Source organism: Lepisma saccharinum, chromosome 26 (genome assembly GCF_977018435.1).
Source record: "Lepisma saccharinum chromosome 26, izLepSacc3.1, whole genome shotgun sequence".
Taxonomy (NCBI): Eukaryota; Metazoa; Arthropoda; class Insecta; order Zygentoma; family Lepismatidae; genus Lepisma; species Lepisma saccharinum.
This window is the reverse complement of record NC_139254.1, coordinates 6,002,466-6,074,554: the sequence shown is the minus strand read 5'-3', so window position 1 is coordinate 6,074,554 and position 72,089 is coordinate 6,002,466. Positions and strand designations below refer to the sequence as shown.

The window sequence follows — 72,089 nt, the reverse complement described above, 5'->3', positions numbered from 1 at the left end:
TACGTAGACAATCTAAACTACATTTTCAAGAGTTTCATGAAAGGAAAGTAACATTTTCAACTACATTGGTTCCTAATGAACTTAAAAGAATCAAATTTACAACAAAATTTCTCTTCTCTTCTATCACCTATGGAAGAAGGTAAATAGTATGCAAAAAAAACCAACAGATGGCAGTCGTGAGGCAACATTAGTCTTTTTCCCATAAAATATTAGAATATTTCCTACGTTAGGTTCTTTTCCTAGGTCAGAAATTGTTCGAATTTGGAAGGGAGCGTATGAAATGTTCTCTTCACACATCAGCAACTGATACGCAGTATAATTTTGTTTTGTTTCTACAGAGCCCTTTGCTAAGTTATCACCTTTCGCCATGTTGTTTACATAGATTACGCCATCTACGTGTATAAAATAATGTACGTGTAGAATGTAGACTTTTACGCGTAAACGCACATCACTGGCTAGGACGCAGAGGTCCCGGGTTCGAATCCTGGCCTGGGAGTGGGTGTTCTTTGTGAGTGTTAATTTCATCTTATCCCCACTCATCCTTATCTTCGCGATTAGCCAAAGTGACAGAAAAGCGAAGTAAAATAAACCAAATCGATCAAACAATCAATTGGCGACTGTCGTAAGCACCATCTGCTGCTTTGTGTGGAATTTCTTTCCTCTATACTGGACTTTCAGGGACCCAAACAAGTAACCACTAGGAGCTAAGTACGGACTCTAAGGGACGTGCGGCGAAACCTCCCAGGACATGTCAGTAAGAGGGGTTAGTGTCCAAATGACCAAGTGCGGCCGATCATTGTCATGCAGATGAATGACCAGGGTTGTTAAAGGTCCAGGAAATTTAAATAAATTCAATTCCGGTCCAGGATAGAAAAGCATCAAGCGTAAATGGATTCTGGACCGTAAAGAACATTTTTATCTGTTCAGTATTTCAATTCGGTCCAGGAACCTTTTTTCCCGATCAATTTGAATACGGTCCAGAAACACTTTTTCTGAATGATTTTAAATACGGTCCAGGAACCTTTTTTCCGGATGAATTTATATACGGTCCGGGAACCCTTTTTCCGAACCAATGTAAATTCGGTCCGGAAACCTTTATTCCAGGTTAAATTTCAATACGGTCCAGGAACCTTTATTTCCGAATCAGTTTAAATAGGGTCCAAGTTCCGTATTGATATGAAACGATACGCAACTTGGATCGAATACGGACCTGACGATAAACAATTATCCACTTGTGAGCATGAAAGACTAATCCAGGTGCTGGCTTCCTCGAGAATCTGAAGTACGTACAAGGTAGAACAAGGTAGAAATGGGCGAAACGCAAACGCTACAGTCACGTTACAACTCTCCATGTAGCCCCATTCTCTCACACGCGTTCCTTCACTTGGTAGTAGCAACACTACCCGTCCCCGTTGTGATATCTGCTGGGAACACAGCAGCCTCACGTTACCTCATCAACGGCTCCTATTGGCTGCGGTTCCTGGAGCGGATGCCGGAGCAACACGTGACGGGTTTGTTTGAACTCCATGTGACGCCACACTAATATAGATTGATTGATTGATTGATTGATTGATTTAGTTTATTTTACTTCGCGTTTTTACCCTCTTGGCTAATTTGCGAAGATGGGGATGAGTGATGAAATGATGAAATTGATGAATGGACATTCACAAACAACCAAGCCCGACCGGGATTCGAACCCGGGACCCTTGGCGTCGCAGCGCGATGTGCTAACCACTCGGCCACAGGGTCGGGCCCTAATATAGTCCATTGCGTTATGTACAGTAACTCTTTGATAATGGAGACATTACATTCCTTGAGAGTGGTATTTCAGACGGTACCCTTGAACAATGTGGAATAATACTGGATATTAATCGTGGTCCCATTCTCCAAAACATCCAGATGGATGACACCTTGCATGCACCAGTCTGACGAAACTGTCCATGCGGTTCAATTGACACTAACTCTCGTACTTCACCATTCGTACGCTCTTGCCCATGACAATGTTTCTTCCCCATGCTATGCTTGTAATCTTCTCAAAATTTCATCTGGCTTCAAGTTCTCCTTCACAAGGAATTTGATCATACACCGCTGCTCATAGGCACCGACTCCATGGGGCTTGGGGGGGGAGCTCGAGCCCCCCCCCCCCAATGTTAATGATGTGCGGGCAGAGTCCCACAAATAATTTTGCTTAAGAGGATCTAATGTATTATTTTGCTTTTCTTGTAAAGTTTACTCTGAATTGTGCAACATGAACTTAACTTTAGATACACATTTGAAATGTTCTAGACCATCAACTTTGGGGGGGGGGGGGCTCTGATCGGAGACAGCAAAACACATGACTTATTACTATATACTAAGTATGTAACTATGAGTATTGTTAACATTTTTACTAAAAAGAGTTTCTAAATAACGAGGTGATGTGACAATTATACCTGTATGTTGTTTAGTGAATTCTGAACAATTTGAAGTTGTAAACACGACTTTCGGGCAATATTGATATGTACGATATTTAGTTATTCTCGATATCTCTTCCTCTAGTCCAAAGGATAACGGGAAAATAATTCTAAAGTCTTTGAGTTTATAACACTGGCTTGCAGTAAAGTACGCAAGGAAAGCTTATGAAAAGTCTGTATTGCGAAAGCGGGAACGGCTATGATCAAAGGCATTATTGCTAAAGCACGGCGTGCTATGTGTTTATTTATTATTGCAAAATTAAATTTAAAAAGTAAAATATTGTAACAAGAACAAAAAAATAAAACTAATTTTACTGCGATTTGTGTTAGCATTTATGTAAATAATTAAATAAAACTGTTAAATATTGTAAATATTAGTTACTTTTATGGGTACGTCAACACTAAGGTTATTTGCACCAGTCACATGTCCTTTCTTTACAAGTCTGTTGCGGACATTAAAACACACCCATGCTCTCGCCGGGACTCGAACCCGAGACCTCCGGATCAAAGCGAGTTGAGTCGACCACCCAAGACGCTCGGCTACCGAGGCCGGCATAAAACTGTTATGTTGGCCTCTTAATGTAAATACATAGCCTACTTTTAAATAAAAAAATTAATTATTATCAAAAAAACAAATGAGCAGACACAAAAGACATAAGGAGACTTTGAAACATTTTTCATGTTACATTTCATTTGCATGAGGAATATAATATAATAGCTGCTTAAAAACTGCTATACGAAGACGTAATTTTTATTATTAAAAAAGGGAGGGAGTGAGTCATTCATTCATTTATTTCAGTGATCAGAGTCCCCCCCAATAATTTTGACAAGTCGGCGCCCCTGCCGCTGCTCCACAGCTACAGACACGCAACTTGCCGCCATTGTTGCTGACACTACTGCGCATGCGCCAACTATATCGGTGCAAACTCGCAATATTCACGAAGGGTCACGGTACATCCTTGCAGTTTTATTGTTCTCCAGCTACTTACCATGTTTCTACACAAATGTCTTGTTCAACGTTGAACAACCCTTGCATCTTCTCATTACAAATTATATCTCTTCCCAATTTTTTTTTTAAATGATGTAAATTTAACAATAATATATTTAAATCAATGTATCTACGTAACGAACAACTCTGATTCATATTTTTTTCAGAAAAAAAGGGGAAAATGAAACGTTTAAAAGAATTTTGAATGTAGGTCTAAACCTCCTTCAATCTGAGAATCGATTTCCTGTAAAATACGTAAATTTATTCCTGTATCCTTGAATGAACATTAAAGGATAGATTTTGTAGGTCGAAGTCAAACGTAACTAGAAAAAAAGTCTTAAGATTTCATCGAAAGCAGTATTACCAGTGGATGAAAAAAATGAAAAGCTTCATCGTCTCTGTGAATCAAATATTCCTTGGTTCCTAATGGACACTCATAAAATTTTCAGCAGAATTCAAGATTACCGAAACTCGCTTCTCTTTTCTTACTCTGCTTTATCTGCGACGTCCTAACTAAATCCTTCCGGAGTTTTAGAATGCATTTGAAAGGCACGCGAGAAGAAATATCAGAAATGTGAACCTTTTTTCCTTATATGCCTTGCTAATGGCCTTCTGCGAAGACGAGGAAAACATCGTCAAGGATCTGTCGCAGATGATGGCGAAGTACCGCCAACGACTTAGAAATAGTCCCTTTTCGCCGCGGATGGAAACACTGCCGCGTTTTATGTTTCGGGATTGAATATCCGACTGTAAATTGGCCCATTGGATTTCAATTTGGGCTCATGTTCCGCTCCTTTTTATGCGTATGTCCGACTTCTCTTCTCTGGAAAAACGTTTCTTGGTCGTCTGATCGTTTGACGTCATCACTGGGACTGTGAGGCTGGCAATGTGATTGTATATAAATCAGATTTCTTGTGAGCACGTATCAAAAATCTCGTAAAATCTTCCTACGTTCGTAAGGCCCATACTGGGAATATGGGCAGTGTTTCCATGTTGAATGTTTTTGACACAACAGTTGTATCATCATGAATGTATGGAAAATCGCATTCTGTAAATGCCACTAAATAATGGAATTCCCTTCCAACCTCTCTAACGTCCATTCAAAGCTATAAGCTATTTGAAAAGAAACTTAAACATTACCTACTGGCAAGGCAGCGAAACACTTTAATCACAAACGACTTTTTAATTCATAAATATATCCAATGTAATACCTAACAACTGTGTGCATTATTCAATTAATATTCAAAGTCTAAACTTCATTCTTTTATTTCACTTTATTATTATTATTATTCATTGTTGCAGCAGGCTCTAATTCATAAGTAAAGGTAAAGTTGCCCACAGATTCCCGATATAGGCCATTTTGGAGGTGATATGATCAGCACCACGCTCCGTCCGCCTTTAACCCCCCCCCCCCCAGTTACTCGCAGGTACCCATTGATTTGAGGCTGGGTGAGCCCCAGCCCAGAGCAGCTTTATGCGGGGTCGGGAATCGAACCCGGGTCTCTCGCGACCGACTAGACCACAGCGGCTCATTTAGTACATATTATTTGACTGCAAGTCATAAATGTACTAAAGATGAAAACTACGAACATTAGATATCAATGCCTATTAGTTTACATGTAAACCTTATTTCATTCTTTCTTTGATTCAACATATTTTATATTCAATTCATATTCATTAACCTTACGTAATAACCTTTTTTCATATTATTCAATGTATTTTCTTATATTCCATCTTTGCATTATAATAACCCCCAGAAGAAGAAACAGTGAATTTCAAATAAATACTATTTTAATATTGTTAATATTAATTGAAATTATGATATGTTATGAATTGAAGAAATTTGGCGTGCTGGTCCATTTATGTGCTCAGCATTATTTACTTAAGATCTTGTCGAAAACAGTTACTTAAGAATTGCTGTTATTATATCATTTATCTCGCATACTTTCTTTATTCCTGTAATTTTGAAGTTTGTTACTTGCCTTGATGCTGTGTTAGGTTGTATTCTGTGCTCAACGGTTAAATAAACTATTATTATTATTGTTATTATTATTATATCACTATGCTGCATGCAAGGCCCCGTATAGAATTATCTCCAGAGATGGCAGCACAAGACATCAATTTTAATAATGTACATATTCTTCCATTACTGGAAACTATGATTACTTTAGGGCTTTGACTTAGCCCAATGTATTGGTTGATCCAATATCTATAATAATCGATGTCATGTAATTACAAGAATAACAATAAACTAATCAAAGTATGGATCAAAATATGTTATTGATATTCTTCTTGCTAAGTAATAATTTACTCTTAATGACTGACTTTAATTAGTTCCTTAATACCAAAGGTTTATACTATTTTCTTTAATTAAGTCTTGCATTTCTCGTATTTGGTTCCTCTTGTAAGTGGGCAAAATATTCATCCATGAATGAGAATGAATTATTTCACAGTTTGTTTTCTTTCATTATGAAAGAACAGGGTATGACCGGTTGATGAAGTACTCTGGATTTCGGATAAAATGCGTATTTCAGAGGAATCCGGATTTATCTGCTCTAAGCAGCCTGAATGAAGGAGCGAATCCAGTCAGAAGCTTCACAAGTAATGTGTTCACTTACTGTTTTTAAAGATGGAAATTTCTTATTTTGAAAACAACTTATAAGATAAAATACATGCCTAACTTTCTGCTTTGGTTGCGCTCAACCTATGAATACCTGCGGCACAAGTAGTTCACACTTCTGCTGTAGATGTCTCTGCTTCCTGATAACACGTAGCGTCATCTCATGACAACTGTCGGAACTACTTCCAGGTTTAGCTGAGAGGATACGTTTTCTTTCACTAATTGATAATACTGTATTAAGGATTTGAAGCTGTGCTCAGGGTTGCAAAACTAAACTAATAACAATAATGGTATTTAGAATAAATGTTCACAGTGTTACTATATTCATTTTATTGTAATTAACTTCATTCAAGATATTGGGTGAAAACTAGTATAAAGCAAAGAGACAATGCGCGAGGAATGGTTGGGAACCGGTTTCTTCGTCTAACTGCAGCCTAATCTAATAATTTGGCATGACTGTATTGCTCGTTCTGTTAGAAAAGAAATATGTTTTTACAGAACGTGGATCTATCTGTGATTTTTTACCATCTTGCTTTATCGTTTCTAGATTGTCATTGTCCTCGAATCTGATTAATTTGGGTTCGTTGTCCCTACGGGAACTCTTGTAATTTGACCCGTGAGAATTCTCCATTCTGAGGAACATCCCGAAGTGAGAGTTCCGCAACCGATGCGCGTTGATGTCGACAACCGGTATCTGCGGACTCGGACGAAACGGTTCCGTCTCATCTTCATAATCTTCGGACGGAAAGAAGGCCGTTAAAGATGACCCAGAAGATGCGGTGTCGTATTTCGGCCGGTAGGGGCGCCTCTTCTTGATTTTCCTCTTCTTGTGAGGTCTCTGGTAGAAGTGAGGTTGTTGCTGGTGGCCGTAGTGACTCTGGGAGAAGCAGCCGACCAAAGTGTCCTTCCCGCCGACCAGGAACTCGTCGTGGCTGGAGAAGATGTTGTGGTAGTCGTGGGCCCACGCCTCGCACCTGTACAGCCCGCCACTGTCCGGGTCGAGAGGCTGCTTCACGGTCAGGGTTGACTTGAACTTCCCACTTGCTCCGACGATGTCCACTGAGTAAAGATTGGTGTCGAATGACGTGGAGCCTTCAGCGATTGGGTCGCCGTTGCCGAACTGGCCTGGACACGGTAGACGCAGCCACTGGATATGCTGGAAATATTGCAAATTAAGGTAAATGTCTGTTATATCGGAGACACATTTCTTCATTTTTACAGAAGAAACTACTTACGGAAATAGGTTTCTGTAGCATTTTGAAATTCGTGGAGGTATTTTCTCACCATAGAATGCTGCACAACAAGAAATAAGCACTTTTGATATAATAAACTTGCATTTTGTGCAAAGCGACAACATTATGCCGTTGTTTCCATTATGTACCTGCAGATGGCGCGAGCGTCGAAAGTCATACGGTCTCGCCAGTGTTTCCAAACGTGCCTTTTTTTACCAGAATTTTTTTTTACTATGCTTACCTAACCTAACCTAACCTTACCGGAAATGGTCCGTGGGGCTATCGTGAATGTTTTTTGGGGATATCCGTCAATGCATTGTGATGATATTATGAACACGAAATTAGGTATTTTCCGGTTAAGAAGGAAGAAACACTGCATACCCACTTCAAATCGACAAAAAACAAGCACGACGCGCGATGATCCACAGCTGTGCGCGCCATATTGTATGTTCCGCAACGCAAGAAAGGAGCCAAAAGAATTACTCGTAATGTGAAAAATCGAAGTTATTTTCGTGTAAAAAGCAAAATGGCACCTTCAACTATGTTCCGCAATACACAATTGGTAAGTACGAACCATTTGAAACTGAAAATATCCAATAGAAATGTGTCTCCGATATAAAAGACATTTACCCAAAGTAAACCTCCTCCGTAGTCGAGCGGGTTAAGGCGTTCACTCGTCTTGAGATCGTTCGATGCGGGACGGCGTAGGTTCGAATCCGGCTCTGGTCGGAATTTATTCGGCCTACGTATAGGGCCGGTGGCAACCCACCATCGTGAGGAAATTGGGAAGCTCCGAGTGAGTGAGCGTAACCCGGTCGAGAAGACCTACAACAACGGCTGGGGGTTCGTCGGGCTGATCACCCGTCACCCCAATACTGGTCTAAGACCTCCACGCTATAACAGGTGACGGAGGAACAGTGTGGGAGGGAGACCAGCAGTCGGTAGGTAAGCCAAGGCCCGCCAAGGTGCTGTAGAGCTGTGGGGTTATGTTAAATAGTGATAGAAAAGTATCAAGTAAAGAGAGGAAACTCAGCCATTCGCCCTAGGCATCTCTCCTCATGGTCCCCATACCACCAAATAAATATACAGGGTGTCCAAGTTAAAAGTAGCCCGGCTCAAAGACATTTGTCTATGAAACAAGTGACGGCTATATTGCACCAGTAAAATGGAATAGTCCATTGTAACGAGAACCGTGGTAGGTACTCAAGGTCGTCAGTACACACACACTTCATTTCTTTTCATGATCCATGGTATATAACTGTTGATCGGAGATGAGCTACTTTTAACTGGGACACCCTGTAGTTGTGAACGGTTTATTACCAGTTTATAGGTCTCTGGTGCTCCAATTAAGTAACAAATCTGATTTTTCTTGTTTCGTGGATTGTTTTGACACAAAGAGTATCAAAAATTACTGAAATCATATTTTAAACGAAGTAATCCCGACGTAAAAATCGTGCTCCAACATTTCATTCAATTATAACGCCATTAAGCCTTGTTTCTATGATATGAAAAACTCAACATGCTGACCAAGGCAGAAATTTATTTTATTATAAAACATAAACTAAACGTAACGTTTCAACCTTCTAGCAAGGTCTTCTTCAGACTCTGCACCAAGTACAAATGTAATAAGGTACAAAACAGGACGATATATATACACAAACATTACTCCCCTCCAGACTATTAGAAAGTAGTTCTGTAGTTCTGGAACATTCTAGCAGGTGGCTTTCCCTTGTCAACTGTACTTTCACCTGAAAGGCTAAATATTTTCTTCCATGTGTGAGAATGTTATTGGATATTGTTAGAAATTGTCAATTTGATATATAAAATAATGGTTTTATATTGAGCACGTTCAGTTTTGTAATTAAATGTAATAAGGATGATTAAGGTTTCACCATCGACACATCGGAAATGAAAGGAAACAATAATTCAGAAACTTCCATTAGCCTCCCTGTATTCTTGGTTAAAAACTTTCAAGATGTTCTGTTGAATATGTTTTGGAAAGGCCGAGAATTAATGTGTACACCTAATAGATGCGATACTACACTCAGAAAACTAAATGCATCATATCGATTGATGCACTAAACTGTGTTTTATGGCTTCTTCAAAGAATCAGATTCACATTTGATGCATTTGGGTGTATTTTTGTATGTCGTGAAAGAAACACCAAAGTGCATCATTCGATTCAAGTGAGGATTTATTTCAGTCGATATGCACTTCAATTCATCAGTTGATGTTCCTTGCATCTTTTTGGATGATGCACTTAAACGTTTGGTCTGAGCTACAGAGTTTATGTAGTTCAGACGAAACGTTTAATTGCGTCATCAGAAAAGATGCATTCTTGTGCATGAAAACGCATCAAGGTTTATCAAAACGCATCAACTGATGCATTGAAATGCATCTCGACTGAAAGAAATCCTCTATTGAATCAAATTATGCACTTTGGTGTTTCTTTCACGACATAACAAAAATGCACCAAAATGCATCAAATGTGAATCTGATACCGTGAAGAAGCTACAAAACACACTTTAGTGCATCTATCGATGCATTCTGGTGCATCAATCGATATGATGCATTTAGTTCTATCTGTGTACAGTGCGATTCTTTTGGCTCTGGGCCGAGATAGCGCGTGACATGGTGCAGATGCCGACATTTTCGTCTCGTAACATCTCGCTTATTTACGCACACATCTTTAGCATGTAGACAGTTATACTTATACAGGGTGGCATTTTAATGGCGCCCACGGACCACAGATTCGTATAGAGGATATCAAAACAAACAACTTTTCTCCGTAACATTTTTTTCGTTGGTGTGTTGATTCGACGCTACAGCCGTTCAAAAAAGACCTGGATGCTGGCAAGCCAACACAACATTTGATCGTATCTGTGACGTCATTTCCTGCGGCGAAACAGCGCACGGAAGAGTTGCAAGGAACACACACATTTTGTGAAAATTGACAAACTACCAACCACATGATTAGGCGTAAAACGAATCGAGAAACGCGTCCAGTAGACCTAACATCATAGCCTACCAGCCAGAAGATCAGCAGTCATCTCAGGGGAAGGGGGAAGTGAACCAACGATATAAGAATTGTAAAAACGTGTTCAAAATGAAGTGTCAATATCGAATTTTGTCTCAGCCTACATGTCAAATATCAACAACAATACATTTTATTGGACTTACAGCTTACATGTGGCTGTTTAAGCCCAGCTACATGTCCAATATTTGCAAATCTCGTTGCAAGGTTGATATCTACAGGTTTGTGTCCAGATGCCTTGTGGTACTTTTGTGCTTATAATGGAAGTATTGGAGGTTCACGTTGTTACATTACGGCTGAAACACGTGCAACCACATTAACAATCTAATTATGAATCAGTAGCGAATATACTGCCCTGTTCACAGTTGCAAACTATTGCATGTGTATCCAGTGCATAGATAAACACAGTCGTCGGGGAGCTTGTATTACTACTATTTACATTCGTGTATTTTCAACCATTTTTGTCACTTGCCTCATAGTGCCCTGAATATACTAATTATGTGTTGCTTACCTTTGGAATTTTGAGTTCTTTCATTTCTATTTTGTCATCTCTTCAGTGTGTCACAGACAACTAGTATCAGAAGGACGAAGTGGATAGACTAAATTGTAGATGCCAACTTGGTAACTAGATTTGCAAATATTTGACATGCAAGCTGATACAAAATTCGATACGACCACTTCCACTTGAATTCTATTTTCTTTCTACCATTTTTCGTATCGTTTGTTTACTTCCTATTAAGTTAAAGAACGTGTTTTCTCGTTTTGTTTTACGGTACATAATGTGGCTGATTGTAGCTATGTCGTTTTTCACAGAATATGCGTGTTCCTGGCAACCCTGGAACGCATCGCTTCACGACGGGATATGACGTCACACATGCAATCAAATGTTGTGTGTGGTTGCCAGCATTCAGGCGGCAAAACGTACTTTTTGAACGACTGTAGCGCCGAAATGACGCACCAACGAGAAAAATGTTACTGAGAAATGTTGTTTGTTTTGATGTCCTCTATACGTTTGCGTGATCCGTGGGCGCCATTAAAGTGACACCTTGTATATTGCATAATGAGTACTAATCTGTGTTATAAGAGTTGTTCACGCGCTATCTCGGTGGAGACAAAAGAAACGTACTGTATAATTTTTATGGCATGGATTTTTTAATATATAATATTAATGAAGACAGTATTAAAGAGAGTTTATTTTGTAAATTACCAGTGCTTAGATTATTCATTAGTTTTCATTGAATGTTTAAGATGATTATCACATAATAATAATTCAATTTAAAAGTCTTAATAAATGTTAGTATATATTTCCAGGTAATCTCAATAATTATTTCTTGTTATTCAGGCTACAGTGCTCACCTCTAGCGGCTCTTCCACCGTACACAGGAGATGCAGAGTAGCTGGTTGCACGATGATGGAATCCGATAGATCCTCTTCTGCCATGTCTGGGTAGTGAGGGAGATGCATGTGCTGCTGCCCCGGATGATAAGACCCGAACTGCTGGCCGTTAGATGGCGGAGGGAAATAGCCGTTCTGTGGAGGCCCGTAGACTTGTTGAGGGAATGGGCGCTGATTCGGGAAGTATGAATAAGCTGCAGGCCTTTGGCCTTTGTTAACTTTCGTCGATTGTGCCAAGTCCTCTTTCTTCGCTTCCTCAGAAGAGGCAGTGGTGTTCGGCTCTCTTGGGTGATCTTTTAATCTGAAAGAATATTAATATTGAGAACATCAGTTGGAATTGAATACAATTCTAGTTCAAGATGTTTGAAGAGAGCTTATTTCACCATTATTTTGCAGTTTTTTTCAAATCTCCATGCGCCGAGTGGTTAGCACATCGCGCTGCGACGCCAAGGGTCCCGGGTTCGAATCCCGGTCGGGCTTGGTTGTTTGTGAATGTCCGTTCATCAATTTCATCATTTCATCACTCATCCCCATCTTCGCAAATTAGCCAAGAGGCACAAAACGCGAAGTAAAATAAACTAAATCAATCAATCAATCAATCAATCAAATCTCCATGCAGAGAAAAAGGATTTCCAAACCATCTCTGCATACAGTGTGTGCCGTATGTGTTAAGTTCCAGAACTGGCGTTATGAAAAGCATTTGCCGGAAAGAAATTAAACTTTTATTATTTAGCCTTCGACGTACAGTGCGATCCATGAGTATTACCGTGCAAATTGTCCATGACTATTTTCATTAATTTTTATCTTACATCCAATGTGTTTTTAGGTGATGGAATTTTATGTATGCTGGTGCAGAAGTTGTCAACAGCTTGTTTTGAGTTTACTTTTAGTTCTTGAAGCTCTTATTGGGTCAAATAAAGTGCACGAACATAATAATGGACAATTTGCATGGTAATACTCATGGATCCCACTGTACATCCCTTCTAACTGCACACACTAATTTGCACAGTCATTCAACTTCTTGGTTCCTCTGTAGATGTCGTCCTTTGACATGGTGATTACTATAATCGCCAGGGCTTTCTGGATGTCTAAAATTGAGTCGAAGAAACGCATAATCAAGTGGGACTTCACTGTGGGAAACAAAAGGATGCACATCGAAACTGAAAGGAAAAATGACTTAGAAACATTTATTAGTCTCCCATAATTCTTCTTTTTAACATTCAACGTGTTTTGCTTATTGACTTGATCTTTGAAATAATGTTTGTTTTGTGATTACTAGGGCTAGGACTTTTATGACGTGGAAATCACCAAAATAAGTAAAATAAAATATGCTCTTATGATCTAAAATTTTACAAAGTATGCACTATAATTTGAAAAATATGTCCTTATAACTAGACTGTTTTAAACATCAATATGTAACTTATGCTGAAATACATTCATATACATACTATTTTTAGTTCACTTTATGGGCCCTGATGACTTGAAATGCACAATGAATACTTTCTGTAAATTTTCAATTGAAAATGAAAAAGATTTTGCTGCAGTCCAAAAAAAAAAAACCTCGATTGAACATGGGAATAAAAACGAATCCTCTTGGAAAAATGACTGTATATTTCTTGAAAAAGCGAAAATATGCTGAATATGACCGAAAATCCATCAAAATATGCTTTATCACGTAGAAATAGCCAAATATGCTAAAATATGCTCTTAAAAAGCACCTTAATTCAATTAATTTCTTCACAATATGAATTTCTATATATTTAGGGAACACATCAATCACCCTTACCAAAAAAAATATGTTAAGTCATAAAAATCCTAGCCCAGGTGATTATATAGGTAGGGCTCCTGTACTTATGACTGAGAAACAAAAATCTGATTTTTGCAGACGTCTGAAAAACATTGGTTACAGGACCCGCATAAATTGTATGCCCAAGCACAGGCCTAACTTGGTGGGGCTAAGAGGGGCACTTGTCTCCCTAAAATTTTCAGATTTATTACAATTTACAAGGGAACTTCTGTTAACCACCTGGGATCTGAGGAACAAAGTAATGAGAATTTTTTTGAAATTTTGCAAATGTTACAGCATTCAGAAAAATTGTTCTGGACCCTATTTTTTAGTGACAGAAAATTTTTATTTTGTCCCCTCCCTTTAGAGGTGAGTCCTAAGCATGGATGTATCCAGAATTTTCCATCTGGTGGGTGAGAGTGTAAATTTAGAGCCAAAAACCCCATAAATTCGGCCTCTGCTAAAGTTTCAGGAAATTTTGGGGTTGTTAGTGGGTGTTGGGTGTGTGTGTGTGTACTTCTGAAAGATGGCTTTCGCATATTTTGCAATATTCTATTCTCTGTAGCAATGTTCAGTGGAAGAGCTTGTATTGTTCAAACAATAAAAGAGCAGCTTGAATTGACGCTTTCCGAAGCAAAACAGTGCCGCAGGCCCTCGGATCTACCTAGGGCCGGCCCTGTACTTACCCCTCATCTGTGACGTCAGTGGTGTTAGTCCTCTTGACCGCGCCTTTACTCCACGGATTGGTCAGGATCTTTGGCGGCCATGATTTCGTCACCGTCTGCTTTCCGCTCACAGCCCCATAGAAGAATGTCGAGCAACAGACAAGAACAGACAAGGTTATAATGCTGATTAATGAAACCATTGTTCGACTCAAGCGGTCCCGACCGTTCTCGGCATCAACCACAGCTCATCAGTGTTGACGCTGTTGCCGACTGACCATGAACTTGTTTCTCTCGTATTCGTGAAAGGAGACCTGGATTTCTTACCGGAAATGGTGTCATTCGATGCTCACCGTTATACCAGCAGCTGATGCATGTACATGCTTCTCCCCACTGATAAGCGTCCCGCATCACAGAGTGCAATGCACTTTCTACCAGCTTGGTTCGTGTGCGGGGTCTTTACTAGTCCCCTAAGAATTATGCTGTGTAAAGAGGCGGGGTGTCTACAATACATTCAGGCCACTGCAATTGGGATGATTTCTATTCAATTGCCTTTATATTTCACTCCACTTCAACCATAGGCGTGCGCAGACCCTCTGATTAAGTGGGCCAAAACACTTAATGAAAGTTCAGTCGGAGAAAGAAAAACCACACTCCATCTATTTTATTGTGTTGATGGGTACTAAACAGGGGCGTATATAGTGTGGGTTCCGAGGAACTTGCGCCAGTGTAACTTCCGCCGAAGACGCACTGTTGCCAACCTGAAATCAAATACACCAAATCGTCGAAGATAATAAATAAACATAATACCAATGCGGAATCATACTTGTTGCTTATATTTCCAAGTTACATACATTAGAAATCATAACTGTTAACATTATTTCGTTACATAACATTGATCATTCTACAATTACAGAAAGTACATTATGAAACACATGACAAACATTATCCAAGTCTTTGAACATACTCCAAGCTTCCAAGACATCTCCTCAAGTCCCCTGATTTTTCATAATCCTGTAGAATGTTCCTTAACCTTTGATCCAAACTGACGGCACACTTTCGTCGCTTTCCACGAACTCCTCCTTACTCAACGCCCTTCAGTACAGTCGTCTGACGGCATGCATCTTCTTTCAACTTACCGAGGAAAAGAAAGAATGAGCAGTGGCTTCCCATTGGTAGTTTCCTTTACTTCGAACTCCATTTCTCACACGATACAAGTATTGAAGTACTTACAAGTCTGGTCTTTATATATATCGTCCTGTTCGTATTTCTATTCGTAGGAAAAGAGAAAGGTGTATTTCTATTCGTATGGAAAGTGAAAGATGTAGTTCTATTGGTTTACCCTATTCTATTCGTAGAAAAAAATGAGTAGAACAGGTAAAGGAGTGTAAGTGGGGTTGGCAACACTTAACGCAAAATCCCCGCACCCATAGTGTGTGTGTCCGGACGCACCGAAAATCACTCTCTTACAAGAATTTCAGCTTCCGTGGCACAAAAGTTCTCTGTTCCTCTCTCCCTCTTTAATTTTACTTCTTTGTGGTTCACTAATTTACATTAGGGATGGCCAAACGGATCCGGATCCGAAAAAAATGGATCCGGATCCGGATCCGAAAATTGCGGATCCGAATCCGATAGTTTCGTATCTCAATCCCATTAAAATAATATCACACCTTAAAAGGTATTATGATCTTCGATTACAAAGAAATGTTTCATTTGTTAGTCCTTCAAGATTTTTTTTCAAGTGTTGTTCCTAAAATACTTTGCTACGCATCGGCTAACAAACTCGCGCACAAACATAATCTTACTTGTTTAACATAAAATGTCAGAGATGATTTTGTAAATTCCATTGAAACGAATATGTATTCATTCGAATGTATTGGAAATGGAAGCACACATAAATGTGAGACATTCCATTGCAGCATGAAACCTTTAACACATTTAACAAGATAGAAATGTTATACAAAAATTATACAATTGTTCTACAGTTACAGTTTTAAAAATTAAAATAAAATATTATAATATATGCAGTGTTATATAATTACAAAGTGGGGGTGTAAGGGGTGACCTTCCACGTAGGCGCCCAAAAGTCAACCTCACTTCCACGTAGTGCACCCTGGACTAAAGACTAACGAGGCTCTGGCGACTGGCACTATGGCCAGTATAATTTTGTGTGTGTTGTCCTGTTTGTTGTCCTTGTGTGTGCTGAGTGCCCGTTTACGGCCTCAGCTTTTAACAGAAGTCAGAACATTTTAACATTTTTAGTTATGCAACGCTAGAGTTGTTCTTTGTAATGATAAGGGGCTGGCCCCCGTATAATGTGACGGGAGCAAAATAGCCTAAGTGCTGACGCTCCCAAAATTTTAAATTCAAAATCAAAATCAAATAATTACAAAGTGTAAGACTAACAAGGGAGGTTATCTAAGTGTTCCCCTCCGATTTCCATGAAACTTGGCAGGTGTATAGAGGGGCCCAAAGGAAGAAATACGTGTTTCTTTGTTTCAGCTAAAATACTGCTTTAGGGGGCAAAACCCCCCTCAATGTCAAGATTAGGACAAATCGAATTGAGGATCTGACCCCTGTGTCCCCCTCCGATTTCCATGAAACTTGGCAGGTGTATAGAGGGGCCCAAAGGAAGAAATACGTGTTTTTTTTGTTTCAGCTAAACAACTGTTTTAGGGGGCAAACCCCCCTCAAATGTCAAAATGAGGACAATTTGAAGTGGGCATTTGACCTCTGTGTCTCCCTCCGATTTTCATGAAACTTGACAGGTGTATAGAGGGGCCCAAAGGAAGACATACGTGCTTTTTGCTTCGGCTAAAAAAACTGTTTTAGGGGGTAAAACCCGCATCAAATATCAAGATGAGGACAAATTGACGTGGGGATCTGACCCCCGTATCCCCCTCCGATTTCCATGAAATTTGGCATGTGTATAGAGGGACCCTATGCCCCCTGTTTCTTCGTATGCCATGTTTACGTGGTTTCGGGGTCAGATCCCCACTTCAGTTTCACCTCATCTTGACATTTGAGCGGTGAGGTGGGGGGTTGCCCCCTAAAACCGTTTTTTAGCTGAAACACAAAAACATGTACTTCTTCCTTTGGGCCTCTCTATACACCTGCCATGGAAATCGGAGGGGGACACTTAGATAACCTCTCTTATAAGTGTATTAATTACAAATCGCGCACGCGCACTATGTATGTATATTAGCAGGTAACAATATGTTATAAACACATTCTTACTTTCCAAAGAAGCGCTCATGTGGGATGGCCAAACGGATCCGAAATATTTTTGGATCCGGATCCTAAGGATCCCGAACCAACCCGACCCGGATTTCGGATCCGCTAGGATCCGGATCTGGCCATCCCTAATTTACATATAAGCATGTTTTCGTAAAACTGATTCAAAACAACTATACATACTTTATTCATTTCCAATGTGTGACAAATTTATTCTGCGACCACAGGTGTAACACAAATAGGCTAACGAATAAAAATGTGTGTGTCTTAGTAACAAGTAATTTGCTGGAGAACGAAGCGAGATAGTACAAAAATTCCTACATAGGAAACAAACCCGTCGTAATTGCTTGGAACTTTCGTCGTCTTGAAAATAATTTATTTTTTAAATTGTTTAATAACGGTAATAAGATATCTCTACACTAGATATCTCTATGTTAGATATTAACTGTCCTAAATAAGAAAAATAATAGCCTCATAGTTAAATTAAGTACCACTGTTAAAGAATTCGTTCAATGTAGGTATGCATTTATTTAATACCTACATAATGTTATCAAGAAAGCACTAATCTCTCAGCTTAACTTGCTACATGATTTTGCAATATACTTATGTTATGCCGTAAGTAAACTCAAGAATTTCTTTCTCGGAGGAAAATCATAATTGACATCGACTAAGGACATATTGAACAATGCTTCTGGAGTCCGTGAATTTTTACTTGCAAGTCTATCAATTGACTAAACGCCTTAACTTGTTGAATGATGATAAACACTTTTAATTTCCTTTCCATTTATAAGATATTTTTCACGCATCGTCTTCGTTTTTTACATCTTTTTGCCATATCTCTACTTTCAAAAAATCCATATGTATCCACCAGCAATTCATTTATATTCATATATATTGTGCTGACATCTATTATGCTTTTCCGAAACTCTTGGTTTGTAAGGACTGTTTTTGAAACAAATAGGGTAAATGTCTGTTATATCGGAAACACTTTTCTTCAAATTTACAGGAAAAACTACTTACGGAAATGAGTTTCTGTTGCATTTAACAAACTTCGTGGAGGTATTTTGTCACTATGGAATGCTGCACAACAAAAAAATAAGCACTTTTGATGTAATTAAGTAGCCTTTTTGTGCGAAGCGACAACATTATGCCGTTGTTTCCATTATGAACCTGCAGATGGCGCGAGTGTCGAAAGTCACGCGGTCTCGCGAGAGGAAGAAGTGTTTCCAAACGCGCCTTTTTTTACGGGAAGAAAGGGTTTTAAAACGCGCCTTTTTTAACGACAGAATGGGATGTCCTGGATGTGACGTTAAATTGTTATCGGTTGTAGAAGATCCCTTGGATTTTCCAATCCAACACGGCGTAGTGAAAGAAGAAGTAGATTGTGCAAAATGTGGTAGTCCATGTAAGCTGCATGTTGGACGCGATATATGCGACGGATGTTGCGCGACGACATTCCAATACACTCCCAAAACATCGAAAGAGCATGGCGTAATGTACGTTATTCTATACCACATTTTGGACGGAGGAAGTATCACTTCTCAGGCTACCTAGCAGAGCACCTATTTAAAATAAATTTCCCAAAGAAGAGAAGAATGCACGAATTTTTCAAACAAGCCGGTACCATTAGATACATTTAAATTCAAAAAATGTAAAGATGTGTCACGTAATAAAGATCCGGAAGAAGCTATAATGGTAAGTTAATATCATAATTTTTACTAATGTAACCTAATCTAACTAACCTAACCTAACGTTGCATGTTTTGTGACATTATAGCATAATCAGAAAAACCAAATAATTCGTCGATGGGAATTTTTTTGCATCATGGATTTGGAAACACTGAAATTCGAAAACAAAAGACGTGATGTCATCGGCAAAGCAAGCCATATCGCACTGTTGCGTGCGTTTGTTAGCAGCTACGAAATGGCAATATTTTCGTGAAAATAGTGTGTGTTTTCAAGTAAAAAGGATAATGCAACCTTGAAATAGGTTCCGCAATACACAATTGGTAAGTACGAACCATTTGAAACTGAAAATATGCATTAGAAAAGTGTCTCCGATATAACAGACAATACAATCAAAATTAATGTTTTTCTTTACTCAAGGAAAACATCCCGGTTTGGTGCCCCCAAACGCCTCGGTTTTGGTCGCCCGGCCCTTAATATAGAAACGTAAGAAAGAACATAAAAGGGAAAAAGGGAGATGAGGGCATAGGAACGTAACAGACCAAAACAACATAGACAGAGAGGAGAAAGAAAGAGAAAACAGATGAAAGAAATGGTAAGATAGATAAAGTAAGAAGGATGAGGAGAAGAGGAGAAGAATAATAGGGGAAGGATCCCTAGCCCCGGACGGCACTCAGCCGCGGACACCACATATTTCTACCTATTCGCGACAGTTGGCAGAAGCTGTCTGTTATCGGCAGTAGCGACTAACAGCGTACACGCCATAGTAAGAAGCATGTGGCTTTCACTCCGAGTGGAGCGTTGCAATAAGTAGGAGTGTGCTTTTTTGCCGAAAGTGGAAAATTTGTTGTGGCGGGAAACGAATTGTCATTGTTCGTAGTGAACTTACTGGTAAGTAATTTACGTTATCATTATGGTAAATAGTAAGGTAGGGATGTGTTGTGTGTTGATGTATGCTGCAAAGGTGAAATTTATTCCTATGGAAACAGTTAGTAGCATTGTTTGTGGGTACATACGTCGCCCCTAGCCCCGGACACACGTTTGGCACCTAGCCCCGGACAGCACTGAATGTTCTTAGAATGGCATTATAGTGTCCTATGTAGGCCTAATTGTTATTGTTTATATAAAACCAAATGAGCATACGAACAAATCGTAAAATAGTTTTAAATTATTTGCTGGTACGATGTCACGAACTACAAACAGAGGTGCCTTGGGCGAGAAGGCTATGAAGAAAGCGCTAACCCCAAAGCTTCCACCTCTCGTGGTCAGACTACCTCCCAAGCTTCCACCTCTGGTGTTCAGCCTGCAGCAGGACGGGATGTGAGGCAAGGCGAATCAACTAAGAATGTTTCGTCTATTCTTCAGAAACTTTCACCACTTCCAGATGCATCGATGCGAAGACTTGTTTCGAGAAAACGTAAATCCCAGAGAAGTGAAGTACTTACTTCCACTCCATATAAAAATCAACTTTTGGACAAACAAAACACGCGCAGGAATTTAGGAAACAAAATACTGCGCTAAATTATAAGGGACGACGTTTAGATTACGAGGAGAGCACAAGTATGGAACAGGCAACTTCAGGCTGTAGGACAACGTGTTTAATCTGTGGAGAGGAATTCGAAGAAGATTGGATTCAGTGTGCCACCTGCAAGGGCTGGGCTCATGAGGCATGTGTAGAATTTCATCCCAGCAACCCCTACTACTATTTTGACGTATGTATTCAGACATGAGGATAGCAACAAACAAACAAATAAATTGTCCGGGGCTACCTCCCTAGTTTCGTATTCGAGACATTACCGAACATCCAATTTCATGTGTGCTGTACCTCTCTGTTCATAGTTTCTGGGTGCACAAGGTAGTATAACTGTGTGGTATACTATTGTCCTTCACTATGTTGTTTATCATCTATTAAAATGTAATGGTTTTCCAGACCAGCTGTTTTTTTCATTAGTGTCCGGGGCTTGGGACCCTTCCCCTACATAAAGGAAAACAAAACAGAAAATGATAGAGAGAAATGAATTAGATAGTTAGATATTCACTGCCCTAAATAAGAAAAATAATAGCCTTATTTTTAAATTAAGTACAACTGTTAAAGAATACGTTCAATGTAGATATGCATTTATTTAATACCTACATAATGTTATCAAAATAACACTAATCTTTCAGCATAATTTGCTACATGATTTTGCAATATATTTATGTTAGGCAGTAAGTAAACTCAAGAATCTCTTTCTCTGAGGGAAAGCGTTAACGTTGACGGACAGACATATTGAATACTTCTGGAGTACGTATGAATTTGTACTTGCAAGTCTATCAATTGACTAAAGGCTTTAACATGTTAAATGATGATAAATACTTTTAATTTTCTTTCTATTTATTATCTATTTTTTACACATTATCTTTATCTTCTTTAAATCTTTCTATTATATTTCTACTTCCAATAAATTCATATTTATCCTCCAGCAATTAAATTATATCTATATATTTTGTGCTGCCATCTATCATGCTTTCTTGAAACTTGTAACGACTGTTTTCGAAACAAACGCCTTGGCTTTGGCCGTCCGGCCCTTGAGTGTTTCCTGCACAATAACTAGGGAACAATCCAAGGACGTTTCGAACGGTTGTCTCAAGTTCGAGTATAATGAAAGAAAAGGGAAAAAAGAATGAGGTAGGATACAGAAAGAAGAGGGAGTATAAAGAAAGAAATGGGAAAGAGAGAGGAGAATGTAGGGAAAAAGAAAGGAAAAGAGAGAAAACAGAAGATGAATATAACAAAGAATGAACATAAAATGGAAAAAGAGATATGAGGATATAAGAACATAATAGACCAAAACAACATAGACAGAGAAGTGAAAGAAGGAGAAATCAGATTAAAGAAATGGTAAGATAGAAAAAGTAAGAAGGAAGAGGAGCAGAGGAGGAGAAAAATACATAGAAGAGAAAGAAAACTCTAAATAAAATGATAGATAGAAATGAAGTTACAGGACAAAGAAAGAGCATGAAGATAAAAATGGGATAAAAAAGAAAGGGACGAATATGTAGGAAAGAAACAGAAAGCAGAAATGTAGGGGATAGCCTGGGGGAATCACCCCCGGAAATTAAAAAGCCCTCGAAAATTTCAGAAACATGACATAGTAGAACTTGCTTTTTCTGTTGTTTTTTCCTGCAATAATAAGCACTGATTCAGTCCTCTTCATAATTAAAAGTCACAATAATGATCGAATATAAATTATCTTCCGTTTTGATGGCTGTTTAATTAAGAAATAGGATGGATCAGGATACGCTTCAAGCGTGTGTGAAGGTATCAACTCAAGCGGACGTGGAACACACAGAAACCTTCATTGATGACGTTATCCACAGATATGTTGTAGAAAGCCTGGACGCCTTACATTAGTGCATACTACCTAGGTTTAATATTATTTTAATGATTATCATAATATCATGCTTAAACTTATAGTTAAATATATCTAATTACATTTATTTGAATTAGATATCAGAAGTAAGCTGCAATTTTAGAATATTAGTTGGCCTCCCCGATGGCGCAGTGGTAGCGTCGTCACCTTGTAATTAAGGAGTCCCGGTGGAGGCACAAGTGCTTCGGATCCCACTTTAAACTGTAGGTCCAGTCCCGATTAGCCATACTGTGCATAAAGTGGACTTAAAACAACAAATCAATCAATCAATTAGAATATTAGTATTGTAAGTTGATACTATGATTCCCCCCCGGGACAGGCCCGTGTCCAGGGAAGCGGCCATGGGGGCCATGTCCCCCTCGAACTATGAAATATTTAAATGTGAGCCTATAAAAAGCTATGAAAATAACATCGAAAATTTATCAAATTTGCAAAAATTTCGATTTTGTCCTTGCATAAATGAATGGGTTAGTTGTGGAGAGAGAGGCAGAATCCAAAAGTCTGCAATATTGGGTAGTGTTAGTTTTATAACCACTGATACGAGGCTACCTGACTTCCCGATTTTGTCCTGTTCCCACCTCGTTGGAGGCAGTCGTGATGCGAAAATGTCTCGCTATTTCGGTGAGTTCACATTTAGACATGTTCTTTATTATGATCATATACGTATCATTTGTATATTAGTTTCTAAACATAGAATTATCATGGCTGTTCAATGGGGCCGGTGTAAGAAAATTAAAGGAAATTTGAAAGCATGGTTCATTTGCGGAACACAGCATTATTCGAATACTTCTGAGAATTGAATGTAAACAATAAGCATTACGCTGTGCGCCGTGTGACAGCATTTGTCTGTAAGCGACTATGATCAGAAATATTGTTGGGTCGATGGAGGTGTATCGGTGAGTTGAATTATTTCCGTTAAAAAAAAACATAATATTAAAACTATACCATTGCACGTTAAGCTCTATCTGTAATATTACTTTTACTGCAGGTCACATCCAATACCTCAACAGCATTTCGCCGGCCACCGTGGCAGAGTGGTTAGCGCAGCGCGGTACAGCGTCAGTGGTCACAGGTTCGAATCCCGGAATGGACATAGGTGTTCTTTGTGAGTGTGTTCCTTGATATCATCACCAGAGCTATTAATTTTAGGTGCAAAAATTTGCCAATAAAGGTGCAAAAAAGGTGCCAATTTTTGTACAAAAAAGGTGCTAAAATAGGTGCTAATTTTCAGATGTAAGATTTATTGTGAGCAGTGCATACATATATGATTCAACTTGTCTGGATAAACACATAGAGTATTCTCTGGTTTTAAATCGTTTAATATAACTAAGCAAAGAAAATTCTCTGATACATTAGAAAGCGACATGAAGGAAAACATGCTTCTTCTTACTTGCTTAGAATTAGTCATCTAGAAAATTGTTAAAATAGATTACTTTCAAAATTTCGATGTTCTTCTGAGTGAAGCTACATCTGCGGTCACTAAGCAGATTCTTGTAAGTTGAAAAAGAACGTCAACAGACACAAGTGGTTCATATTTTGTTTTCAACTGGTAATCCACATCCTTGTTGGTTGCGACTTCTTGAACATCAGGGTTTTTGGCTAAACTTTGTTCTAACTTCCTTTCCCGACCCCTTGCAGCTCTCGTTGCACATCCATCAAAACAGCCCACTGTGCTTCCTTTTCAGGACACTGCTCCTCCAGTTTTGTGATTGCAGTAGTAAGGAAAGAGAAGCCATGTACAATATAGAGATCATCTTGCAATTCCTGTTTAAGTGCAAGTTTTTTGGCTTCTTCTACAGCTGAGGAATCACTAGGCAAAGCATCTAAAAATCTCGATATTGTAAGGAAATGATTGCAAATAAACACTGCAGCTTTTAACCATGTACCCCATCTAGTGAGGATGGGAGAGGGTGGTAGTGGAAGTTTCAAAATTTCTACGTACTTCTGTATTCTAGAAGGAGCGTTTTTCAGTATTTTCTTAATGCTAGACACAAATTCGTTCACATATGTATATTCATCTTTAAGAGCTTCACAAACTCTATGCAAAGCATGAACAATGCAGGTCACATGTTTTAAGTAAGGATACATATTCTTCAGATTAGAAAATGCAGCTAACATGTAAGATGCTTGGTCTGTAAGAACTAACCACACTCTATCATATTTTACGCCCTCCGGCCACAATACAAAACATGCATCATTGAAACTTTGCATTACACTAGCATTATCTGTTTTGCCGAGAAAATAAGTTTTTAAAAGCATGGGTTTTACTTGATGCCCATTGAGAGGTGCTACTAAAATGTTCAAAACGTACCTGTTTTGCCTATCTGTGGTTTCATCTAGTATGAAATAGACTGGATGGTCAGCTACTATTTGCCTGATCTGCGAGATTTTAGCTTCATAAAGAGGTTGAAGGTAAGATTTCCTTAAGGTGCTCTCATCTGGAACTGACTTCCCAGTATAATTTTGCAAATATGATTTCATGACAGGATTGTTAAGTTTCGAAAGAGGTATTCAACACGCTATAAATGTCCTTGCAGTCTCACTGAAAAATTCATTTGTATTTCTGGAACTCGAAGATGCAAACGCCTCACCAATGAATTGCTGTCGCTTCCCACCTTTACCATCTCGTAGTTCTTTATTCCTGACGTGCTTCCCACTTTGTAGATGCTGCACAACCCGAGTGCATTGGTGTTTGTCATCAACAGCAATAGAAATATCACACACATCACACCTCAGAACAGATCCATCACTCTGAATGCCGTCACCGCTAAACTGTTTAACAATGTCCTGCAGTTTCCCAACATTTACTTTATGTTTTGGCATGGTGAACAAGCAAATCCGATGCATCGATCAGTCGATCACAGACTGCAGTTACCTTGTTAGCTGAGACGGGAGAAGGAAACAAAAACAAAACAGCAAAAAGAGCACAACTTCTAGCAATTGTAACGCGTCATTGTTGGCAATGTTTAAAGTCCGCGCGTTTACTACATTAACGTCCAAGAACTGAAGAAAGCTGATTCATTGTTGTGTGGTAAACAAGAATCGCGTGCCAAGAAGCTGTGCATCGAATGTGGGTGAGGTTAAACAGCATGCAAGTTGTATTAAAAAAAATGATAAAGATGGAAAAAGGGCGAAAAGGTGCAAAAGGTTCTGAGATTGTGAAAAAGGTGCAAAACGGTGCAACCGAAACACCATGAGTAGAGTTCAATACATGCTTATTTTGGGGATGAGTCACTTTTTTACCCATTTTCACACAAAAAAATTTAAGGTGCAGCACCTAAAATTCCTAGCTCTGATCATCACTAATCCACATCGTCGCGGTTAGATAATTTAGACAGAAAAGCGACGTAAAATAACGTGATTCAATCAACCCCACAGCATTTCTGATCTCCTCTTTGTTCCTCATTTACGGATCTGCCCCAACTCCCTCTCCCCAACAAATACTGGGTTTTTCCTGAAAACTTTTAGTGTCAATACAAGGATATCAAACGGAAGGGCGCCATTAAGAAAAGTTACTAGCTTCAATGGCCTTCCTCTATAGGTGTGTTTCACCTACGTCACAAACTGTTGCATTGTGGGATCGGGCTGCCATGATGGAGGCCAGTTCTTGTAAACATACGGAATTCAAGTGGCTTAGCGGGAGATTTAAACCTTGTTTAAGATGGTACATTGTGCAGTATTTGATTGTTCAAACAGAAGGTATGTAGGCCTTCACGATGATTTAGTGGTAGCGTCGTCGCCTTGAAATCAAGGGGTCCAGGATTCGATATCCGGTGGAGGCACATGGTGGTTCGGACTGTAGGTCCAGTCCAGTCCCGATTAGCCTTTCTGTGCATAAAGTAACCTTAAAACAAAAACTCAACTCAACTCAAGAAGTTCATGTTATTTCACGATATTTCCTTGCACACAAGAAACAAAATAGGCTGCGAACATGGCGGCGATGCGAATCGTGACGTCACATGAAACCCACCTATTGTGGACGTTTGTGCAACGACACGATATATATATTGTTTATAATATATATTCCGATACTCTTCACTATACAACCCTTGTACCAGAAGCAGAAAAAGTAAAGTGCATAAAAAAAATTAAGTTCGTAAAATTTCTAGTGTGTGTATCCTACTTATAGACCCATATTTAATTAATTTCATTATTTATACTAGTGTTGGGTTCATTCAAATTCAATAATGCAAATCATAATTACTCGTGTGTGATTGGTTTGAAAAAAAAATAATTGTAAAATTGCTGGTAAAGTAATTGTGGGGACAATTTTCTTTTAAAGTAACATGAAATGTTATTTACTTGCTCTTTCAAGCGAAAGACTTTAACAAAGTTACTTTTAAAGAATAATTCCTTAATCTTTCTAAAACAATGCCATCTTTTGCCCTTCTTGTAATCATAACTTGGAGGAAATTATGTGTTTGCTGTAGTTCGTAGTGATTGCGTAGTGGTAAGTCCAGTACCGTTTAGTCTATCTGTGCATAAAGTGAACTAAAATCTAGGGCTGAACCGATACTCTCGCCGATAATAATTATAAGTTGCTCAAAATATTGATTAAAATTAGTGTTTAAGTATTAAGGGGCATTGCCCTCCTGAAAAAATCAGTTTTTTTTTCAATTTACAAATGAATGTCACTTTTGTTAACCTCCTAAGACCTGATTTTGAAATTGTAGTAGTTATTTAACAAATAATCCTACATACTACTTTTACGGGATAGAAAACCTTTCGAGTCTGGCCCCCTCCACAAATTTAAGGAAAATCGATTCTCCTCCCCTGACCCTCAAAATCAGTCCTCAAGTTACGCCAATGAATCTAATATTTGTGTTTGCACTTTTCAACATTATATGCCCTGCTAAGGGGTTAAGTAGTAATGATAATGAACTTGTAAAGCTTTTCACCTTCATATCTACCCGCATTCTAGCTACGTGTCCTCCAATTTCACTCTTGCTGTGCTCCTGAAAGTTAAAAGTGACCTGGAATCCAATTATCGCCCAGATGAACCCTCATGAACACGTTCAATTCTGAACTTTTACACAGCGTGCAACACTCAATTTGTCCACGAGATGGCGGAACGCACGGCGTAGGTCCTGGAGGGCAAATTGACCACGATCAGAGTCTCGCAGTTAACGTACGACGCAGGCGAGGACTAATTTCCAGTCCGGGAGGCAGAATGTTCAGAGGATTTGTACGTTACTTGTGCTGCTTTCTGGGCGTTTTCAGGATTGCGAACGCTTTCATACCAGTTTCAGTGACAGAGAGAAACTTCTTGCCAAGCTTTTGGAGAAGTCGCAGCGTAACTGTGAACAGCACGTAAGAACTTTTCACTAAATATGGTTCTCTTATTCAGTGTATATCAGTCACGTCAAATTCAAAACTTATGTTTAGGGGTGTGCAGGATCCCGAAAAGTCGGTGCCGGGATCGGGAAGAAAATTCCGACCCTGACTTCAGAAAATGATTTTCTGGCTTTTCGAGATCCCGAACTGTCGGGAAATTCCAAATGGTCATGTGTAAAAAGTGATTAATTTTCTTTAAGGGTCCGAAACGTCTCTGAAATTGTTTAATTTTTATCCCAAAAATGCAAAAACAGTCACTTAAGGGGAAAATGCTGTGTAGAATTCGAGATTTCCACAGTGTCGGAGAATTTAGAATATTCTCGTCCAGAAAATTTCCCGACTTCGGGTTTAAAATTTCCCGTCCCTACCAAAACATTTCCTACATAGGCGTACGCAGACTTTCTGATTAGGGGGGGGGGCAAAAGCCTTGCTGATGGACCCACGGAAAATCACTGTATTAGATAGAATTCCAACTCTATTCCACTTCCTGCCCGACCCTGTGGCCGAGTGGTTAGCACATCGCGCTGCGACGCCAAGGGGCCCGGGTTCGAATCCCGGTCGGGCTTGGTTGTTTGTGAATGTCAATTCATCAATTTCATCATTTCATCATTCATCCCCATCTTCGCAAATTAGCCAAGAGGCACAAAACGCGAAGTAAAATAAACTAAATCAAATCAAATCAATCTATTCCACTTCCAACTTCTTATCCCCCCCCCCCCCTCTCTGTGGCTCAGAAACTAATTCACATATAAAAATGGTTTCCTAGAGCGGATTCAAAACAACTACACACAATTTATTCATTTGCAATGTATGGACAATTTATACTTCAGGCACATAGAGGTAACAGAACTAACGAATAAAGTGTGTGGGAGTGCTTTTAACAAGAAATTTGCTATAGAACAAAGTGAGATGGTTCAAGTACATAGGAAATAATGCACCCTCCCCCTGACCCCTGTGTCCCCCTCCGATTTTGATGAAACGTGGCAGGTGTATAGAGGGGGCCAAAGGAAAAAATACCTGTTTTTTTGTTTCGGCTAAAAAATTGTTTAGGGGTTGAAAACCGCCCTCAAATGTCAAGATGAGGACAGATTGAAGTGGGGATCTGACTCCGAAACCACGTAAATCTGGCATAGGAACAACACGCTCATATAATTATAATTGGAAAACACACAGCACAGAACTGTATGATTGTCGGTACCAAACGCAGTGCAATTGAAGAGATGCCGAATTCATAGACACCGTTGTTCCCGGATAGCCATGGGCATAACAATAGACGGACCAGAGCAGGGTAACGGAGCATCAAAATAGCCGCACACGGGTACCATAACCCTATCAAGCATCACCCAGATATCATATAGGTGATATGCATAGCCAAGGATACGAGAGGGGGACACAGGGGTCAGGTCCCCACTTCAATCTGTCCTCTTCTTGACATTATAGGGGAGGTTTTGCCCCCTAAAACCGTTTTTTAGCCGAAGCAAAAAAAAAGTATTTCTTCCTTTGGGCCCCTCTACACACCTGCCAAGTTTCATGGAAATCGGAGGGGACACAGGGGTCAGATCCCCACTTCAATTTGTCCTCATCTTGACATTTGAGGGGAGGTTTTGCCCACTAAAACCGATTTTTAGCCGAAACAAAAAAACACGTATTTCTTCCTTTGGGCCCCTCTACAGTATACACCTGCCAAATTTCATGGAAATCGGAGGGGGACACTTAGATAACCTCCCTTGTGAGTCCTTTTTTTTAAACCACAATATGGCGGTCGCATCTTGACTCACGTTGTGGCTATACAGTGTTTCAACCTTCTTCATCGAAAAATACCTACTATAGTGTTCATCACCAGTGAAAATTATACATTATGCACGGGTAGCTGACGGATAGCCCCACGAACCATTTCCGATAAGGTTAGGTTAGGTTACGTTAGGCAAGCATAATAAAAAAAGGGGGGTTGAAACACTGACAGGGGCTTACGTCATCAAACGTTCGCAGCATCCGGTTGTCGTAGGGCAAGCAGATTAAAGCAATGGCAATTGTGCGTCGGTGAGATATTTCTCTTGAAAAATACATGATTTCCCGGTCAAATATATTCCACGATGAAAGAAAATACCTCGACGAACGTTGTAAACCTTGGAGAAACTCATTTTTGTAAGTGGATTCTTGTGTAAAATTGAAGAAATGTGTCTCCAATGTATGAAACTGTTACCCAAATACAATATTGGTCCTGATTTGTAGCTCATTGCATCTGTTTTTAAAATCTATCACCGTTGCCAACTCACTTTTCGAAACCTATTTTATACAGATTTTTATTCAGCGGAGTAAGGATGTCAATCGCGGCTCACGCTTTGGGAACCGCTGACCTACGTAGTGTCAAAAAGTGCAGCGAAGTAGACGAGGCTATCAATTCATTATCTTAATTACAATTTCATTCCTCTAGGTCTTACGTGCCATACGATAGCTCAAGAACCAGTTCTGGTTTGAAGAGGGACCACTCCAACCCACCTCCAGGAAGTGGCTACCACCCGCCCTTCCCACAGGCACAGCCAGGTCACTATGGACAGACAGGGTACTTTCCGGCTCCAGGGGCAACCTATCCCAGTCATCACTTCACGTACCCACCACAGAAGCCACAGTACTCGGCCTCCATACATGTTGAGCCTGTGTCCTTGGTCCTACAGTGCATTGTCGAAGACCCATTGGAGGTGAGTCTTTGAAGGTTTTTCTTCATTACCTGTTGAAGTTTGTTTTAACCGTAGCTTGCCCGTCCCGTACGATTGATTGATTTGGAGTTTAAGTCCACTTTATGTATCGAACCCGAGTCCCCTTGATTACAAGGCGACGACGCTACCACTGCGCCATCGGGGAGGCCCCCCGTTCCGTACGAGAAACTTACTTAGCTGAAAGGGGGACTCACAGGCCCACACTATCTTTATCACTAAAGTTCAATAACCATTTTGATATTGAATCATTACTTCCCTTGTTGACTATACATGTGCAGTAACTTATTAATTACATTAATTACAAAAATTATCATTATTAATAAGAAATAATAACCAATTATTTTACCATTCACTAAACCTCACGGTTTAGGCCGCGGTGGCTCAGTCGGTAACGCGTCTGACTAAAGGTCCCGGGTTCGATCCTAAGGCCGGTTCAAATCCGGGAACTTTTCTAACGTTGGAAGCGGCCCCGGGGCTCACCCAGCGTCGAATGACATCGGTACATGGGGGTAACCCTGGGGGGTAAAGGCGGTCAGAGGCGTGATGCTGATCACATCACCCCCACTCACGACCGGATCAAGAAAGTGTGGGGTGTTACCCCCACACCCCCTATACGCCTTCATGGCGTGGTGCTAAGCACAGGGGAGCACTTTACCTTTTTTTTACTAAACCTAACACAAACAATAATTTTTCATTATTTTTTTATTACAGAGGTGTAGTTGTTTATTAATTATAATAATTACATTGAATCGGCAGGTTTAAGAAGGGAATAAGTCCAAAAAGTAAATTTGTGGGAAATCAAAAGAAATGTTAAAATATTTCCGGGATTCATTGCCTTCTTATATCTTACGTTGATTTCAGGGTTCCTAATCTTCCTCTAGGGACTGCTTTTTATATTTTTACAACACACTCACGTGTAGACGCTTTCCGATGATGAGTACAAAACGTCATCTTGCCATTTTTTGGTCTTCATTCCCTTCTTAAACCTGCCGATTCAATTGTACACTCTCCCTGGCAAGAGAGTCTCGAATGACACGCATTCAATGATGGCGCCTGATATGCTCACCTAGTGCATTTCGCCTCCAATTTACATTACATTTCTACGAACAAAAGAAATTCAGAAATATTGGGAACACTATAGAAGATAATGTAATTCTTTATCAATTTTTTATAAAATATTTCAGTTGAAAAATCGAGAAAATAGATGTGGTGCTCCTGACAGCCCTCATCCGGTAAACTAGTGTTAAGTCTAATGCACAGATAGGCTAATCGGGACTGGACCGGTAGTTTCAAGTAGATTCCGAACCTCCACCGTCATCGAACTCAACACTTTGATTAACGTTACCAATCTCCCGTTAGTTGAGCGCATAGTCTTTCTATACATAATAAATTCAATTCATTTCCCTATCTTCTTGAAATTATTATCTTCTACTCTCGAATATCATACTACATATTTTCTGAATTTTTGTCTTTTGAACTCTCTTTCTTTCTCAATTGTCTCAGTTTTGTTTCTCCTACTTCCATTTCTCTCTCTATAGCCTGTATTCTGTACATATTATTATAAACTGTATCTATTTTCTATTGTATATTACATTATACATCTATAATACACCTCTTTATGTGCCATATCAAGTGCTTTTGTACAGTAGTATTTTGTAGCTTTTATATTTTTGTGATCCATGTGCAAAATTCTGTAAATAAAAAGAAATTGAAATGTTTGTACAATACTAAATTTTCCTCTACAGCCACGGAAAATTTGTGCGATGTTCTCGGAAGTTTCGGAGGGAGCACTATCCCCACCGCCTCCTCCCTTTACTGCTTTCTTTCTATTTCCCAACATCTGCCCTCTATATATTCCATTTTCCTTTCCTTTGCCACTTGTCTCCTCTTTCATTTTCCCGTTACCTCTCCTCCTTGACCACTCAGCAGTGATGTGCGTCTACGCGTAGACAACGATAGTCTACATTCTACACGTAGACTATTTTATACACTTAGATTACGTAATCTATGTAAACAACATGGCGAAAGGTGATAACTTAGCAAAGGGCGCCGTGGAATTTAAATAAAATTATACTGCGTATCAGTTGCCAATGTGTGAGTAGACTTTTTCATACTCTTTCTTTCAAATTCGAACAATTTCTCACCTAGGAAGAAACCTAATATAGGAAATATTCTAGTGTTTTATGGGGAAAAGACCACTCTTGCCTCACACGACTGCCATCTATTGTTGTTTTTTGCATACTATTTATCTTCTTCCATAGTTGATAATAGAAGAGAAGATAAATTTTGTTGTAAATGGGATTCTTTTCATTTCGTTAGGAACCAATATAGTTGAAAATGTCACTTTCCTTTCATGAAAACCTTGAAAATTAATTTAACTACAACCCAATGTAATCTACGCGTAGATTACGTGTAGACAACGCACGTAGACGTAAACTTATAGTCTACGGCACATCACTGTCAGTGATGTGCGTCTACACGTAAACAACGATTGTCTACATGCTACGTGTAGACAATGTAGACTATGTAAACTATGTAATCTGTGTAATCAACGTAGACATGCCACTCGGCGTTCTCCGTGCAAGGCACGCGCATCGTTCTAGAAGCAGCACCAGCGTGAAGCATTCCACTATCCAGAAATAAGTGTTTTAAGCAGGATGCGAAATCTTGGGGGGACGGTGGGGATTTCCCCCCCCACCAAAAATTTCCGGGTGGGAGAGTTTTTGTTATAACAAGCAAAAGATAAGCAATTACTTTTAATTTTAAATATTCTATACTAAGAATAATATCGAAAACACACAGAAAGTAGTGTGGTTGCGAGTCTTGAATGCTTTCTCTCTCTCTCAAGAGATCATTAACAAATCTACATCAATACAAACAAGAATGCAAGACAATAATAAGTATGTAATCTAAATGATTTGTATTAATATAAAGGAATAACTAAATAAAAACGTCTACATAATAAAACCACTTCAACTATTTCATAATTTATTAACATCTTTAACCAGTGAGTAAAGGAATGAATTTGCTACTTCATGATATCTTATATATATATATATATATATATATATATATATATATATATATATATATATATATATATATATATATATATATAAAAGTAACAAATTAATTTCTTTCTATATGATTAATAATAATAATATATTTTTAATTTAGTAATTTATTTTTACTTGTAACAACATTATAAATGTGTATATCGTGTAATTTATGAATATATTTGTGGGGGAAGCTTGTAGATTAAGATCTTTCTCCCCATCCCCAATGATTTCGCACCCTGGTTTTAAGTATTTATTTGCGTTGAACTGCAAAATGAACTTGTCGCAACACACCTAAAAAAAATGCAATGTCCGTATAATGACAAGATATGATTTACTTCTATTTCCACCATTTCACACGTGGAAAAATCTGCTTCAAAGACACATGCACTTTCCTGTGCAGTAATGAGACCAGCCATATTTTTAGCCTTCCCTTTTGTCAGTGTAAAAGATAATGTCAGTTTTTACTATGGCTGTCATTTGTTTTTCTTCCGGTAGTCCCTTTCGCCCTCGTTAGTGAAAATTCTATAACTTTGATTACGTCGTATGGTATCACCTTGGTTAGGCCCAGATTATAGACATGTTTCAAGAAAAAAAGACTTTCTCTTTCAAAGACCACTAGGATTTCTTTCTTCCCTGTTGTTTGTATTGTTTACAATAGACTATGTAAACTATAAACCAATGTAATCTTCGTGTAGATTACGCGTAGACAACGCATGTAGACGTAAACTTATAGTCTACGGCACATCACTGAATATAATCATTGCAGCTCCAATAGTTCCCAAGCTAATGCAGCAAAACCCGCGAGAGAAAACACAAACTTTAACAAAGCCTATTCGGCAGAACCACAGTTCGCGCATTATACCGCGTGAGGCACCTAAAAGTACCACCTGAAATAGCGAAGAAACCAGAAACAGTAGCGATGTGAGGTTTGCGGAAAACAATAATATCAAATGGGGCTCGTAAATCGGAGGTATGGAGTGGGTCGAAAAATATCGACAAATGGGGCATCTGGAGCAAAGTCATATTTTTTAAATGGAACGATATACAATAACATGCATAATATAAAAGAGCACACGCAGAGAAACACAACGCCGTTGGTCTCATGCATCTACTGCACATAGGAACGAAGATATGGCCATGTGAAAATATGTAAACAAACTAACAAGTGGCCCACTTGACCGTCAGTACCACGGCATGTAAGACTTCTCAGGTGCCTGACAGAACTGCCTTTACGCAGAGCAAGTTTTGATAGCAGGTCCACGAGATCGTGTTAGTTCATAGCAAGCAGTCGTAGTGGTAAGAGCGAAGATTATGGTTATAACAAGAAATGTTATAATGAACATATTTGTATGTACTTATTTTGGTGTACTTCAATAATTCACGTTAACTTTTGGTAAAATTTCATCAAAGCTGCCACACTACGTTTATCATTCTGTTGGTGGACTTTCTAGTTAAAATCTTGTACACGAAAAGACAACAGTGTAAGGAACGGTTAAAGGAATGATTCATATAATCGGTTCACATACTATGCGGGATTACGGTTTCCGGGCCGATTCTGGACAGAAAAATGGTTGTGTTGGTTATGTGAGTAATGTGACATTCTAATAAGTGGATTTAAGTGAAAACTCGAACTTAATGAGTGAATTTGAAGCAGCTGAGTTCGAAACATTGAACTTATTACGGCGAATTGAAGAGCGGACTCGTTTGTTGACAAACGGGTAAAAGATCGATTCAGTACGTTCGTTCGTCCGGGAAAAGGAAGATGGAAAGCCCATAAGGTTTTGTTCGGACAAGAATATCAAGGAATATCCGAACATCTGGAAATTTGCCATGCAATCCATATGGCGTAAATGATCCATAAAGGTTCAGGAAACATGCAACGCAAAGAATATCGGTTCACCAAGTAAGGATACAGCCGATATTTGATAACTTTGTTGTGCAAGTGATCTACGGATCGTGGTTCGGGCATTGGCTGTAAGTACCAAACTTTATATATTAAGTGCACCCAGACGTCTGTAGGAATAACTGCATTAAAGATTTCTACTTCGCAAAATATGCTAGCATTCGTGTGCGTCGTTAATGGCCATTAATCAGTATGCATCGCACCGTTAGTTTGAGCGGGAAAGCAGCGCGTGGGGTAGCCATATTGGCGTAAAAATACAGCTGATCAGCAATTGCAAACTGTAAATCGTTAAACGTAAATATTCGTTGAATATTCTACTTAATGCACACAATTCATATTATTACTATGTTGTCAGAGTTTTGTTAGCTGAACGAGGGTAAAACATTGTGCTGCATATGGATATAACTATGCCTGCTGTAAGCACGAAAAGTTGAAGTTTTGTAGAAGTGTTTCAATATTGAATACACGATTTATTAAGGACTAAATAATTAATGTAGGTTCAAGCGAGGTATAAACAAAGTTCTGTTATTGAATTTCTTTAATAATATCCACAAAAGTAATCGATAGAATTTGTCGAATTAATTGTGCTGGATTATTAGGTCATGAGATGACAGCCTAAAACAGCTGATTCATTGTATCATATTTTCTTTTGTTATTTTAGTCACAGGGAGTAATAATTTTCTTCAAGTTGAATGAAACAATATGTAACCTGCTATAGGGCACAGTAGGTAAATTGAATGCTATAAGTACTGAAAATTAGTTTATTGGTTTATTTTCCTCTCTAGTAATAATAAAACATATTAATATCTCATATCATTGTGTTGACATTTATCAAAACAACCTTCTGTGCATTATGAATATACATATATGAATTATGTAAATGTTGCTTTTCAGGAAGAAGTTCATTTTGTGCTGGTCACTTAAGTATGAATAATGCCCAGTAATATTTTGACAGTTGGGTTATCAATTAGGTCAGGCTAAAGGGTTATGTTCACTGAAGTTCAGATCTTAATCTATGCACACAGCCTCCCTTGGGTAACTTTTCTTGAGACCCAGTCTTCTGTACATCAGCTGATATTAACACAAGCGAGTCAGGTCCAAGAGAGAGGGTAAAATTGTATGGTGAATCAAAATTTTATCAATTGGAATGGGAATTGTTGTTTACTATTCAGTTTTCATGAACCGTAAATGGTATGCGAGTTATTCAGTTTCACATATAGGGTGAACTGATGTAAATTGGCACTTCAATCACAGAAAATACAATTTCAGTTGGGTGTAACTTACTTGTTTCTCTACGAATTTCATGTAATTGAATGAAGTGAACATGTATGCAAATTTTTACTTTATTGCTTAGTATGCCTATTGATACGTAATCCTGTAGATTATCGGACACAGCAACCAGCGCTACCAGAGTAATGGGTTACATTGAAATTGTGGGCAGAATTAAACTAATTTCAGTGTTCATCTAAATGGGATTGTTCGTAATGTGGTAGTTTCCATTTAGCATACCTATTCATCAAGGCGACGAAACTCCCATAGTGTGTACTGGCACACGTTGAGTACGTCACATTAAGTCTCATAATCTTAATGTGACGTACTCAACGTGTGCCAGTACACACTATGGGAGTTTCGTCGCCTTGATGAATAGGTATGCTAAATGGAAACTACCACATTACGAACAATCCCATTTAGATGAACACTGAAATTAGTTTAATTCTGCCCACAATTTCAATGTAACCCATTACTCTGGTAGCGCTGGTTGCTGTGTCCGATAATCTACAGGATTACGTATCAATAGGCATACTAAGCAATAAAGTAAAAATTTGCATACATGTTCACTTCATTCAATTACATGAAATTCGTAGAGAAACAAGTAAGTTACACCCAACTGAAATTGTATTTTCTGTGATTGAAGTGCCAATTTACATCAGTTCACCCTATATGTGAAACTGAATAACTCGCATACTATTTACGGTTCATGAAAACTGAATAGTAAACAACAATTCCCATTCCAATTGATAAAATTTTGATTCACCATACAATTTTACCCTCTCTCTTGGACCTGACTCGCTTGTGTTAATATCAGCTGATGTACAGAAGACTGGGTCTCAAGAAAAGTTACCCAAGGGAGGCTGTGTGCATAGATTAAGATCTGAACTTCAGTGAACATAACCCTTTAGCCTGACCTAATTGATAACCCAACTGTCAAAATATTACTGGGCATTATTCATACTTAAGTGACCAGCACAAAATGAACTTCTTCCTGAAAAGCAACATTTACATTAATTCATATATGTATATTCATAATGCACAGAAGGTTGTTTTGATAAATGTCAACACAATGATATGAGATATTAATATGTTTTATTATTACTAGAGAGGAAAATAAACCAATAAACTAATTTTCAGTACTTATAGCATTCAATTTACCTACTGTGCCCTATAGCAGGTTACATATTGTTTCATTCAACTTGAAGAAAATTATTACTCCCTGTGACTAAAATAACAAAAGAAAATATGATACAATGAATCAGCTGTTTTAGGCTGTCATCTCATGACCTAATAATCCAGCACAATTAATTCGACAAATTCTATCGATTACTTTTGTGGATATTATTAAAGAAATTCAATAACAGAACTTTGTTTATACCTCGCTTGAACCTACATTAATTATTTAGTCCTTAATAAATCGTGTATTCAATATTGAAACACTTCTACAAAACTTCAACTTTTCGTGCTTACAGCAGGCATAGTTATATCCATATGCAGCACAATGTTTTACCCTCGTTCAGCTAACAAAACTCTGACAACATAGTAATAATATGAATTGTGTGCATTAAGTAGAATATTCAACGAATATTTACGTTTAACGATTTACAGTTTGCAATTGCTGATCAGCTGTATTTTTACGCCAATATGGCTACCCCACGCGCTGCTTTCCCGCTCAAACTAACGGTGCGATGCATACTGATTAATGGCCATTAACGACGCACACGAATGCTAGCATATTTTGCGAAGTAGAAATCTTTAATGCAGTTATTCCTACAGACGTCTGGGTGCACTTAATATATAAAGTTTGGTACTTACAGCCAATGCCCGAACCACGATCCGTAGATCACTTGCACAACAAAGTTATCAAATATCGGCTGTATCCTTACTTGGTGAACCGATATTCTTTGCGTTGCATGTTTCCTGAACCTTTATGGATCATTTACGCCATATGGATTGCATGGCAAATTTCCAGATGTTCGGATATTCCTTGATATTCTTGTCCGAACAAAACCTTATGGGCTTTCCATCTTCCTTTTCCCGGACGAACGAACGTACTGAATCGATCTTTTACCCGTTTGTCAACAAACGAGTCCGCTCTTCAATTCGCCGTAATAAGTTCAATGTTTCGAACTCAGCTGCTTCAAATTCACTCATTAAGTTCGAGTTTTCACTTAAATCCACTTATTAGAATGTCACATTACTCACATAACCAACACAACCATTTTTCTGTCCAGAATCGGCCCGGAAACCGTAATCCCGCATGGTATGTGAACCGATTATATGAATCATTCCTTTAACCGTTCCTTACACTGTTGTCTTTTCGTGTACAAGATTTTAACTAGAAAGTCCACCAACAGAATGATAAACGTAGTGTGGCAGCTTTGATGAAATTTTACCAAAAGTTAACGTGAATTATTGAAGTACACCAAAATAAGTACATACAAATATGTTCATTATAACATTTCTTGTTATAATTGGCGCCCAACAAGAGGCTGAACCCAAATAATATACAACTACCTATACAACCTACACACAACATAACTACTCACACTATTACATATAAGTATAAAACACAGAATATTTCCATTTACACAAATCACCTTATATCTATAATGACCGTTCCTTTATATTATTTACATTCACCCTATCTTTAAAGCGTGGTGATTACAATAGTTCCTACAGAAGGAAAGAAGTTGAATTCGTACTGGTCACCCCATACACGTGCCCTTGAACTGGTATTGACTTAAAATTGAACTCCACAGTTTGCGTGCCGTCTCGCCGCAAGGTTATGTCCACTTGACCATTCAGTCCGCCGCTGACACTAGCCCACTTAGACCACACAACCGCAGAAGCCATCTTGTCAACCCTTCATCGACACCTGACATCACCTGTTCAACTACTTTGTACGAGACTAAAGATCAAGCTCGACACAAATTCCTGTTGCCGTCATCTTGGCACAAAATAAGATCAATGTTTGAGCCTGACTCTACCGAAAAGTACTTCCAGCATACTGCCTTATATGCGTTGGAGCGTAACTGTCTCAAACGTGCCATAAATTCCCTAAAATACCAGTCCCACCATCGACTAAAACCAATAATTGCTTTGAGCAAACAACCAACATGCATATTCTCCATTTAAGAATCGCCAAGTGATATAGAGACAATAGGAATTATTCTTTTGTTCTGGCCCGCCGCGAAATAGTACCAACTTGACAAATCTGCCCGCCACAGGCACTACTCACTTGACTCACAAAGAAAATTAAACTGCCAATGATCATTTTCCTCATTGACGTTCTGAACCCTGACCACAGAATTTTCCTGACTCACAGGAATCCATTAATTTCTGAAGCAACTCCTCTATTCCAACCAGATTCAAGTCCTGCACCTTTATCACCCAATACCTCAATTTATCCATTGAACACTTCCATAATTTGCAGTGTTCAATAGATTGATTGTTCACTCTTTCCCCAGTGACACAATCAATCAACGAAAGTGTTGAATCACCGTTATTTTTAACACAAATGTAGGGCCCAAGAAAGAGTTCGCAATATTTCTTGATTACCCTATCTTTCATGCCACCAGGATTTTGATTTTTTACGAAGATCAAATTCCCCTCCTCAACGTTAGGATTAGCTGCCTTTTTGGCATTAAGTTTTCTCAACCTTTCCTGTCTTTTGCCGAAACTGGTTAAATTTGACATAACCAATTTGCCATCCCAGGTCGCATTATTACCCACGTCCAAAAGCGGTATGTCGGTCAATCTCCTCGGCATATTTAACCTGAGTTCCGAAGGAGAATATCCCGTTTGAGGAGTGATTGAACCGTTCAAGAGATATAAGGCTTCAGCAACGTGCTGTGGCCACTTTGCATGATTTGAACTACACAGCACTCTCATCAGGCGATTCAATTCCGAATGATAGCGCTCAACAAGGTTAGAACACGGATGATACACTGGAGTGTATATGAGTTGTACACCCCATGCTTTCATTGCTTCTTGAAAAATGTTTGACTTAAATTGAGGCCCATTATCAGAGACTATTTGTTTTGGAACCCCCAAATGTACGAAGTAAATTTGCGATAATTTATTCACAACGGTTTTTGCATTGCTGTTAGTAACGGGGTAAGCCACCAAGTACCGCGATGCCGCATCCAAGACCGTGAAAAGAAACCTTTCTCGTTTTGGTCCTAAAGTGAATGGGCCTTGCAGGTCAATAAACAACAGTTGCCCTGGCTTATCCATTACATGTGATCTAGCAATATATTTAGCCGGATGCTTGTTAGGTTTAGTACGCTAGCACAACTCGCAATTTTTAATGTAGGACTTGATGTCCGACTTCATACCCTTCCAGTGAAAAGCTTGGTGTATCTGCGACAAGGTTTTTGCCACACCAAAATGCCCCATGTCATCATGACAACCTATTAATACCTTTCCAATTAACTTTATAGGAATGCAAATCCTGTACCGTGAGTCTACATGAAAGTCCTTTATGTACAATTCACCATTATCTAAACTGTACGTTTCATTCCATGACCTAGAACGAGAGTTTACATCCCCTTTAATACCCTTTAAATGGTAAATGATTTGCTTCAAATCGGCATCATCATTCTGCAAGGAGATTAACTCCTCTTGAGAGAAAATTTCCTTGACCGACCGTAAGACGGTTGAGACATTAATCAAATAGTGCGTGTCTGGAACACCAGGAAAATTCCTGCTCAGTGTGTCAGCCAGCACGTTCTCTGAACCTTTACAGTATTGGACGACAAAGGAGTACTGCTGTATCTGAATGAACCACCTGGTTAGTCTGGCATTCCAAGAGTGAGCAGATTCCAACCAAGTAAGAGCTTTGTGATCGGAAACTACAACAAATTGCCTACCCTTAAGGTATGTAGAAAATTTCCCAATGGTGTATAAAATAGCCAACACCTCAATTTCAGTAGAAGTGTATGACTTCTCGTAGGATCTTAGCAATCTGCTGACGAAGCCTAAAGGTTTCATAATCCCCTCTATAACCTGATAGCAAAAACCCCCTATTCCAATCAGAGATGCATCCGTCTGGATGTAGAACTTTTCTTCGAAATCTGGAAAATTGAGAGTGACCTCTTGGACCACCAATGACTTTAAGCGTTTAAAAGCCTCCTCAGCCTCTGCGGTCCATTGCCACTTCGTCTTCAACTTTAACAGAGCATACATGGGATGTGCTATGAGAGCATAGTTCGGTATATATTTTGCCAACCAATTGAAACATCCCAAGATCTTTTGAAGTTGTTTCAAATTCTCCGGCTTACGCAAGTTAACAATGCTTTCTACATAAGACGGATCTTTTGTAAAACCCTGTGTGGAAATGACGTGTCCCAAAAATTTGAACTCTTTTACTGCGAACCTACACTTCTCCAGCTTTAACGTGAAACCTGCACGCCCTAGCCTTTCCAAAACCAATTTCACATGCTTTAGATGCGACTCAAAATCCTTAGACTTTATGATGATGTCATCCACGTACACCACCACAAAGTCCAAGAAGGAACCCAACACTCTATTCATAACATCTACAAACACCGCAGTGCCGTTCACAGAACCAAATACCACCCTTTTGAACTGATACAGTATACCCTCAAAAGCAAACGCTGTGAACTTGCGACTATCAACATGCAGAGGCACCTGCCAATATGCATTCCCCAAGTCGAGCGAAGTAAAGAACTTACAGCCTAGAAATGACGTCAAGAGCTCGTTAACTTTCATAGGTGTAAGTTGCATTGGTCTCACGTGCTGATTTACTCTTTTTAAATCTACACATAGACGAATCCCTCCATGAGGTTTTGGGACTACTAACAAAGGCGATCTATGTTCTGAATCAGACAGTTCGATTATTCCCCATGCTAGCATTTGATTCAATTGTTCCCTCACTCTATCCCTGTATGCGTAAGGAATGGGATAATTCTTCGCGACGATTGGTGCATCAGTATCTAGTTCCATACGATGTACATATTCTTTGCACAAACCCGGAGTGTCAGAAAAGATTTGTTCAAAAACGCTTAACATTTCTTTGAATCTTAACTTTGAATCGCCTTCCAAACTTAGCGATTCTTCAATTTTAAGTTCGAAATTTGAATGCTCAACTGCGGCATGATCAAGTTCCGAAGAAACGTTAGTTATCACCATATCCGATTCAATGGTGTCCACATCTTTGAGAGGAGTAAATTTTAAAAATGTTCTACCGTTAGGAGTACTATAGAAAAATGCATCTTCATCAAAATTAAGTTCCCCTTGTAATCCGTAAATTACATCTAAGCCCAACAAAACTGGTACATTTAAATTCTTAACCACAACAAATCGTACATAGTAATCATAACCCCCCAAATTGATCATTAACTTAACAATCCCTTCAACAGATTTTGATTTTGTACCAGAATAATCTATTAATTTAATGTTGGAAGCCGATTCCAACCTTGGCCTAGAGATCAAGGATGAAATTGATTTCCACGCTTCGAATTCAAGCAGGCTCACCTCAGCGCCACTATCACAGAGGGCGTCATAAGGTTTGCCTAAAATAGTTATCCTGATCAAAGCTGATGTATGTCGCTGAGAATCAGCATTAATTGGTATTCCTAAACTAATTGAATCGTCGATATCACTCCCTTCACCAACATCATTAATATGCACAAAAATATAGCAGGATGTTTTATCTTGCCCTCACCCCCTGCCCAACGGTAAGAGCTCCTCTCCGGTTTTCCGAACTTGGACATTCCCTGGATGGCTCGTCCATCGCATGGATCTCAGCTTCAACTATGATTTGAGAACCAGGTTCGGAAACCCCTTGTCCTATCTTTCTTAAAATTCCCCTTTTCCTAAGGAAATTGAGAACCTGAGACATTCCTTCTCTGTTCCAATGTACTCGATCAACTTTTCCCCGCGAAGGATTTCCCAAATATTCTTCATAAACGTCATATCGAATTTCACCCGAGCTATCAAAAAACAAAGACGAGATATCGTGTACTTTGACATTTCTTGCATTATGAAACGAGGCTATGAAATCATTAATCCCTTTCCATTTGTGCCAGACATTGGAACTTTTGTTACGCATAATACGTGCTATGGGAGGTAGGGTCAACCAATTGATCTCCTTTGTCCTTCCTTTCAACAATTCCAGCGTCTCCGACAAGTTGCGCTTTATAGTTTCTTCCGTCTGAAAGTTAAGTATATCGTTCGTACCTATCATAACTATCACTGAGTCAGCCAATTTTGAGCACGACTTTAACCTGCCGTTTAATTGCTCGGTAGTTTGTCCACTGACTGTTAATCCTATCCTGCGATTTCCTTGCTCATCGAAATTGAACTGATAATTACCAAACTTCTGAGCTACTCTGAGTAACATACTGTCGCCGATTAATTGTTTCCCTTCTAACAACGGTTGAATAGCACTTGTTTGTTGTTCTGCTTCCTTACTTCTTTGAGATAACGCAGACGCAACCCTATTAACTGGAGGTTTATTCATGCCTAAACCCACATCACCTCCTACGATGTGAGTTGGTCTCCGTTTCCCAACAAGGAATCTTCGGCTGAATCTCTATTGTACTGAAAACGTCGTTTCGAATTGGGACTGAAATTTGTGTTCTTTCTAACGCTAGTGGGTGAAGTCTTTAAAGTCTGAGCCCCTGGTTTACCCTTCACCTCAGAACCCTGAGACGCGGCGATCGTGACTTTGTTTACCCCAGTTTTAAAGCTTTTGCCCTTTTGAAGCGGAGCTAGATCTCGCTTCATGGGTAAATCCCTTAACGATTCAAAATTTTCTATAGCATGCGTGGCATCTGCAAATGACGATATGTCTTGCATTACGAAGTGCTCCCTCAATTTATATGGCAAAAGTGAGCCTAATTGAGCAACAATATGAGACTCTTCTGCCTTAGGTTGTATTGAACGTAGCAACTTGAAGTTCTTAGAAAAATACTGTAATACACTTTCCTCAGAGGTTTTCTGGTAAGGAGAGTTCAAGATTTTGGCAAGACATGTACTACGCCATCTAGAACTATCATAATGGCTTATGAATTCCAATTTAAATGCATCATAAGAAACCAACTGAGCTTTTCTCTCTGAAAACCAGAGCTTCGCACTTTCGGTCAATAGTTTAGGAACATATTTAATGTAATGTGCTTGATCAATTCCATATAACTCCAAAAGTTCCTCTACCTTTTCCAGGAATTCGGTTGGAGTTACATTCGTGATCAAGCCATTGAATTTCGGGAACTTTACTAAGTCCTGAGGCTTTATGCTATATGCTTTCACAGGAGCAACACCATGAAGAGCATTAAAATCAGATTGTTCCTTCTTCCCTTCATTCACTCCCTTCGGATCATCATCTTTTTCCCCAAACCCACACATTTTAGATCTTCTGTGCCTGGTTTTTAGGTAACCCTTCTTACTTATCGCTGAATTAACTCTCCAAGATTTCTCAGCATCAGTCGATGACTCTGCACTAGAAACACAATAGCCCGCAAATGGTTTCCGCATTATACCTGACTTGACATTCACTGCATCCGAATTGTCTGTGGAAGTGGCCTTATCCAAACGACCCACCCCAGTGAATTCAGTTACTGAGCGATCACTTTTACCCTTAACCGGTTTTTCTCCACTATTCTGTATTTCAAATACCTTACGAGGACTCCCCTGCTCCCAGTTGGCCATAACTCTGCTAACCCTATCCATAGAATTTTCGAGAGACTTTAGTGTTACCATAACTTCTGGCGGCAGAGTATTCACAACCGAAGTTTCCGACCCTAGGTGCTGAGAAGAAACATGCACAACCGGTTGAGAGGATGATTGAGACTCCCTCTTTACCACTACCACTTCACTATCACTGATCGACTTTCCTAATTGATAATCCTTAGAAACTCGATTGGAGTCCTGACTTCTACCTGCAATCTTAACCAAAACCTTTTCAACAATTTGCCCTTCCAAAGATCTAATGTGACTTTCGTTATCAGTTTTAATTTGTTCCAACGATTTCTGCACACCCTGTACTTCCGAATCTAACCTACGTGCCAATTCATCATACTTCCTGTCTAACCCTTCAGCTCTACTCATGCATTCTAATCTGTATTGAGATACTGTCAAAGTGAGATCATGAAGACCCTCACTTGTTTTGACCACGTCTTGTTGCAAGTCTAAGATACATTTGCTGGTATCACTGAGGTCTGACTGAAGTTTTCCCACCAACCTACTAGTGTGAGCAGTAAGTTCAGACTTCAGCACTTTGTTACTGTCATCTAATTCTGACTTCAGCAATTGGTTACTGTCATTTAATTCTGACTTCAGCAATTGCTTACTGTCATTTAATTCTGACTTCAGCAACTCAATACTTGCTTTTGACGCTTGGAACCGTTGATCATTCCTTTCATCACTCTGCTTGATGAACGCGAACAACGATTCCAACGTCACAGGTTCGTTTTCCGTTCCCATCTTTTTTTTTTTTGCCCAAAAATTAAAATAAAAATTTGCTTAATGCCTATAAAACTTTTAACACTGACGTCTCGTAATCTTAATGTGACGTACTCAACGTGTGCCAGTACACACTATGGGAGTTTCGTCGCCTTGATGAATAGGTATGCTAAATGGAAACTACCACATTACGAACAATCCCATTTAGATGAACACTGAAATTAGTTTAATTCTGCCCACAATTTCAATGTAACCCATTACTCTGGTAGCGCTGGTTGCTGTGTCCGATAATCTACAGGATTACGTATCAATAGGCATACTAAGCAATAAAGTAAAAATTTGCATACATGTTCACTTCATTCAATTACATGAAATTCGTAGAGAAACAAGTAAGTTACACCCAACTGAAATTGTATTTTCTGTGATTGAAGTGCCAATTTACATCAGTACACCCTATATGTGAAACTGAATAACTCGCATACTATTTACGGTTCATGAAAACTGAATAGTAAACAACAATTCCCATTCCAATTGATAAAATTTTGATTCACCATACAATTTTACCCTCTCTCTTGGACCTGACTCGCTTGTGTTAATATCAGCTGATGTACAGAAGACTGGGTCTCAAGAAAAGTTACCCAAGGGAGGCTGTGTGCATAGATTAAGATCTGAACTTCAGTGAACATAACCCTTTAGCCTGACCTAATTGATAACCCAACTGTCAAAATATTACTGGGCATTATTCATACTTAAGTGACCAGCACAAAATGAACTTCTTCCTGAAAAGCAACATTTACATTAATTCATATATGTATATTCATAATGCACAGAAGGTTGTTTTGATAAATGTCAACACAATGATATGAGATATTAATATGTTTTATTATTACTAGAGAGGAAAATAAACCAATAAACTAATTTTCAGTACTTATAGCATTCAATTTACCTACTGTGCCCTATAGCAGGTTACATATTGTTTCATTCAACTTGAAGAAAATTATTACTCCCTGTGACTAAAATAACAAAAGAAAATATGATACAATGAATCAGCTGTTTTAGGCTGTCATCTCATGACCTAATAATCCAGCACAATTAATTCGACAAATTCTATCGATTACTTTTGTGGATATTATTAAAGAAATTCAATAACAGAACTTTGTTTATACCTCGCTTGAACCTACATTAATTATTTAGTCCTTAATAAATCGTGTATTCAATATTGAAACACTTCTACAAAACTTCAACTTTTCGTGCTTACAGCAGGCATAGTTATATCCATATGCAGCACAATGTTTTACCCTCGTTCAGCTAACAAAACTCTGACAACATAGTAATAATATGAATTGTGTGCATTAAGTAGAATATTCAACGAATATTTACGTTTAACGATTTACAGTTTGCAATTGCTGATCAGCTGTATTTTTACGCCAATATGGCTACCCCACGCGCTGCTTTCCCGCTCAAACTAACGGTGCGATGCATACTGATTAATGGCCATTAACGACGCACACGAATGCTAGCATATTTTGCGAAGTAGAAATCTTTAATGCAGTTATTCCTACAGACGTCTGGGTGCACTTAATATATAAAGTTTGGTACTTACAGCCAATGCCCGAACCACGATCCGTAGATCACTTGCACAACAAAGTTATCAAATATCGGCTGTATCCTTACTTGGTGAACCGATATTCTTTGCGTTGCATGTTTCCTGAACCTTTATGGATCATTTACGCCATATGGATTGCATGGCAAATTTCCAGATGTTCGGATATTCCTTGATATTCTTGTCCGAACAAAACCTTATGGGCTTTCCATCTTCCTTTTCCCGGACGAACGAACGTACTGAATCGATCTTTTACCCGTTTGTCAACAAACGAGTCCGCTCTTCAATTCGCCGTAATAAGTTCAATGTTTCGAACTCAGCTGCTTCAAATTCACTCATTAAGTTCGAGTTTTCACTTAAATCCACTTATTAGAATGTCACATTACTCACATAACCAACACAACCATTTTTCTGTCCAGAATCGGCCCGGAAACCGTAATCCCGCATGGTATGTGAACCGATTATATGAATCATTCCTTTAACCGTTCCTTACACTGTTGTCTTTTCGTGTACAAGATTTTAACTAGAAAGTCCACCAACAGAATGATAAACGTAGTGTGGCAGCTTTGATGAAATTTTACCAAAAGTTAACGTGAATTATTGAAGTACACCAAAATAAGTACATACAAATATGTTCATTATAACATTTCTTGTTATAATTGGCGCCCAACAAGAGGCTGAACCCAAATAATATACAACTACCTATACAACCTACACACAACATAACTACTCACACTATTACATATAAGTATAAAACACAGAATATTTACATTTACACAAATCACCTTATATCTATAATGACCGTTCCTTTATATTATTTACATTCACCCTATCTTTAAAGCGTGGTGATTACAATAGTTCCTACAGAAGGAAAGAAGTTGAATTCGTACTGGTCACCCCATACACGTGCCCTTGAACTGGTATTGACTTAAAATTGAACTCCACAGTTTGCGTGCCGTCTCGCCGCAAGGTTATGTCCACTTGACCATTCAGTCCGCCGCTGACACTAGCCCACTTAGACCACACAACCGCAGAAGCCATCTTGTCAACCCTTCATCGACACCTGACATCACCTGTTCAACTACTTTGTACGAGACTAAAGATCAAGCTCGACACAAATTCCTGTTGCCGTCATCTTGGCACAAAATAAGATCAATGTTTGAGCCTGACTCTACCGAAAAGTACTTCCAGCATACTGCCTTATATGCGTTGGAGCGTAACTGTCTCAAACGTGCCATAAATTCCCTAAAATACCAGTCCCACCATCGACTAAAACCAATAATTGCTTTGAGCAAACAACCAACATGCATATTCTCCATTTAAGAATCGCCAAGTGATATAGAGACAATAGGAATTATTCTTTTGTTCTGGCCCGCCGCGAAATAGTACCAACTTGACAAATCTGCCCGCCACAGGCACTACTCACTTGACTCACAAAGAAAATTAAACTGCCAATGATCATTTTCCTCATTGACGTTCTGAACCCTGACCACAGAATTTTCCTGACTCACAGGAATCCATTAATTTCTGAAGCAACTCCTCTATTCCAACCAGATTCAAGTCCTGCACCTTTATCACCCAATACCTCAATTTATCCATTGAACACTTCCATAATTTGCAGTGTTCAATAGATTGATTGTTCACTCTTTCCCCAGTGACACAATCAATCAACGAAAGTGTTGAATCACCGTTATTTTTAACACAAATGTAGGGCCCAAGAAAGAGTTCGCAATATTTCTTGATTACCCTATCTTTCATGCCACCAGGATTTTGATTTTTTACGAAGATCAAATTCCCCTCCTCAACGTTAGGATTAGCTGCCTTTTTGGCATTAAGTTTTCTCAACCTTTCCTGTCTTTTGCCGAAACTGGTTAAATTTGACATAACCAATTTGCCATCCCAGGTCGCATTATTACCCACGTCCAAAAGCGGTATGTCGGTCAATCTCCTCGGCATATTTAACCTGAGTTCCGAAGGAGAATATCCCGTTTGAGGAGTGATTGAACCGTTCAAGAGATATAAGGCTTCAGCAACGTGCTGTGGCCACTTTGCATGATTTGAACTACACAGCACTCTCATCAGGCGATTCAATTCCGAATGATAGCGCTCAACAAGGTTAGAACACGGATGATACACTGGAGTGTATATGAGTTGTACACCCCATGCTTTCATTGCTTCTTGAAAAATGTTTGACTTAAATTGAGGCCCATTATCAGAGACTATTTGTTTTGGAACCCCCAAATGTACGAAGTAAATTTGCGATAATTTATTCACAACGGTTTTTGCATTGCTGTTAGTAACGGGGTAAGCCACCAAGTACCGCGATGCCGCATCCAAGACCGTGAAAAGAAACCTTTCTCGTTTTGGTCCTAAAGTGAATGGGCCTTGCAGGTCAATAAACAACAGTTGCCCTGGCTTATCCATTACATGTGATCTAGCAATATATTTAGCCGGATGCTTGTTAGGTTTAGTACGCTAGCACAACTCGCAATTTTTAATGTAGGACTTGATGTCCGACTTCATACCCTTCCAGTGAAAAGCTTGGTGTATCTGCGACAAGGTTTTTGCCACACCAAAATGCCCCATGTCATCATGACAACCTATTAATACCTTTCCAATTAACTTTATAGGAATGCAAATCCTGTACCGTGAGTCTACATGAAAGTCCTTTATGTACAATTCACCATTATCTAAACTGTACGTTTCATTCCATGACCTAGAACGAGAGTTTAAATCCCCTTTAATACCCTTTAAATGGTAAATGATTTGCTTCAAATCGGCATCATCATTCTGCAAGGAGATTAACTCCTCTTGAGAGAAAATTTCCTTGACCGACCGTAAGACGGTTGAGACATTAATCAAATAGTGCGTGTCTGGAACACCAGGAAAATTCCTGCTCAGTGTGTCAGCCAGCACGTTCTCTGAACCTTTACAGTATTGGACGACAAAGGAGTACTGCTGTATCTGAATGAACCACCTGGTTAGTCTGGCATTCCAAGAGTGAGCAGATTCCAACCAAGTAAGAGCTTTGTGATCGGAAACTACAACAAATTGCCTACCCTTAAGGTATGTAGAAAATTTCCCAATGGTGTATAAAATAGCCAACACCTCAATTTCAGTAGAAGTGTATGACTTCTCGTAGGATCTTAGCAATCTGCTGACGAAGCCTAAAGGTTTCATAATCCCCTCTATAACCTGATAGCAAAAACCCCCTATTCCAATCAGAGATGCATCCGTCTGGATGTAGAACTTTTCTTCGAAATCTGGAAAATTGAGAGTGACCTCTTGGACCACCAATGACTTTAAGCGTTTAAAAGCCTCCTCAGCCTCTGCGGTCCATTGCCACTTCGTCTTCAACTTTAACAGAGCATACATGGGATGTGCTATGAGAGCATAGTTCGGTATATATTTTGCCAACCAATTGAAACATCCCAAGATCTTTTGAAGTTGTTTCAAATTCTCCGGCTTACGCAAGTTAACAATGCTTTCTACATAAGACGGATCTTTTGTAAAACCCTGTGTGGAAATGACGTGTCCCAAAAATTTGAACTCTTTTACTGCGAACCTACACTTCTCCAGCTTTAACGTGAAACCTGCACGCCCTAGCCTTTCCAAAACCAATTTCACATGCTTTAGATGCGACTCAAAATCCTTAGACTTTATGATGATGTCATCCACGTACACCACCACAAAGTCCAAGAAGGAACCCAACACTCTATTCATAACATCTACAAACACCGCAGTGCCGTTCACAGAACCAAATACCACCCTTTTGAACTGATACAGTATACCCTCAAAAGCAAACGCTGTGAACTTGCGACTATCAACATGCAGAGGCACCTGCCAATATGCATTCCCCAAGTCGAGCGAAGTAAAGAACTTACAGCCTAGAAATGACGTCAAGAGCTCGTTAACTTTCATAGGTGTAAGTTGCATTGGTCTCACGTGCTGATTTACTCTTTTTAAATCTACACATAGACGAATCCCTCCATGAGGTTTTGGGACTACTAACAAAGGCGATCTATGTTCTGAATCAGACAGTTCGATTATTCCCCATGCTAGCATTTGATTCAATTGTTCCCTCACTCTATCCCTGTATGCGTAAGGAATGGGATAATTCTTCGCGACGATTGGTGCATCAGTATCTAGTTCCATACGATGTACATATTCTTTGCACAAACCCGGAGTGTCAGAAAAGATTTGTTCAAAAACGCTTAACATTTCTTTGAATCTTAACTTTGAATCGCCTTCCAAACTTAGCGATTCTTCAATTTTAAGTTCGAAATTTGAATGCTCAACTGCGGCATGATCAAGTTCCGAAGAAACGTTAGTTATCACCATATCCGATTCAATGGTGTCCACATCTTTGAGAGGAGTAAATTTTAAAAATGTTCTACCGTTAGGAGTACTATAGAAAAATGCATCTTCATCAAAATTAAGTTCCCCTTGTAATCCGTAAATTACATCTAAGCCCAACAAAACTGGTACATTTAAATTCTTAACCACAACAAATCGTACATAGTAATCATAACCCCCCAAATTGATCATTAACTTAACAATCCCTTCAACAGATTTTGATTTTGTACCAGAATAATCTATTAATTTAATGTTGGAAGCCGATTCCAACCTTGGCCTAGAGATCAAGGATGAAATTGATTTCCACGCTTCGAATTCAAGCAGGCTCACCTCAGCGCCACTATCACAGAGGGCGTCATAAGGTTTGCCTAAAATAGTTATCCTGATCAAAGCTGATGTATGTCGCTGAGAATCAGCATTAATTGGTATTCCTAAACTAATTGAATCGTCGATATCACTCCCTTCACCAACATCATTAATATGTACAAAAATATAGCAGGATGTTTTATCTTGCCCTCACCCCCTGCCCAACGGTAAGAGCTCCTCTCCGGTTTTCCGAACTTGGACATTCCCTGGATGGCTCGTCCATCGCATGGATCTCAGCTTCAACTATGATTTGAGAACCAGGTTCGGAAACCCCTTGTCCTATCTTTCTTAAAATTCCCCTTTTCCTAAGGAAATTGAGAACCTGAGACATTCCTTCTCTGTTCCAATGTACTCGATCAACTTTTCCCCGCGAAGGATTTCCCAAATATTCTTCATAAACGTCATATCGAATTTCACCCGAGCTATCAAAAAACAAAGACGAGATATCGTGTACTTTGACATTTCTTGCATTATGAAACGAGGCTATGAAATCATTAATCCCTTTCCATTTGTGCCAGACATTGGAACTTTTGTTACGCATAATACGTGCTATGGGAGGTAGGGTCAACCAATTGATCTCCTTTGTCCTTCCTTTCAACAATTCCAGCGTCTCCGACAAGTTGCGCTTTATAGTTTCTTCCGTCTGAAAGTTAAGTATATCGTTCGTACCTATCATAACTATCACTGAGTCAGCCAATTTTGAGCACGACTTTAACCTGCCGTTTAATTGCTCGGTAGTTTGTCCACTGACTGTTAATCCTATCCTGCGATTTCCTTGCTCATCGAAATTGAACTGATAATTACCAAACTTCTGAGCTACTCTGAGTAACATACTGTCGCCGATTAATTGTTTCCCTTCTAACAACGGTTGAATAGCACTTGTTTGTTGTTCTGCTTCCTTACTTCTTTGAGATAACGCAGACGCAACCCTATTAACTGGAGGTTTATTCATGCCTAAACCCACATCACCTCCTACGATGTGAGTTGGCATCCGTTTCCCAACAAGGAATCTTCGGCTGAATCTCTATTGTACTGAAAACGTCGTTTCGAATTGGGACTGAAATTTGTGTTCTTTCTAACGCTAGTGGGTGAAGTCTTTAAAGTCTGAGCCCCTGGTTTACCCTTCACCTCAGAACCCTGAGACGCGGCGATCGTGACTTTGTTTACCCCAGTTTTAAAGCTTTTGCCCTTTTGAAGCGGAGCTAGATCTCGCTTCATGGGTAAATCCCTTAACGATTCAAAATTTTCTATAGCATACGTGGCATCTGCAAATGACGATATGTCTTGCATTACGAAGTGCTCCCTCAATTTATATGGCAAAAGTGAGCCTAATTGAGCAACAATATGAGACTCTTCTGCCTTAGGTTGTATTGAACGTAGCAACTTGAAGTTCTTAGAAAAATACTGTAATACACTTTCCTCAGAGGTTTTCTGGTAAGGAGAGTTCAAGATTTTGGCAAGACATGTACTACGCCATCTAGAACTATCATAATGGCTTATGAATTCCAATTTAAATGCATCATAAGAAACCAACTGAGCTTTTCTCTCTGAAAACCAGAGCTTCGCACTTTCGGTCAATAGTTTAGGAACATATTTAATGTAATGTGCTTGATCAATTCCATATAACTCCAAAAGTTCCTCTACCTTTTCCAGGAATTCGGTTGGAGTTACATTCGTGATCAAGCCATTGAATTTCGGGAACTTTACTAAGTCCTGAGGCTTTATGCTATATGCTTTCACAGGAGCAACACCATGAAGAGCATTAAAATCAGATTGTTCCTTCTTCCCTTCATTCACTCCCTTCGGATCATCATCTTTTTCCCCAAACCCACACATTTTAGATCTTCTGTGCCTGGTTTTTAGGTAACCCTTCTTACTTATCGCTGAATTAACTCTCCAAGATTTCTCAGCATCAGTCGATGACTCTGCACTAGAAACACAATAGCCCGCAAATGGTTTCCGCATTATACCTGACTTGACATTCACTGCATCCGAATTGTCTGTGGAAGTGGCCTTATCCAAACGACCCACCCCAGTGAATTCAGTTACTGAGCGATCACTTTTACCCTTAACCGGTTTTTCTCCACTATTCTGTATTTCAAATACCTTACGAGGACTCCCCTGCTCCCAGTTGGCCATAACTCTGCTAACCCTATCCATAGAATTTTCGAGAGACTTTAGTGTTACCATAACTTCTGGCGGCAGAGTATTCACAACCGAAGTTTCCGACCCTAGGTGCTGAGAAGAAACATGCACAACCGGTTGAGAGGATGATTGAGACTCCCTCTTTACCACTACCACTTCACTATCACTGATCGACTTTCCTAATTGATAATCCTTAGAAACTCGATTGGAGTCCTGACTTCTACCTGCAATCTTAACCAAAACCTTTTCAACAATTTGCCCTTCCAAAGATCTAATGTGACTTTCGTTATCAGTTTTAATTTGTTCCAACGATTTCTGCACACCCTGTACTTCCGAATCTAACCTACGTGCCAATTCATCATACTTCCTGTCTAACCCTTCAGCTCTACTCATGCATTCTAATCTGTATTGAGATACTGTCAAAGTGAGATCATGAAGACCCTCACTTGTTTTGACCACGTCTTGTTGCAAGTCTAAGATACATTTGCTGGTATCACTGAGGTCTGACTGAAGTTTTCCCACCAACCTACTAGTGTGAGCAGTAAGTTCAGACTTCAGCACTTTGTTACTGTCATCTAATTCTGACTTCAGCAATTGGTTACTGTCATTTAATTCTGACTTCAGCAATTGCTTACTGTCATTTAATTCTGACTTCAGCAACTCAATACTTGCTTTTGACGCTTGGAACCGTTGATCATTCCTTTCATCACTCTGCTTGATGAACGCGAACAACGATTCCAACGTCACAGGTTCGTTTTCCGTTCCCATCTTTTTTTTTTTTTTGCCCAAAAATTAAAATAAAAATTTGCTTAATGCCTATAAAACTTTTAACACTGACGTCTCGTAATCTTAATGTGACGTACTCAACGTGTGCCAGTACACACTATGGGAGTTTCGTCGCCTTGATGAATAGGTATGCTAAATGGAAACTACCACATTACGAACAATCCCATTTAGATGAACACTGAAATTAGTTTAATTCTGCCCACAATTTCAATGTAACCCATTACTCTGGTAGCGCTGGTTGCTGTGTCCGATAATCTACAGGATTACGTATCAATAGGCATACTAAGCAATAAAGTAAAAATTTGCATACATGTTCACTTCATTCAATTACATGAAATTCGTAGAGAAACAAGTAAGTTACACCCAACTGAAATTGTATTTTCTGTGATTGAAGTGCCAATTTACATCAGTACACCCTATATGTGAAACTGAATAACTCGCATACTATTTACGGTTCATGAAAACTGAATAGTAAACAACAATTCCCATTCCAATTGATAAAATTTTGATTCACCATACAATTTTACCCTCTCTCTTGGACCTGACTCGCTTGTGTTAATATCAGCTGATGTACAGAAGACTGGGTCTCAAGAAAAGTTACCCAAGGGAGGCTGTGTGCATAGATTAAGATCTGAACTTCAGTGAACATAACCCTTTAGCCTGACCTAATTGATAACCCAACTGTCAAAATATTACTGGGCATTATTCATACTTAAGTGACCAGCACAAAATGAACTTCTTCCTGAAAAGCAACATTTACATTAATTCATATATGTATATTCATAATGCACAGAAGGTTGTTTTGATAAATGTCAACACAATGATATGAGATATTAATATGTTTTATTATTACTAGAGAGGAAAATAAACCAATAAACTAATTTTCAGTACTTATAGCATTCAATTTACCTACTGTGCCCTATAGCAGGTTACATATTGTTTCATTCAACTTGAAGAAAATTATTACTCCCTGTGACTAAAATAACAAAAGAAAATATGATACAATGAATCAGCTGTTTTAGGCTGTCATCTCATGACCTAATAATCCAGCACAATTAATTCGACAAATTCTATCGATTACTTTTGTGGATATTATTAAAGAAATTCAATAACAGAACTTTGTTTATACCTCGCTTGAACCTACATTAATTATTTAGTCCTTAATAAATCGTGTATTCAATATTGAAACACTTCTACAAAACTTCAACTTTTCGTGCTTACAGCAGGCATAGTTATATCCATATGCAGCACAATGTTTTACCCTCGTTCAGCTAACAAAACTCTGACAACATAGTAATAATATGAATTGTGTGCATTAAGTAGAATATTCAACGAATATTTACGTTTAACGATTTACAGTTTGCAATTGCTGATCAGCTGTATTTTTACGCCAATATGGCTACCCCACGCGCTGCTTTCCCGCTCAAACTAACGGTGCGATGCATACTGATTAATGGCCATTAACGACGCACACGAATGCTAGCATATTTTGCGAAGTAGAAATCTTTAATGCAGTTATTCCTACAGACGTCTGGGTGCACTTAATATATAAAGTTTGGTACTTACAGCCAATGCCCGAACCACGATCCGTAGATCACTTGCACAACAAAGTTATCAAATATCGGCTGTATCCTTACTTGGTGAACCGATATTCTTTGCGTTGCATGTTTCCTGAACCTTTATGGATCATTTACGCCATATGGATTGCATGGCAAATTTCCAGATGTTCGGATATTCCTTGATATTCTTGTCCGAACAAAACCTTATGGGCTTTCCATCTTCCTTTTCCCGGACGAACGAACGTACTGAATCGATCTTTTACCCGTTTGTCAACAAACGAGTCCGCTCTTCAATTCGCCGTAATAAGTTCAATGTTTCGAACTCAGCTGCTTCAAATTCACTCATTAAGTTCGAGTTTTCACTTAAATCCACTTATTAGAATGTCACATTACTCACATAACCAACACAACCATTTTTCTGTCCAGAATCGGCCCGGAAACCGTAATCCCGCATGGTATGTGAACCGATTATATGAATCATTCCTTTAACCGTTCCTTACACTGTTGTCTTTTCGTGTACAAGATTTTAACTAGAAAGTCCACCAACAGAATGATAAACGTAGTGTGGCAGCTTTGATGAAATTTTACCAAAAGTTAACGTGAATTATTGAAGTACACCAAAATAAGTACATACAAATATGTTCATTATAACATTTCTTGTTATAATTGGCGCCCAACAAGAGGCTGAACCCAAATAATATACAACTACCTATACAACCTACACACAACATAACTACTCACACTATTACATATAAGTATAAAACACAGAATATTTACATTTACACAAATCACCTTATATCTATAATGACCGTTCCTTTATATTATTTACATTCACCCTATCTTTAAAGCGTGGTGATTACAATAGTTCCTACAGAAGGAAAGAAGTTGAATTCGTACTGGTCACCCCATACACGTGCCCTTGAACTGGTATTGACTTAAAATTGAACTCCACAGTTTGCGTGCCGTCTCGCCGCAAGGTTATGTCCACTTGACCATTCAGTCCGCCGCTGACACTAGCCCACTTAGACCACACAACCGCAGAAGCCATCTTGTCAACCCTTCATCGACACCTGACATCACCTGTTCAACTACTTTGTACGAGACTAAAGATCAAGCTCGACACAAATTCCTGTTGCCGTCATCTTGGCACAAAATAAGATCAATGTTTGAGCCTGACTCTACCGAAAAGTACTTCCAGCATACTGCCTTATATGCGTTGGAGCGTAACTGTCTCAAACGTGCCATAAATTCCCTAAAATACCAGTCCCACCATCGACTAAAACCAATAATTGCTTTGAGCAAACAACCAACATGCATATTCTCCATTTAAGAATCGCCAAGTGATATAGAGACAATAGGAATTATTCTTTTGTTCTGGCCCGCCGCGAAATAGTACCAACTTGACAAATCTGCCCGCCACAGGCACTACTCACTTGACTCACAAAGAAAATTAAACTGCCAATGATCATTTTCCTCATTGACGTTCTGAACCCTGACCACAGAATTTTCCTGACTCACAGGAATCCATTAATTTCTGAAGCAACTCCTCTATTCCAACCAGATTCAAGTCCTGCACCTTTATCACCCAATACCTCAATTTATCCATTGAACACTTCCATAATTTGCAGTGTTCAATAGATTGATTGTTCACTCTTTCCCCAGTGACACAATCAATCAACGAAAGTGTTGAATCACCGTTATTTTTAACACAAATGTAGGGCCCAAGAAAGAGTTCGCAATATTTCTTGATTACCCTATCTTTCATGCCACCAGGATTTTGATTTTTTACGAAGATCAAATTCCCCTCCTCAACGTTAGGATTAGCTGCCTTTTTGGCATTAAGTTTTCTCAACCTTTCCTGTCTTTTGCCGAAACTGGTTAAATTTGACATAACCAATTTGCCATCCCAGGTCGCATTATTACCCACGTCCAAAAGCGGTATGTCGGTCAATCTCCTCGGCATATTTAACCTGAGTTCCGAAGGAGAATATCCCGTTTGAGGAGTGATTGAACCGTTCAAGAGATATAAGGCTTCAGCAACGTGCTGTGGCCACTTTGCATGATTTGAACTACACAGCACTCTCATCAGGCGATTCAATTCCGAATGATAGCGCTCAACAAGGTTAGAACACGGATGATACACTGGAGTGTATATGAGTTGTACACCCCATGCTTTCATTGCTTCTTGAAAAATGTTTGACTTAAATTGAGGCCCATTATCAGAGACTATTTGTTTTGGAACCCCCAAATGTACGAAGTAAATTTGCGATAATTTATTCACAACGGTTTTTGCATTGCTGTTAGTAACGGGGTAAGCCACCAAGTACCGCGATGCCGCATCCAAGACCGTGAAAAGAAACCTTTCTCGTTTTGGTCCTAAAGTGAATGGGCCTTGCAGGTCAATAAACAACAGTTGCCCTGGCTTATCCATTACATGTGATCTAGCAATATATTTAGCCGGATGCTTGTTAGGTTTAGTACGCTAGCACAACTCGCAATTTTTAATGTAGGACTTGATGTCCGACTTCATACCCTTCCAGTGAAAAGCTTGGTATATCTGCGACAAGGTTTTTGCCACACCAAAATGCCCCATGTCATCATGACAACCTATTAATACCTTTCCAATTAACTTTATAGGAATGCAAATCCTGTACCGTGAGTCTACATGAAAGTCCTTTATGTACAATTCACCATTATCTAAACTGTACGTTTCATTCCATGACCTAGAACGAGAGTTTAAATCCCCTTTAATACCCTTTAAATGGTAAATGATTTGCTTCAAATCGGCATCATCATTCTGCAAGGAGATTAACTCCTCTTGAGAGAAAATTTCCTTGACCGACCGTAAGACGGTTGAGACATTAATCAAATAGTGCGTGTCTGGAACACCAGGAAAATTCCTGCTCAGTGTGTCAGCCAGCACGTTCTCTGAACCTTTACAGTATTGGACGACAAAGGAGTACTGCTGTATCTGAATGAACCACCTGGTTAGTCTGGCATTCCAAGAGTGAGCAGATTCCAACCAAGTAAGAGCTTTGTGATCGGAAACTACAATAAATTGCCTACCCTTAAGGTATGTAGAAAATTTCCCAATGGTGTATAAAATAGCCAACACCTCAATTTCAGTAGAAGTGTATGACTTCTCGTAGGATCTTAGCAATCTGCTGACGAAGCCTAAAGGTTTCATAATCCCCTCTATAACCTGATAGCAAAAACCCCCTATTCCAATCAGAGATGCATCCGTCTGGATGTAGAACTTTTCTTCGAAATCTGGAAAATTGAGAGTGACCTCTTGGACCACCAATGACTTTAAGCGTTTAAAAGCCTCCTCAGCCTCTGCGGTCCATTGCCACTTCGTCTTCAACTTTAACAGAGCATACATGGGATGTGCTATGAGAGCATAGTTCGGTATATATTTTGCCAACCAATTGAAACATCCCAAGATCTTTTGAAGTTGTTTCAAATTCTCCGGCTTACGCAAGTTAACAATGCTTTCTACATAAGACGGATCTTTTGTAAAACCCTGTGTGGAAATGACGTGTCCCAAAAATTTGAACTCTTTTACTGCGAACCTACACTTCTCCAGCTTTAACGTGAAACCTGCACGCCCTAGCCTTTCCAAAACCAATTTCACATGCTTTAGATGCGACTCAAAATCCTTAGACTTTATGATGATGTCATCCACGTACACCACCACAAAGTCCAAGAAGGAACCCAACACTCTATTCATAACATCTACAAACACCGCAGTGCCGTTCACAGAACCAAATACCACCCTTTTGAACTGATACAGTATACCCTCAAAAGCAAACGCTGTGAACTTGCGACTATCAACATGCAGAGGCACCTGCCAATATGCATTCCCCAAGTCGAGCGAAGTAAAGAACTTACAGCCTAGAAATGACGTCAAGAGCTCGTTAACTTTCATAGGTGTAAGTTGCATTGGTCTCACGTGCTGATTTACTCTTTTTAAATCTACACATAGACGAATCCCTCCATGAGGTTTTGGGACTACTAACAAAGGCGATCTATGTTCTGAATCAGACAGTTCGATTATTCCCCATGCTAGCATTTGATTCAATTGTTCCCTCACTCTATCCCTGTATGCGTAAGGAATGGGATAATTCTTCGCGACGATTGGTGCATCAGTATCTAGTTCCATACGATGTACATATTCTTTGCACAAACCCGGAGTGTCAGAAAAGATTTGTTCAAAAACGCTTAACATTTCTTTGAATCTTAACTTTGAATCGCCTTCCAAACTTAGCGATTCTTCAATTTTAAGTTCGAAATTTGAATGCTCAACTGCGGCATGATCAAGTTCCGAAGAAACGTTAGTTATCACCATATCCGATTCAATGGTGTCCACATCTTTGAGAGGAGTAAATTTTAAAAATGTTCTACCGTTAGGAGTACTATAGAAAAATGCATCTTCATCAAAATTAAGTTCCCCTTGTAATCCGTAAATTACATCTAAGCCCAACAAAACTGGTACATTTAAATTCTTAACCACAACAAATCGTACATAGTAATCATAACCCCCCAAATTGATCATTAACTTAACAATCCCTTCAACAGATTTTGATTTTGTACCAGAATAATCTATTAATTTAATGTTGGAAGCCGATTCCAACCTTGGCCTAGAGATCAAGGATGAAATTGATTTCCACGCTTCGAATTCAAGCAGGCTCACCTCAGCGCCACTATCACAGAGGGCGTCATAAGGTTTGCCTAAAATAGTTATCCTGATCAAAGCTGATGTATGTCGCTGAGAATCAGCATTAATTGGTATTCCTAAACTAATTGAATCGTCGATATCACTCCCTTCACCAACATCATTAATATGTACAAAAATATAGCAGGATGTTTTATCTTGCCCTCACCCCCTGCCCAACGGTAAGAGCTCCTCTCCGGTTTTCCGAACTTGGACATTCCCTGGATGGCTCGTCCATCGCATGGATCTCAGCTTCAACTATGATTTGAGAACCAGGTTCGGAAACCCCTTGTCCTATCTTTCTTAAAATTCCCCTTTTCCTAAGGAAATTGAGAACCTGAGACATTCCTTCTCTGTTCCAATGTACTCGATCAACTTTTCCCCGCGAAGGATTTCCCAAATATTCTTCATAAACGTCATATCGAATTTCACCCGAGCTATCAAAAAACAAAGACGAGATATCGTGTACTTTGACATTTCTTGCATTATGAAACGAGGCTATGAAATCATTAATCCCTTTCCATTTGTGCCAGACATTGGAACTTTTGTTACGCATAATACGTGCTATGGGAGGTAGGGTCAACCAATTGATCTCCTTTGTCCTTCCTTTCAACAATTCCAGCGTCTCCGACAAGTTGCGCTTTATAGTTTCTTCCGTCTGAAAGTTAAGTATATCGTTCGTACCTATCATAACTATCACTGAGTCAGCCAATTTTGAGCACGACTTTAACCTGCCGTTTAATTGCTCGGTAGTTTGTCCACTGACTGTTAATCCTATCCTGCGATTTCCTTGCTCATCGAAATTGAACTGATAATTACCAAACTTCTGAGCTACTCTGAGTAACATACTGTCGCCGATTAATTGTTTCCCTTCTAACAACGGTTGAATAGCACTTGTTTGTTGTTCTGCTTCCTTACTTCTTTGAGATAACGCAGACGCAACCCTATTAACTGGAGGTTTATTCATGCCTAAACCCACATCACCTCCTACGATGTGAGTTGGTCTCCGTTTCCCAACAAGGAATCTTCGGCTGAATCTCTATTGTACTGAAAACGTCGTTTCGAATTGGGACTGAAATTTGTGTTCTTTCTAACGCTAGTGGGTGAAGTCTTTAAAGTCTGAGCCCCTGGTTTACCCTTCACCTCAGAACCCTGAGACGCGGCGATCGTGACTTTGTTTACCCCAGTTTTAAAGCTTTTGCCCTTTTGAAGCGGAGCTAGATCTCGCTTCATGGGTAAATCCCTTAACGATTCAAAATTTTCTATAGCATGCGTGGCATCTGCAAATGACGATATGTCTTGCATTACGAAGTGCTCCCTCAATTTATATGGCAAAAGTGAGCCTAATTGAGCAACAATATGAGACTCTTCTGCCTTAGGTTGTATTGAACGTAGCAACTTGAAGTTCTTAGAAAAATACTGTAATACACTTTCCTCAGAGGTTTTCTGGTAAGGAGAGTTCAAGATTTTGGCAAGACATGTACTACGCCATCTAGAACTATCATAATGGCTTATGAATTCCAATTTAAATGCATCATAAGAAACCAACTGAGCTTTTCTCTCTGAAAACCAGAGCTTCGCACTTTCGGTCAATAGTTTAGGAACATATTTAATGTAATGTGCTTGATCAATTCCATATAACTCCAAAAGTTCCTCTACCTTTTCCAGGAATTCGGTTGGAGTTACATTCGTGATCAAGCCATTGAATTTCGGGAACTTTACTAAGTCCTGAGGCTTTATGCTATATGCTTTCACAGGAGCAACACCATGAAGAGCATTAAAATCAGATTGTTCCTTCTTCCCTTCATTCACTCCCTTCGGATCATCATCTTTTTCCCCAAACCCACACATTTTAGATCTTCTGTGCCTGGTTTTTAGGTAACCCTTCTTACTTATCGCTGAATTAACTCTCCAAGATTTCTCAGCATCAGTCGATGACTCTGCACTAGAAACACAATAGCCCGCAAATGGTTTCCGCATTATACCTGACTTGACATTCACTGCATCCGAATTGTCTGTGGAAGTGGCCTTATCCAAACGACCCACCCCAGTGAATTCAGTTACTGAGCGATCACTTTTACCCTTAACCGGTTTTTCTCCACTATTCTGTATTTCAAATACCTTACGAGGACTCCCCTGCTCCCAGTTGGCCATAACTCTGCTAACCCTATCCATAGAATTTTCGAGAGACTTTAGTGTTACCATAACTTCTGGCGGCAGAGTATTCACAACCGAAGTTTCCGACCCTAGGTGCTGAGAAGAAACATGCACAACCGGTTGAGAGGATGATTGAGACTCCCTCTTTACCACTACCACTTCACTATCACTGATCGACTTTCCTAATTGATAATCCTTAGAAACTCGATTGGAGTCCTGACTTCTACCTGCAATCTTAACCAAAACCTTTTCAACAATTTGCCCTTCCAAAGATCTAATGTGACTTTCGTTATCAGTTTTAATTTGTTCCAACGATTTCTGCACACCCTGTACTTCCGAATCTAACCTACGTGCCAATTCATCATACTTCCTGTCTAACCCTTCAGCTCTACTCATGCATTCTAATCTGTATTGAGATACTGTCAAAGTGAGATCATGAAGACCCTCACTTGTTTTGACCACGTCTTGTTGCAAGTCTAAGATACATTTGCTGGTATCACTGAGGTCTGACTGAAGTTTTCCCACCAACCTACTAGTGTGAGCAGTAAGTTCAGACTTCAGCACTTTGTTACTGTCATCTAATTCTGACTTCAGCAATTGGTTACTGTCATTTAATTCTGACTTCAGCAATTGCTTACTGTCATTTAATTCTGACTTCAGCAACTCAATACTTGCTTTTGACGCTTGGAACCGTTGATCATTCCTTTCATCACTCTGCTTGATGAACGCGAACAACGATTCCAACGTCACAGGTTCGTTTTCCGTTCCCATCTTTTTTTTTTTGCCCAAAAATTAAAATAAAAATTTGCTTAATGCCTATAAAACTTTTAACACTGACGTCTCGTAATCTTAATGTGACGTACTCAACGTGTGCCAGTACACACTATGGGAGTTTCGTCGCCTTGATGAATAGGTATGCTAAATGGAAACTACCACATTACGAACAATCCCATTTAGATGAACACTGAAATTAGTTTAATTCTGCCCACAATTTCAATGTAACCCATTACTCTGGTAGCGCTGGTTGCTGTGTCCGATAATCTACAGGATTACGTATCAATAGGCATACTAAGCAATAAAGTAAAAATTTGCATACATGTTCACTTCATTCAATTACATGAAATTCGTAGAGAAACAAGTAAGTTACACCCAACTGAAATTGTATTTTCTGTGATTGAAGTGCCAATTTACATCAGTTCACCCTATATGTGAAACTGAATAACTCGCATACTATTTACGGTTCATGAAAACTGAATAGTAAACAACAATTCCCATTCCAATTGATAAAATTTTGATTCACCATACAATTTTACCCTCTCTCTTGGACCTGACTCGCTTGTGTTAATATCAGCTGATGTACAGAAGACTGGGTCTCAAGAAAAGTTACCCAAGGGAGGCTGTGTGCATAGATTAAGATCTGAACTTCAGTGAACATAACCCTTTAGCCTGACCTAATTGATAACCCAACTGTCAAAATATTACTGGGCATTATTCATACTTAAGTGACCAGCACAAAATGAACTTCTTCCTGAAAAGCAACATTTACATTAATTCATATATGTATATTCATAATGCACAGAAGGTTGTTTTGATAAATGTCAACACAATGATATGAGATATTAATATGTTTTATTATTACTAGAGAGGAAAATAAACCAATAAACTAATTTTCAGTACTTATAGCATTCAATTTACCTACTGTGCCCTATAGCAGGTTACATATTGTTTCATTCAACTTGAAGAAAATTATTACTCCCTGTGACTAAAATAACAAAAGAAAATATGATACAATGAATCAGCTGTTTTAGGCTGTCATCTCATGACCTAATAATCCAGCACAATTAATTCGACAAATTCTATCGATTACTTTTGTGGATATTATTAAAGAAATTCAATAACAGAACTTTGTTTATACCTCGCTTGAACCTACATTAATTATTTAGTCCTTAATAAATCGTGTATTCAATATTGAAACACTTCTACAAAACTTCAACTTTTCGTGCTTACAGCAGGCATAGTTATATCCATATGCAGCACAATGTTTTACCCTCGTTCAGCTAACAAAACTCTGACAACATAGTAATAATATGAATTGTGTGCATTAAGTAGAATATTCAACGAATATTTACGTTTAACGATTTACAGTTTGCAATTGCTGATCAGCTGTATTTTTACGCCAATATGGCTACCCCACGCGCTGCTTTCCCGCTCAAACTAACGGTGCGATGCATACTGATTAATGGCCATTAACGACGCACACGAATGCTAGCATATTTTGCGAAGTAGAAATCTTTAATGCAGTTATTCCTACAGACGTCTGGGTGCACTTAATATATAAAGTTTGGTACTTACAGCCAATGCCCGAACCACGATCCGTAGATCACTTGCACAACAAAGTTATCAAATATCGGCTGTATCCTTACTTGGTGAACCGATATTCTTTGCGTTGCATGTTTCCTGAACCTTTATGGATCATTTACGCCATATGGATTGCATGGCAAATTTCCAGATGTTCGGATATTCCTTGATATTCTTGTCCGAACAAAACCTTATGGGCTTTCCATCTTCCTTTTCCCGGACGAACGAACGTACTGAATCGATCTTTTACCCGTTTGTCAACAAACGAGTCCGCTCTTCAATTCGCCGTAATAAGTTCAATGTTTCGAACTCAGCTGCTTCAAATTCACTCATTAAGTTCGAGTTTTCACTTAAATCCACTTATTAGAATGTCACATTACTCACATAACCAACACAACCATTTTTCTGTCCAGAATCGGCCCGGAAACCGTAATCCCGCATGGTATGTGAACCGATTATATGAATCATTCCTTTAACCGTTCCTTACACTGTTGTCTTTTCGTGTACAAGATTTTAACTAGAAAGTCCACCAACAGAATGATAAACGTAGTGTGGCAGCTTTGATGAAATTTTACCAAAAGTTAACGTGAATTATTGAAGTACACCAAAATAAGTACATACAAATATGTTCATTATAACATTTCTTGTTATATGGTGTTCACAAACATAGAAAAAGCGGACATGATCCTGATTTATGGGGAATGCCGAAAGAATGCCTCAGAAGCCTACCGTGTGTACGCAGAGAGATATCCGGACAGACGACAGCCATCTCGACGTCTGTTTGGTAAGTTATTTATTAAATTAAGAGACACCGGAAGTGTAACACCACGAGCACGTGTGCGGAACAAGCCACATTCAGGTGAGGCAGGTGCAACAAATGTTCTCGCCGCTGTTGCTGTGAATCCGCACGTTAGCTCCCGTGAAATTGCCAGGGATGCTGGGATGAGTCAGCGAAGTGTATTGCGCATTCTGCACACACACAAGTTTCACCCATATCATATCTCCCTCCATCAGGAACTTCACGGGAATGATTTTGTGGACCGTGTTCGGTTTTGCACATGGATGTTACGACACGACACACCCGATTTGTCACGTATCCTCTTCACTGACGAGGCAACTTTTACCAATCATGGAAATGTCAACCTAAGGAACATGCACTATTGGTCGGTGACAAATCCACATTGGCTTCGCCAAGTGGAACGCCAGCGCCCATGGAGTGTGAACGTGTGGTGTGGTATAGTGGGTGAACATCTCATTGGCCCTTTTTTTATACAAGGGACACTGAATGCTGACCGATACATACAGTTTTTACAACATGAACTGCCTGTACTATTGGAGGACATACCACTTCAGACAAGGGGGGAAATGTAGTACCAACATGACGGGTGCCCAGCTCACAGTGAAAGACGCGCTACAGCATGTGTGGAAAATACATTTCCAAATCGTTGGATTGGACTTGGAGGGCCTGTCAAATGGCCGGCTCGTTCCCCAGATTTGACACCGTTACACTTTTTCCTGTGGGGAAAGCTGAAGGACATTGTCTACCGGGATGTGCCAACAACTCCAGAGGATATGCAACACCGCATTACTGCGGCCTGTAGGGACATTCCCTACGAGATGCTACATTCTGTGCAACGATCTTTGCGTGGGCGCCTCGTTGCCTGTATCGCAGCTGACGGCCACCACTTTGAGCACACACTTTGACAGGTTTTCGCTTCTTACGCAGTGGTTCTTCGACATACTGTTATGGTCATTTTCATTATGCTGTAACACTGTCAAATACATGGTGCTGACGATGTCTACTGTATTTTTTCTTCCTTTAACACGCTCTGTCTTCATCTTGTCCAATGGCTTCCGACATCTCATACTTGTACATGCCGTGGTACTGACGGTCAAGTGGGCCACTTGTTAGTTTGTTTACATATTTTCACATGGCCATATCTTCGTTCCCATGTGCAGTAGATGCATGAGACCAACGGCGTTGTGTTTCTCTGCGTGTGCTCTTTTATATTATGCATGTTATTGTATATCGTTCCATTTAAAAAAATATGACTTTGCTCCAGATGCCCCATTTGTCGATATTTTTCGACCCACCCCATACCTCCGATTTACGAGCCCTATTTCATATTATTGTTTCCCGCAAACCTCACATCGCTACTGTTTCTGGTTTCTTCGCTATTTCAGGTGGTACTTTTAGGTGCCTCACGCGGTATACAGAAGACGCAGAAAAGGAGAGCATTGAATGAATGCATTTTATCAGCACGTTTTTTAAAACATTTTCAGAACCTTTCTTTCCCTTTCCCGACCATAATTATGCACCTTAAAATCCTTTCCCTACTCATTCGCTTAAAATAAGCGAATCTGTTTGTACCATTTCTTGCCAGAGTACGTTTCATGACGTCAAGTTGAATATCATCCATTCCCCTCTTCGGAAATGTTGCACGAGTCTCTTTTGTTAGTTATGTGCCTTTTCTTTCTACAGCATATCATTTGGTTGAGGTATCCCTGTCCAGGCCAATATTCTGGAGGCGTTTTAGTAGCAGAAGGATCCACTGTGTTTGACAAGAAATCATACGATATCCACATTCTAGGTGCTAACGGTACGTTCAAATCCAATTTACTGATAAAGAAGCCACTGGACGCTGTCACAGGTGGTGTATATAGATGTGAAGCTTGGCCACACGATTACCACGCCACCGTTGCCAGTCACGATGAATATCTACTCGGTGGCAAAGATGTGTTGACGAAATGTTTCATCGGTTACAACAGCAATGGTGGATATGGCAACACTGGTGGACATTTTGGGTACGGAATGTTTCGCAAATTGAACTCTACTGAGTATGCGAGATATCGTTACACGGCGAATAACACTTCTAACAATACTGAAGTTTCTTCAGAGCCAACTTCGCCTGAAATCGTAAGTAAAAACACTACGCTTAATTCTACAAACAAAGAAGCATCGCCGCCTGTAAGCAGCGCCATGATGCCAGAATACAGAGATATCGTGAACGATTCAGTGTCCAAGGATGAAAAACCTTTTATGCCCAGCGTTCACTTTCAGTTCTTGCAACCCCGTGCTGATGCAAGTGGGAATAATTTGATCACACCTCCTCCAAAGAAGTATTATGTGGTAGACGGAAAGAGTTACGTCCGATTTGATTTCTCGAGCAATAATGGCGATGCCGCGTGGGGGCCTGCTGCAAGAAGAGTTGCAAATCCTGGCAAGACGTCAAGATCTGTAAATCAGGAAGTTCCTACCGTGGACTCGAGAGCGAACAAATCTATCTACACATGGAAGCTGACTGTGAAAATACCTGAACTGAAGAATTTGACGGAAAACAGCAGCCAAGGTTTACCCATAGATACAAATTCTACTTCTTCTTCAAAATCATTACTGTCTGTAGGAGCTTGAACTGTACTGAACATTAAAAAAAATGAATGTACGCTGTTTATAATTCTGTAACATTCCCTTTCTATAGATCTAGTTAAATAACTTAAAATCTATGATTATTTAGCTTCAAAGTAACTCAGGAAAATATCATTATATAATGCATGTAAGGGCATACAGGCATTATACCTGGGGTGCGTGATGACTTTTGACACAGGTTTATGCACAAACAGATTGGAGCTCACGTAGCTTCTAATCAAATGTTACCTGGAGTATAGCCTAATATGGTCAGTGTGCTCGATGACGTGTGACCTCTCCTCTGTACCTTTAAAATTAAAAAAAAACTAAATATATTCAGTGGCGGCTGCTCATTAGGTGGCAAAGTTGTGCAACCACCACATATTTCTGTACTTACATAGACAATTATTAAACATATTTTGTGGAGAATAATAGGTAAAGTAATGTAATTATAAGGGAAATCCCCAGAATATTTTACTAATTGGCAAACCAATCAGAAAATAACATAAAATCACATTTTGAAGAAAATATAAGATTTTTAAAAAATTAACATCTACATGCAAACAAGACAAATTCATGTTCAAAAAATGCAGGTCTTCTACTGTAAAATTTCAGTGAATTGATCTTGAAAGGGAACTTTTATTTTTTGTTGTATGTGTTCATTGACCATGGAATTGTCTCCATGATGTTACTGGAAATGATACATAGGGGAAGGAAAGGTATAGTGGCCAGTGCAGGCAAAGTGGCCATGTGAGTTTTCTTCGCTGTATAGCGCTTCCGCCACGCGGGAGCCGGGCGAAACAGTCGCCACGGATGCTGTCTGTGACTTTGAAGCGGGAGGCTGCACTTTTGTAGATGTGAACTCATTTTATTGTTTTTTCGCAAGTCTAATTTTAGCTAAGTGGTACAAATCGTTGATTATTACTAAACAATAGTAAGTGTTATAATTATATGCTCTTGTGCTGTTTGATCAGCGTGAAATAACCTTATAAACGATGTGTGTTTGAAAACGCTAAGTCATGTAGGTTAAACGTTAGACCACAGTTTTTGTAATGACGTCATTCCGGGCAAAGTGGCCACGAAACAGACAGACTCGAAAGGCAATGAAGGATGGATTAGATGTTTAAAATGTAAGAAGTGGGCACATGAAGAGTGCGCCGGTTGTGACGAAGAAGATGATGTGTTTTAGTGCGAATTTTGCAAATAGGCCTACGCCTAATCCTTTATTGATAAGACTATTGATTACGAATTACTATTTGCTTTATCTTGTAAAGATTTCATACTTAAGATAATACTTAAAAAAACATAATATTTATTCTTAATGTGTATTACTTCAGCTTGTGTTGATTAAATACACACTCTGAATCAATGTGATTTGTTATTTACCTATGCAGGTAAAATGGGAAGGGTCTGGCCACATTACCCAACCTAGGCGGGCAAAGTGACCACTTCATACTTTAAAAAGAAAAAAGTAACGTACATTTCTAAACAACAAGAATTTTAAAAAAATAGAAATTGGAAGTAAAGTTATTATACTTACTATTGGTATATGTTTCTATAACTTTGCTGACTTAAAAGGTATGATAAGAATTCATCAAACCTTAGACTGGCCACTTTACCCTTCCTTCCCCTACTCATTGTGGGCTACCCTAAAATATAAGGAGTTTGTTTGTGATAAAGGAGTTTTACAAAACAATAATTGAAAGATTTAATCCTTAATAATTAAGTATTGAATTCGACAAGTAGTATTTAACAATCAAGGACACTAACAATTAAGTATAGATTTAGCTACTAAAGGCGATTTAAGTAAGCACATTGCCATTAATTTATTTGAATATTTTTTTGACTAAGAAACCTAAAAGTAATGATCTAATTCTTCAGTGTGCTTATATAAATTGTATACTAGCAACTAAATCTATACTTAATTGTTGAAGTGTCCTTGTTTCCAAAAGGACAAGAAAATAGAAGAGAGTTATGCAGAAAGTGGTTCGCGATCTATGGTAACAAGTTGCGAAGACTGCAGTAGCGCCACATGTAAACGTACGGAAGTGACACGAACTGAGGCAGTTTGAGTGTACAGAGTTTACAGCAATGGAAGAGGCGTGGTTTCATCCTCCAAGAAAGGCATCTCATGTGTGCTGCAAGAACAAGATAAGGCCAGGAGAGGACTGATTCCAGAGCGCAAGAAACATGCACATGCATTCGAAGGTAAGGTGAACCTTCATAATATCGAATATCCGCCCAATATGGAATACCCTCGTTTCTCGGATCGTGGGTGCTACCATCTGCAGCATCAAAAGTTTTCACATTGACGGTAAGGAGAAACTATAGCTTACTTGTATTTCATATAATGATGGGCTCGGGTACCCTTTTCTACACCCTCGATTTTTCGCACATTTCAAATATTCTCGTTACAAAAATTA

The 72,089-nt window shown here is 39.2% G+C and overlaps 1 protein-coding gene across 1 annotated transcript; it reads left to right on the top strand.

Moving 5' to 3' along the window:
* Positions 1-27,601: 27,601 nt before the first annotated feature.
* Positions 27,602-69,672, top strand: LOC145979361 (uncharacterized). The gene is made up of 3 exons (XM_083112224.1): positions 27,602-27,812; positions 30,271-30,535; positions 68,743-69,672. Exons 1-3 carry the CDS (start codon positions 27,673-27,675, stop codon positions 69,670-69,672), a joined length of 1,335 nt encoding a protein of 444 aa, XP_082968350.1. The 5' UTR covers positions 27,602-27,672.
* Positions 69,673-72,089: the final 2,417 nt, after the last annotated feature.

Coding starts and splice junctions, on each gene's coding strand:
- LOC145979361 (XM_083112224.1), top strand. CDS start 27,673: ATGTTCAGAGGATTTGTACGTTACTTGTGCTGCTTTCTGGGCGTTTTC. Junction 27,813..30,270: donor AGCGTAACTGTGAACAGCAC/GTAAGAACTTTT, acceptor TCATTCCTCTAG/GTCTTACGTGCCATACGATA. Junction 30,536..68,742: donor TTGTCGAAGACCCATTGGAG/GTGAGTCTTTGA, acceptor TTCTTTCTACAG/CATATCATTTGGTTGAGGTA.